General features: G+C 37.6%; 1 protein-coding gene across 2 annotated transcripts; it reads left to right on the plus strand.

Moving 5' to 3' along the window:
- The first annotated feature begins 21,834 nt into the window (after window positions 1-21,834).
- Window positions 21,835-40,806, plus strand: HNF4G (hepatocyte nuclear factor 4 gamma). Of its 2 annotated transcripts, XM_075024354.1 has the most exons (11): window positions 21,835-21,956; window positions 24,793-24,809; window positions 24,880-25,033; window positions 26,635-26,729; window positions 30,360-30,466; window positions 34,569-34,724; window positions 36,924-37,011; window positions 39,127-39,279; window positions 39,461-39,697; window positions 40,175-40,297; window positions 40,688-40,806. In XM_075024354.1, exons 1-11 carry the CDS (start codon window positions 21,835-21,837, stop codon window positions 40,804-40,806), a joined length of 1,371 nt encoding a protein of 456 aa, XP_074880455.1. The 2 variants fall into 2 exon arrangements, with proteins under 2 accessions (XP_074880455.1, XP_074880454.1); XM_075024353.1 differs by lacking the exon at window positions 24,793-24,809 and having other exon boundaries at window positions 21,835-21,952; window positions 24,865-25,033.
- Window positions 40,807-72,089: the final 31,283 nt, after the last annotated feature.

The raw sequence follows: 72,089 nt of genomic DNA on the forward strand, positions 1-72,089 counted from the left end.
TTATTTAATTTCTTGGCAACTAGCTACTGCTTTACACCATGTTATCTGTACCATGTCTTCCAGTAGTTAACGAACTGTTTCAACTAAAATCAGTGACAGCCTATAAAGACATTAATACATATTTTTGTGGCATAAAACAATTGCAGAGTTTCCCTTTTATGGTGTAAAACAACTGCAAAATTTCTTTTCCTGGTCCAACTAAAATTCAATTATCTTTTATCAGACTTGCCATCAAGCCATCATCTGAAGATCATCCTCAGACTCATGTGAGCTTCTATTTCTAGATTTACTTCTATTTCTAGACTGAAACTTGTCTTTTCTAATTCTGCTTTTTTCTAAGAGTTTTAGATAGCTTTCCTCACAGGCTTGTTTGAAGGAAGTATCCTGAATGTTACACCTTTTTCTAAGACTGAAAAGGATTGTGTCCCTTATCCATTAATACTGTCTAGGAGATAGTGCATGTTGCTATTGTTTCAGATGTAGTGCTGCTTTGTAGTAATTTGCACATTTTGTGTGTGGATTTGGTTACTGGGTGGGATACTTTATGACTACATTCAGTTAAATATTGGAAGTTTATTGTGTCATCGTATTTGTTTAGCTTAATGCAGATGTGTTGGAAAATCAAGAACAGTGCCTTGATAAAGCACCAATCTACTAACACTTCTGGTAGAATTAATACCATTTGCTTTTACGTACTGCAATGAGCAATGGTTTCACTGGTGAACTTGTCAGAGTGAGTGGTAAAAGTCTGTGTTCATTAACATAGGAAAATAAAGCCCTAATAAGATAGAAAAGGGTAAGGAACAAGACGACTGACATGAAAGGGTAACAGAATGAAAAATTCCAAGGAATTAAGTGACTTGTAAGGTGAGACATGATTAATCTCACCCAGAGGTTGTAAGAAAGCTGGTTGATCATTCTGCTTCTTACTGGTCACAAGTTCCCAAAGCAAAAAAAGATTAATCCTGTTGGCTGGCTGCACAGGTGGACTGCAATGTGCTGCAGCTCTGGACCTCATATGTTATTTCATAGAGAAGAGGTAAAGAATTGCCAGAAATGGATGTAAATATGAACCTGGCTTCAGTGTAGCATCTATGGTTAGAGCTAGTTAGAACAATTTTTAATTTGCTAAAGTTTTAAAGGACTTTTTTTTAACTTTGATTAATAATTTTTCATATTTGGATCAACTAACATTTTCTTCATTTTGAGAACCACCTTGCTGCCTCTTTCTTTCATTTTTCACTGCCATTATTTTGTGGGTGCTTTTTCAGAAAATGTGTATATATTAACCAAAATTTTGACTTAGCCTAGTAGTTACCATTCTTGTCACGTCTCTCTGAAGATGTTACTCTAATGACCTAAGAATTACTATGGTGAATTCTGGAAGTTTTCTTCTCAGAAAATCCAGACTTACATCTGTTACATTTATATAAATGCATATTTTAAACTTTTTAACTTATCAGCACGTTTCCTGCAAGATAATTGTATTGCATTTAAACATGACTCTATCATAAAATTGTCCCTAAGTCAACCTGCATAACCTTCTCTTTCTATCTCTCTATATACACAAAAGCACACTATATATTGTGTGATGAAAATAAAATTGTAGTATAAATCTGTAGACATTAATTTTTCTGTATATTTTGTTAATTTATTTACAGTATCCAGGTAAATTGGCATTCATTTTCATTCTGGAAACTAAAATTCTAACTATTTATTTGAATATATTTGCTTATCCAAGACTTCTGTGCCAGCTTTTGCTATTAAGATTAGGTAAAGTACATGTTGGCCACATTTTAACTCTAAGTTCTTACAACAGTTTAAACATGTAAGTAAACAAGCCACAGTATATATAGGCAGTGTAATTTTTTTTTAAAAGGTCATCTGTTTAAGTCAGCTACAAATCACTTTTTTTTTCCATTGCTAGTCATCTCGTTGCCACTATTTATGTTATGAAAGTTTTATTTAAATATATTAAAAATGTTTTCAGTTTTTTTTTATTGCTGGATAATTCAGACCCCATTATTGACAGTTTCCTGATTTATTTTTAGTTTCTTTTTTCAGAAAAGTCTTCTAAATTTAGGGAGGCATAAAGTTGACAAAAAGCTGCAGATGTTTTTTCAACCCTCTTCCAATTGCCTGACACTTTGTCAAGAGCGTAGAATTATGTAGCAGAGAGTAAAATGTAGATTAAACAAAATTCAGTCATCCTGAAAGGGACACTGTTTTGTTTTGGTTTTCTTCCTTTATTTTCTTCTTCTTTTTTTAACTCTATCTGTCCATGTTTTGTTCTCCCCTGCTTTTAAGCGAAATGATGTGATTTATCACAGTGCTTTACTTTGGAACCTAGCTCAATGAAATAATTCAACACACAGCTCTTTTTTATTGTTTTTTTATTTCAGCAAGCCATTTTTTGCACAATAGCATACTGTTTGGACACTTGAAAATTCAAATGAAAAGGGGATTTTTTTCCTCAGAGTAGCTTTTGATCAACTTTTCTACTTAGAGCATGCTCTTTGAAGAATTTTGCCAAGCTACATGTGTTTTCTATGTATTGCGTGCACTTGCTTGTGCAAACACAACCTGTTGTATGTTTTGCTTACAATATTAATGCAACATATTATGTGTTATCTGGGTTACATAATTTATTTGTTGTGAGCAGTTGCTAGTTTATGGCAGGGCTTCCCATTTGTGCAGCTCATCCCAGTTTGAAAGAGGACAGGTTCCTGGAGCTCACAGTAGAGGAACAAACCACTGCTGAAATTTGTAGTAAAAGTAATCTCTGACAAAAGGCTAACTGAAAGAGAGAATACCTCTGGAAAAGTCCAGAGAAGATGGAGAGAGCAAGAGAAGAACAAGCAATGCAACAGGTGTATCATATGGCAGGGGAAGTGCAGTTTTAACCCTCCAAATTATTTAAAATAAAATTCCAGATCTTTTTTCAGACTATAAAGGAAGGTATTCAAAGACCAGTCCTGTTCAGATTGTTACAGAAAATGCATAACTGCACTTACAGACATTTTATAAACATCTGTTACGAAGGTTTTAAAGAAGAAAAAGTAAAATCTGCTGACATTTTAGTACAATGTAATAAGAAATCCAACAGTGGCCTCTTCCAGGTTCAGAAATATTATGAATTTTTGATCCTGAAAAATGGTCCCATGAAAGAATTTCTCTAATTTCAATAGTAGTCTGAAGACATGTTGGCTTCATTTTGTGTGTGTATATACATATATATATATAAAAATTATTTTGAAGTGATTTTTATATGTAGGGAATTAATTAAACAAAATGACAAAATCAAAGAGAGGAGACTGACTGAAAAGGAGCAAGTGGGACAGGGAAAGAAGAGAGAGAAAAACATTGGGACGGAAAGATTGGAACATACATGACACATGGGTGAGGTGACAGTAAAGTGACTCTGCAGACATTTTACATGGCATGAAGAGACAACCCAAAAAAAATAGAATAGATTATTTTTCACAAATAAGAAAAAAAAACAACCAACCAACCAGGGATGGTCAAAAGGTGAAACCTGAAATATCCAAACTGGAAGGAAGTTACTGTATTTTGGCCGTGACTGTAATTGTGACTGTGACCAATCACTGGGCTGTGATTGGTCCCTAGATTTTTTTTGGTAGATCGTTATTGACCATTTTTAAATCAAAATGGGTTCTTCTGAAGGACAACCACATGTTCTTGCTCCCCATTAGGAATAATTGGATCAAACTGCACTTTTTTGTGTTATTCAGACATCAGTGTAAATTATCAGTGTCCCCTTATGGCAATTAATGTTTCTTAAAGCTTCTTAGAAAATAATATAAATGGTGAAGTCAAGACAAAGGAAACTCTACTTAAATACTCAGTGGATAACTATAGCTCTTTAAATTGAAAAGATGTGGTATTTTAAAGGAATGGATTTTAGATCAACATAGAAATGATTGTAAAAATTATCACAATATGCTATAGTTAGTACAGCTTGAATTTGACTGCTTATCAAGTATTTTGAGGAGAGGAAAGTCTGATTTGCCATCAGATTCACAAGTACATAGTTAGATTTTAAATACGTTTCTTACCACTAAGGATATTTCTACACTCTAATAACAACAGCCACCAAGCTCTTTTTGATGTTTTAGCCATTTAATGTACCTAATTTGGACAGTTTTTACTCAAAGGCTAAGGCACACATTAACACATTTTAACACAACCTCAGTGCAGCTATGCAAATTTTGCATTGCAGCTAACTCGCATCCAGCTGGGTCAGACTATGGGCAGCAGCAGTGCAGGCGGTACCCATCTGGTGAGGCAGACCTGATGTCCACTTCTGCCACCATTCTGCCTCCCCTCACTCAACTGTTTCAGTATTGCTGTAAAAGAAAATGGATTTGGGCTGGATTTGCAAAGCTTTTTTTTTTTCTTCTTCTTCCCATAAAACTAATCTTCCTTTCTGTGAGGTTTTTTGGTTGTTTTTTTTTTTTTTCACGGTTTGTGTGAAGCAGGCTTTAAAACATTGGGCGTAAGTCAGAGTAATGATAACCAGGGGTTTGAGACAGAGGAGAATTAGTAGCAGCTCTGGGTATCAGTGGGTACGAAGGTCTCCGTCATTAAGGACCATGGCTAAATAAACATGCTAGGATATGATTGCTTTATTGCTCTTTGCTCATTCTATGTCATTTTATTGCCTTGCTAATGGCTATAGGATTAGGTGTGTAAGGGAGTTCTGAAGATGTAGAACTAAAAGAGGTATATAAAAAAGTGTGTGCTTCCTATAGAGATTCCAACTTTTCCTCACCATGGATGATTTACCTTGCATAGATAAGCAAGGGTAGGGAGAGTGGCACAGAGGGTCTTAAAGAACAGATCCATTTCTAGGCTTCATCCTCACATTAGTACACCCGATGATTTCTATGTGCCTTTATAGTGACCCCCGTGGGACAGGCTGTGTCATTACAAGGAGTTTTTTCCTCCACAATTGGCCAAATGGTATGTTTCTGATCCAGGGTCTATGCATGAAAATATGCAGATAAGAACTAATTATATATATATTTAACTATTAAATAAAACACTCATTTCTGGTATTGCCAGAATCAATCTGGTATACTGTTGTAGCAGTATCACTTCTGAGGACAGAAAGTACTGATGGGCTAATAATTTTACTGCTTTCTATTTTGCATGCATGGCAGTTTACAAGATCAATAAAGAATGTTGTGCCTCAGCAGACCTACAATTAAGACTGTAAGAATCTCTGTTCTTGACTAAAGTCCTGTTGTACCTAAATAAGGGGAGCTAGTTTCATCCCTGCTGTCCAGAAGTGGTTTTTTGTGTTGTCAGTTTCTTCCAAGGGAAAGAACGATGTATGACCCATGAAGTTTCTAGTAAAATAAAAAGCAAAGAAAAGAATGGTGTCTTAGCTGAAGCCAGTGGATTATTTTTTTTAGTAGGAAAACCTAAAAATGACATGGTGTTATTTGGATCTTAATAGCACAGAGTTACATCTGGGATGCAGAAAAAAAATTTTCTTTCAGAATGTCGTGGTTTAACCCCAGCCAGCAACTAAGCACCACGCAGCTGCTCACTCACTCCCCCCCCATCCAGTGGGGTGGGGGAGAAGATCGGTAAAAAGAAATAAAACTCGTGGCTTGAAATAAGAACGGTTTAATAGAACAGAAAAGAAGAAACTAATAATGATAATGATAACACTAATAAGATGACAACAGGAGTAATAAAAGGATTGGAATGTACAAATGATGTGCAGGGCAATTGCTCACCACCTGCCGACCGACACCCAGCCAGTCCTCGAGCGGTGATTCCCTGCCCCCACTTCCCAGTTTCTATACTAGATGGGACGTCCCATGGTATGGAATACCCCGTTGGCCAGTTTGGGTCAGCTGCCCTGGCTGTGTCCTGTGCCAACTTCTTGTGCCCCTCCAACTTTCTCGCTGTCTGGGCTTGAGAAGCTGAAAAATCCTTGACTTTAGTCTAAACACTACTTAGCAACAACTGAAAACATCAGTGTTATCAACATTTTTCACATACTGAACTCAAAACATAGCACTGTACCAGCTACTAGGAAGACAGTTAACTCTATCCCAGCTGAAACCAGGACACAGAACTTTATGAGTGGCCCGTGTATATTTTGTTTGTATTTAAAAATTGCTTTTAAATGTACAGACTACTCATATACAAGGATGTATAGAATTAATAGGTAGTATTGACACAAATATACATAAACCAAAAAAAAAGATAGTGACTGCCCAGCTAAAGCTTAGCATTTAAAAGTGCAGTTCACCCAAGAAAAGTCAGCGAGGCTGTGAGAGTTGTAAAGTAGTTCTCAAGGTTAAAACAAAATGTCCCTTTATTTCCTTCATGCCTTCATCCTTCTTGAAACCCTTTCCACATAGTTAAATTAAACTTATTTTTCTTTCAGGCTTTTCTACTACAAATCCTGTTTTACTATGTAGTTTACCCAGTACCTAACATTAGAGTCATCCAAAGAGCAGAGAATCTTTTATTCATACGCTTCTATGTCAACAGTTCCACAGTCTTAAAAACTGTTTTGTCTCTTATTCCCTATATGTAATCCTTCCAGATAGTATTTCAAGACATTGTATAAATTCTATGCTTTTTTATTCTATGTGGAAGAAAATCTGGCATCAACATTGTCTGATGACTTAAGCATTTTCCTGAAGTTTCCTTAATCTTCAGAAATGCCTTTGTACCTTGAGTGAAAGCACTGTATTCTCAACCTTTATAATCCAAATAAGAATTTTCTTTAGGAGCATAGTTGGTTTGCATTGCAGGTAGCTTAGCATTTATTTTACTCTTATTGGCTGCAGGTATTACCTAGAGGTGAGGATGGAAACACAGCCTAGGAAACCAGCCTTCCCTCATCTGTATGTGGAGAACTGAAGCTTCTGTACTCTGTTGTTTTCTTTTTTGAATTTAAGTAAAGTTTTGCTGCATGCTTCACTAACCTCCTTGCTTGCTGGAGACTGTATCATTAGCTGTCCTATTTCAACATGCCACTCTCAGAGAAAATGATGACCATTTGGAGACGCAGGATCATATGCTCCTGAAAGCCACATAAATACCTATGAAATCAGAGAAATTGGCGGTAGGTTGGTGGAATGTGTGCACACCCCAAAGATTTTTGCTAAATAATATCATTATGTTGTTCACCCAAGGCTGGGTGTGCACCTTATCAGGCAATTGCTCCCTCATCATATTTTATTAATTTCTCCAGTTGTCTGGATTTTCCAATATCTATCTGGGAAAGATGAACAGAAGACCTGTGAACCACTAGTTTCTTCTTTGTTTTTTTTAATTGGAATGCTTTAATCAGCTAATTAAGGACTTTGCAACTCCCACATGTATTGATCTTGAAGACCCAGTCCTTGAAAGGTGATGATTTTTTCTACTGATTTCATTAGACTTTGACTGATTAGATATTCTTCAGTTCTGGGTCTTAAATACACAACACTTCAAAAAATGTTTTTCCCCTTTCCACTTTATTAAGTGAATTCTACCGTGAACATTTCCCTCTGTCCCCCAGTGGACTCCATGGTTCTTGTTCCTTCCTACTCAGCAGCAGCTCACGTGTTTTGAATTTAGTCCCACTTGGTTCATCAGGATGATTTTTTGCACATTTTCCCTGTTTAATTATATAACGCCACTTTTGCTCAATTTGTGCAAACATCCTTTGAACTTGTTACAATTTGATTTTCTGTCAAGCATAGTTCCAAAGAAGAGAAAATGATGGGCAGAGAAAATGATGCTGGTGTATATCTTATTTGCAATTCTAATAACAGCTTTGTGAATTTGAACACATTAGTAAAGAGCACTTCACTCAAGTGCACATTACCACAGAACTTGCTAAACATGCCTAAGAATAATGCTACTCCAGTCTGGGCAAATTAGATGGATAACATCATTTGCAGCAGTTGTTAATTATGTATCAGCTGCAGTCACAGCATAATTCTATTAATTGCTTATCACACTAAGGTTAACTTTCTGTCATTTATATTTGTTTAATTCATAATTAGGATAACACACTTGATATTGTTCGCTGACCACTTTAAAAAAAAATATTCATGATGCAAATGTTCAGCAACGTAAGACTAGAAGAGATCTCCCAAGTCATCAACTTGGCTGATGTCACCAACCCATATAATACCTTTCATAAATTTCTCTCCGTGTCTTAAAACCAGTTAGGTTCCTCACCTCTCCATGTCTTAAAACCAGTTAGGTTCCTCACCTCTACTACTTAAGTGGAGGTTTGTTACAGTGCTGCAACCCTGCCATGTTTAGAAGCTTTCCACTTGCCAGCCTCAAATTTATGTCTTTGTTATTATGGCAGCATTGTTTTATTGTCTAAATGATTTTTTTCCCCTATGATGTTTACTGTGCATGATTTATTTGTAGAATAAACTCCCTCTCACTTTTCACTTCCTTGAGAAGGGCAAACCAACTCCTTTTAGTCTCCTTCTGTAAGATCTACATTCTCATGCCCTGAACATGGCTGGCAAGCCATTAGTGCTCCTTAATTCCAGCTGTAATGGCAGCTTTTAACTCCCTCCCTTGTGCAGATGGAAGCAGAAATGCCATTCATGTCAAATGAATGACAGATAGCAGGAGATGTAGATGAGTTCTGCTGGCTCTATGAAATGTGTCCAGAAGCACTGGTGGCAGCGACTGGCTGACTTCTTACTCTGAGTGAACAGATACGGCAGTATTTTAATTAAAACTAATTGAGACAGCTGAGTCAATCTTCAAACCAAGTCCATGATGGTAACTTAATTAATGTATACATCTATAAAATAGGGAATGCTGTAGTAATTTAGCCAGGGGAGGCTGAAAAGGTATTTTGATTCTTAGAGCATAAAAATTCAACTGAGAATTGAGAAATTGGAGGACAATTGGGGAACAATCCTGTATTGGGGGAGAATTAAGGGACTGGCTGTAGAGAGCTCTGCTGAGAAGAACCAAGAGGTCTTGGTAGACAGTGAGCAGAGACTGAGCCAGCAGTGTGTCCCGGGAACAGAGGTCCAATAGCATCGTGGGCTGTATTAGCAGGATCGAGGGAAGTGATTATTCCCTTTTGCTCAGCATTTGCTAGATGTTATCTAAATCCTGCATCCAGTTTTGCCCCTTCCCCCTCTCCCCCCAACCCTCTTCTTTCATCCAGGAAAGACATGTATAAACTGGAGGAAGTTCAGTGGAGGGCCACCAAGGTGGTCAGGGGCTGGACCACTGTCCGGTTGAGGAGAAGCTAACAGACCAGCGCTGTTTCTGCCTGGAGAGGAGATGGCTTTGGGGGAGGGGGCCTCACAGCAGCCTCTGGTACCTCCAGGCGGTTTGTGAGAAGGTGGAGGCAGGCTTTTCACTATGGTGCAGGTGGGAGGACGAGAGACTATGAACGTAAGTTGAAACAGGAGAATTTCAGACCGGATGTAAGGAGAAAAATCCCCCCTCTGAGGACCAGTGGCGACCAGGTCCAGTGGAGGAAGAGGGTGCCCAGAGAGGTTGGGCAGTCTTCATCCTTCAAAGTATTTCAAGATATGGCTGGATAAAGCCCTTAGCAACCTGGTCTGACCAGCACTGAGGAGAAAGTTGAACTTGATCTCCTGACGTCCTTGAAATTAAGGATTAAGAATGTATTCAGGATGCCTCACACCCATAGTGGTATTTCATATAGTTCCTCCTTTTGGACTCATAAAACTGATTATTGGGTGTCATACAAATGCCTAGCCTTTTAGTTCACTTCTGTATCTCTTCTTTCTTGACTGAATTTTATATTCAGAACTCCTTCAGGAAATAACATCAAGACATTAATTTTTTTTAAATTATTATTATTTTTTCTTTTTCTTTTTCAAAACAATATAGCACAGCAATCTGCTACAATACTACTTTAGTCATTTTAATTCTCTTCTGTCTTGGAAATTAGCAAAGAACCTGGTATCATGTTTCACCTCTGAGTCTTCTCTTTGTTTTTCTCTCCTAACAAATGAAAAATACGACTTCATTTATGTAAAATAAAACTCCTTACAACAAAGACTGCGCCTTCATGTCTTTTTAGGAGTCAATGACTCTGAAGACTTTGGGGTCCCAAAGTAATTATTTCTGCCACACTTCCTAGGAACGGTTGGATTTCAGATTATTTTTTTTCAACTGTTCCTTCCAAGACAACAGTAGACACCAGTGCTGTAGTTTTCCTTCATATTTTTTCCCCAAGAATGCTATGCAGATCAAATAAGACAAGTCACATCAATCTTCAATTAGAAATATTTATCATGTTTCCTATCCCTAACATTTATTATATCTCAAAAAAAGGCATAGCAGAGAAGTTTCAGTGTTTTAGTTGTACTTATTCAAATGCCCAGGCAAGGCCAAATTTTAGCAAGAAGTTGCATCCTTATTAGATCAAGCAGGATACCTACTTCAAACAGCAAATGTTGATATTCTCTTTGGTGGAGTGATTATGTTGTCGCTACTACAGTGCATCCAACTCCAGACCTTACATCACCTAGAAAAGAAAATCTTGTTACACCTATTTTTCCCACTCACCTGCAGCTTCTGAAAGTTTTCAAATCACCAATTCATTGTATCTGTAATAAAACCTTAACATAAATGGTTAGGATACACCCAGTAGTGACCTTTTCATCACCTGTCGAAGTGAAATCATCTTTGTTTCCTTGCACAACACCACTACTGACTCAGCCTTCCTGATTCCTAAACAAATTTGTTTTGCAGTTCTTTCTGATTAGGACATTCTTTTCTACTGTGATTTTGCTTCTTTTTGGAAGTTGAAAGACTAAGTTTTCACAGGATAACTTCCCGTGCCATTCTCACAAATCAGCTAGGGGTTTTCAAATACTAATGCTGATGTATTTACAGAACTTACTGATCAAAAGTGGACTGTCACCTTAGATGTTTTCTCATGTGTCTAATTAAAGCAATGGTATCTGGCAGATGAATCAGTTTTAGGTGTTGCCAGGGCATTTAATCAGTAAAGAGTACAGTTCACAGCTGCTTTTTCTCCTTAATCAGATGAAAAGATGTATATCTTTAGTGCATTGTTTTAAAAAATCACCAAAACTTTGGAGTGCAACAACTTTTGTGTGTCTCCTGAGAGAAATTTAACAGATTAGTTGTGATTTCTCCTTTTTTTCAATGTAGAGTGTAGCATTGATAAGGCAGCTTAACTTTGAGTGGAAAGCTGTTCCTGCGGCTGTATCTACGCTGTGGGGTAAGCACATCACAGTCCTGGCCCCAGGAGATGCACCTGAATAGTGTCCCAGCGAGGTGGGGACGTGACCTGTGTCCTCTGCATGCCTTGTATTTCTGGTTCCCCAGGCCAGAGGAGGTATCAGCTAGGCTCTGAGCCTGTGTGCTTGGTGAACCTTCCGAAGGAAATTACAGAGGTCTATCCTGCGGTCACTGGGATTTTGGGTACACATTGGCAAACTGGGACTGCAAGCAAGGCCATGCAGGACAGCTGTCCCACATTTAGGTACAGTAACTTAACATTTGCTTTGTTGCGTTCTGTTACGGGGAACGTTCTTCACCTAGCTTATTTTTGGATTATATTACATATATCTCAATTTTTATCAAACACAGAGATACTTGGGTCTGATTCTGTTAATCTTCACTTGGTATAGTGTCTGTCATTTATGATTGCACACATTGCCATTCATGTTAAGTTGCCTGACTCTCTTCCTGAAGCTAAGGCCCTCTGAAACATATGTTAAGTTGGAGCAAACATTCATTATGTGAACTAGGGATATAACAATATTTGAATTTGTTTTAAAATGTGACAAAGGATGTTTTTTTCTGGCATTCATAACCTGTAGCAGGTGGGCTATATGATATACTTCAAGTTCTGAGGAGGTGCTTGGGTGGATAGTGCAGGAGGTGGGTCTCCATACAGGGTCTCCACTTTCAGCTCTCTTCTCAGATTTTGGGGAGTCATTTGCACAGATTCACCTCACCTAACTCTAGGTGTCTGTTGCATTTGTGCAAGCACTTTGGTTAGACAGCCTGTAGGAAGAAATAGGTGTTTTGAGGGGCAATTTGGTTCAACCTACTGTTAAAGACAGTTTTGATGAATCTGTTTCGATGTTCCTGTTTCTGATCATTGTATACAAAGGGAGTTAGGTATCTAGTTTGCATGCAGATGACTATTGTAGACACGTGAACTCAAGTGTCATAAACACTCTTTAGTTATCCTTTGCCTCAGTTCTCTGTTCATAAAAAGGGGAATATAGTTTGTCCCTCTCTCACAGATACGGAAATAATGTTACTGACTGCAAAGCTCTCAGATAAAGTGTTGGAGCCTACCTACATGAATACATTAAAAACAAGGAATATGGCCACATGAATATTGCTGATGTCCAGAAAACCCACTCAGACGCAGCTGTTATCTATAATATTTAAGGTAGACCTGATCATGTAACCTACGTTATTGCAGCTGCACATAACTTTTCAGATTGTATCTTGATGATTTACATTGTATTTTTACTCGTATCTTCACCTACGAGTATTTCTCAAAGTTTCCTCTTACCTGCTCTTAAGATAGAGACTAAGCACAACTTTGTAGGACTGCTTCTCTCATAGTTTCCATGCCAGTGAATTTTTTCCTGCTCAGCTTGATCAGTATTGTGGCTTTATTAATCAGAGACATGTAGCCCACCTTATTTTTCTAATATTTATCATCAGCTTTTAATAGGGACTTTTACTGATTTTGAGCTTATTAAAAACACTGATAAAAAATCTGTTTGGAGCAGATATATCTGTACTTCTTAGAAGTCACAGTAGTTAATGTTTTATTCCTACCTGGGAACACACCTAGCATGTGTTAAAATCAAGAGATAACTGCTGGCCAATTGCAGAGTGGCTCTGTATGTGTACAGCAAAGAATAGACTTAAGCTCGTTCTCCAGAGGATTCTGTTTTATGTGCACTAGGATCTGAATTTACTGCACTTACAATGCAGATGCCTGTGCCCATAAAGATACCAAGTGTCCAGGGCTGACCTGATTCTTAGGACAGCCCCGTTGTTTGAATTTTCAAGGAGGTACTGTTGTCATTTCATGTTTGCTGAAACCAAGGATGACTTTGTTCTCTTAAGGAAAATAATGTAATAATTTTAATGTGAAATTTCTTGGTTTATGACCTAGTGTAATGGTTTCCTTGGCCCAATTTAGGATTTTTAGAAGCTTTGGATTGTTGGTTTTGATATGCTTTACAAGCTATATTTTCAGCAGTATTCAATTCCATCATATATTATTGTTCTTGGAGGGAAATGTATCCCTTTGAAAATCAGGGTATTTTACATGCATGCCTCCCCAGGAGATGAGCTGTTCTAAAAATCTTCATATTTATTTGATGCATAAAATCGAGTTATTTTGATACTTTAAAAAGCTGATCCAAAATATTGAAACAGAATATATGACTTTATGCTTTCGTGTTGTTCCTTTATTCAGCTAGTATTTTGAATTTTCTGTCCCTTTGTTGTACTTTCACTTTAAACTCATAGTCTTTAACATGCTCTGAACTTCTAATTAACAGATTTTTGTAACAGTAAAAACGAGAGAAATTGTCAAGCTAAGCATAACCATGCTAGTATCTTGGAAGAGTTAAGTCAAGTGTGTTGACATAAAGTTCTTTCTAGAAGAATGTGATGACTCAGTTTAGACTCTAGTTAAAAATTTTAATTTTAGACAGAGTAACTGAAAACAATGGGACTTGTCTGACTATTCAGTTATTTAATTAGCCTTTTACGTAGGACCAAGAGTTATATAGTCACTAGCATGGGCTGAAGTGTACTGAATTGGTTTTGAAACATTATGTAGAATATATAACTCATTCAGCAGGGGATAGAATATAGAAATTAGAAGACTTGCTGCAGTTAATTCATCACACAGAAAAGAAAGATTCCAGGCAAGCTGAAAAAAAACCAAACAAACCTTGCCTTGATACTGGTTAACCTTTTTTTGAACTCGTTTATTGTGCATGACAAAGGTAAGGGTGTTTATCTGTAAAAAAAACCCCAAACTCGTTATATGGTATTTCTCAAGATAAATATGGATAAATTGTAAGTAAAATTTATCTAACTGGCTACATAAAACATTGTTTATGAGCAAGTTTGCATAAAACCTGCCAAGGAGGCTTATTAAGAAATTACTAATCACCTGGGGATGACTGAACAAGAGTGTTTAGTGTTGCTTATCAATATCACAATGGTTTGGTTTTATCTTATGCCTTAACTCTTTCCTCTTTTCTTCTCATTTCATTCTGCTCTCTAGGACAAGTCTCTGATTAATTTTCCTGTGTGTACCAGAAAATAATAAGTTACCTGATTTAAGGAAATAATTAACAAGTGACTCCAGTCATTTAACTGCAACTGAACAAATCTCACTACAAAACTCTATGCTACAAAAATCCTTTAAGCCCTCTAAACTCGCAACACGTCATGGCCATTTTTAGTTTTCAAGAATAAAATGAACTAAAGAATATTAAATTAAAATAGCAATATTAAATACTAAAGTCTACTTAATAGTAATTTGCATACCTAACAGTAAACCTTATCCTTTGTTATGTAAAAAGCAAAAGTATCCTATCTTTTATCCTTCCTCCCCATAAAAATGCACAATTTTCTTATAATGCCTGCTAACCCCAGATAGGGTTAGCAAATTTACTGTTAATCTGGACACAAAGCAAGCAGAGGAATGGATTGAAGTGGCAAAATACAGATTTACTACTAGCTCATGGAGAGAATCTGCACATGGACAATACAATGTCAAGAATTACTAGGACCCAGTATGTAGGAGGGAGAGCTTCACCCTGCCAGATCCATTTTTGTAGGTATACTTAATGATAATTCAGGAGGCAAATCCAGCTGTCACAAAAACACAGAAAATAAATTCCTGTGTGTACATATATACATCTACACATATGTATACACATACATGTGTATACATAAACCAAGATTTTAAATCTGCATAACATTTGATATCTACATATGTTGCAGTCTACTGTGGACAGCCTCCTGGAACAGCTCGATAAAGGAATATAACTACTCTGTGTCCTCAGTCTTTACCTCCTAATCCCTGTACCTGGCATACTATGTTCTGACAGAATAGAATAGAATAGAATAGAATAGAATAGAATAGAATAGAATAGAATAGACTATTTCAGTTGGAAAGGTCCTACAATGATCATCTAGTCCAACAGCTGACCAAGTCAGGGCTGACCAAAAGTTAAAGCATGTTATTAAGGGCATTGTCCAAATGCCTCTTAAACACTGACAGGCTTGGGGCATCGACCACCTCTCTAGGAAGCCTGTTCCACTGTTTGACCAACCCTCTTGGTAAAGAAATGCTTCCTAATGTCCAGTCTAAACCTCCTCTGGTACAGCTTTGAACCATTGCCATGCATCCTGTCACTGCATACCAGGGTGAAGAGATCAGCACCTCCCTTTATCTCCACTTTCCCTCCTCAGGAAGCTGTAGAGAGCAATGAGGTCACCCCTCAGTCTCCTTTCCCATGGACTGTCATCGGGCTTTCACTTCACCATTAGCTATCCCTTCTATATCTTCCCTTGGAAATGTGCTTCTTTAACAGACACCATCATGGCCTTGACTCTTCCATCACCCAGACACACTGCTCTCCATCAGCGCAGTTGCACAGCTACTACTTGACATTTCGTGGTGGCCTATATGCAGTGGTCCATGTATCACCTCTTGGCTATGAGATGGTTTTTCCTGGACTATTTCCTACTCTTCAGCAGTGGTAGTATTGGTGAAAGGCTGTCCTATACTAAGTTGAAGACTGAGAAATCTCAGAAGAAAGTTTTTAAGTTACTAGCTGACTGCATACAGCTCTTCTTGGTTGAAGAAATTCATTGCAACATGAGAATAATAAATAAGTGAAATAATACCAATAGCAAAACTCTTTGTGAACCTGGTAGGTAATCAAGGGCTGGAGAGTGCAGCTGCAGGACCACCATACACAGATATGCCACTGTTTTCACTAAACCATTGACAGAAAGTAGCACATGACATCTGGAAATTGCAGAAGATACTATCTTAATAATTTTGATCTGTGAAGATTGTGGGCAAATGCAATATGAGAATCATCCTCAAAACACACGTTTCTGTTAAAGAGAGCGCACAACTAAGGGTTTGCAAACTGGAATGTATCTTGTACTTTGTGGGATGCTACCCAAGGCTCTCACTGATGTATGTAAGCATGTGTAAGTGATAAATAAAATCAGATAAACTAAATAGCTTTGTTTACCTTGACCTTAAGTAGTGGATGTAACATCTTCCCTTTGCATATGACGCCATTATATTACTGTTGCTATGCTAGTAGCATATCCCCTCAATGATAATATGGTATATAAAGTGAATAAATCATTTATCCTTTTAGAACAAGCTGCAGAGAATGATATTTGGAATAGGGAGGGAGGATCTGAAAGTGGGCTATATCCTCAGCCAGTGTAAATTATCTTCAAAATTATCCTGCAGCAACTATTCTTCAGTCTCAAAATATTTTAGAACTTTCATATTCCTTGGATATTTCCCCTCAAATACAGACAGGGCAAATACTCCAGTGGATGCAAGATTAAAATTGTAAATTAGACTTCATAGAATTTGGAGTATTAAATCTCTTACTTAGCTTTGAAACTCTGATGTAGACTACTCACTGACAGCTTCATAACTATTTTGGGATTATTTCCAGCTTGAAAAACTTGCTAAATAGGGTCAGTCCCTAGTGTTTGACAAGTCAGAAGCCAGGCATTTTCTTTGTTTTCTGTGTTTATTCATATTCATGGCTGCTGAAGTTGTAGTTGGGTGTTCCAAAAGACGGGTACTTTATGAAGCCAGAAGCATAAATATAAAGACAATTTAGACCTCGCAATAATGGTCTGTTCCCTGTTATGCCAAAATGAAAAAAAGAAAAAACAACCCTCATCATAACTTATTAAAGAAAGCTATGTATTTTTGCTGTATGATACAGTGGAGCTCAACATAATGAATCACCAGTTCAAATGAAAGAAGAGGCAGATTCAATATGTGCAAGAATCTCATTTTTATAGAATGCCTGGGGTGGTCTAAGTGTCTAAAAATGTGTGTAATGGAAACAGGCTTAGCCTAGATTTCCCACAAAGATTTGTACTTATGTTTCACCTGGCATGATTTGTTGCAGCTAATCTTACCACCTTGCCTAATAAGTGTGCCGTGAAAACCTGTTATTCAATTCTGGTACTGGCTTTGCTTTTCTAGTGTTTTATTTAACCACTATATTTGCAGGACAAAGTCAAAGGGCAGATGCAAAATGGAAAGGCACAGAAGCATCTAAGTGCCATAAATTTACTTGGTAAAGCCAATAGTTGATGCTGGGTTTGAGAAGTGCATCTGAGATGGTGCTTTTGATCATCTTACTGGAAGCAGTTGTTGTGCTGTGCATTTACTGTCATGATTCACAAATTGTCCTGAAAAATCCTTTAACATTAACCAGCTCAAAGGCAACTTTGTCCTTGTTTGGCTCTGAGCTTTTTATTGGGGAGGAGGGAGTCATGGCAATGTTAAGAGACTTGCTGTGATGTTTTAGAATTGTAGAGGACTGTAGCTGTGTTTTCATCATGGTATTTAGGTCTTAAGCACAAAAGGCTATTTATTTTCCAAGAAGTCTAAGAATTTTGGTAATACACATTTAGATTTTATCCCTATTTTTTAGATCTGATCCAATCCTAACATTTTTATTTTAAAAATAAAAAGCCAGCGATCTCTATCAAATAAAGTAATACTACAGTGTTTCAAATCTTTTCATGCCAAACAAATCATAATTTTATATCTTTTAGAATACAAGCAAACATTTCCAGTCATTACTCATGGACCATTTATGAAATACTTGGGGGTGGGTGGGAGCAGAGGTGATGTGACGGTGACTGGCAGTGTTCTCCCTGGCGCTGGGGGTGTGTTACGGGAGAGGGACACTCAGTCTCTGGTATTACATGGTTGTGTGTCTTTGTAAGCCAAAGATGAGATTCCCCACTTGCATGTGGAAATTTGCACACTGCTTCCTGGGTAGAAAGCTTTTGGCAAATAAACTGTCTAGCTTGGAGATCTTTGTCTGAATTTACTGTAGTACAGAGATGTTCTGGCTCAGCTCGTATGATTTCATTAGGGTTGGTTAGTACAGACTCCCTGCGTACCCTGTCTCACATGTGGGGAGGAGAGATATATCAAAATGTGTGTTTTATCAACATACTGGATAAGTATGCCAGCTTCTTGACAAAAATAGGATGCCTTCTGAGTATGTCCACCAGAACTCACTGTATCTGTAAAACAAGAAATACTATGAAGATGCATTCCTTACTCAGAACACATGGGAAACAAGAAAAAAAACCCTTTAAATTAAGATTTTCTTCTGGGGATGCACATTTTTTACTAAGCTAGAACGATAAAAGGACATATTGCTATTATTAAAGAAAAAAGAAAACTAAAACTGTTTTCAGTAGTGATAGTAGTTTGAGATTTGTTTTTATTTTCAGGAAGACTTTTATGGAAATAACCTTGATTTTGTTAGCTTGTGTTCTATTTTATACCACAATCAGAAAGAATAATTACATCTAATATGGAGAGCTGAAAAATTAACAGAGTTAATAGTCTTAAAGATAAGATAGGAATGCTTTCTGTATGTGATTGTGAGGTCATCAGATTTAAAGAAAAAACCCAACAAAACCACATGAACAAACCCGTTATTGTGCAGCTTTCTCTTTCTTCACAATAACTGCAAAATTTATTTTGAAAAATCATTTCTTACTCAAGTTTACAGTATCACTTATCTCAAAGGAGTGTTTCACAGTTTGACTAATTATACAATTTTAAAACTTCTGCTTACCTAAGGGTAATATTTCTTGGCTGTCATGGTAGATGACTTGACTTAGAATTTGAAAGAACATCTCATACTACAAGCTGCAAGGTCATTCAGAATTTGAAAAACGGTGCAGGTGTCCAATATGAGGAGAAATCTGCTGTGGGGGGGTCTGAATACTAGTGAACATTATAAAGTTTGGACTGACGTAGGACCAAAAGCTGTTCATCATTAGCTTCTTTCCTCAGCTGCTCTAATTGCAGGACTGCATTCAGATCCACCTAAGGCAGAAAGAAAACATAGTAATATTTTACAGTAGTCATTTAGTATACATTAATTGTTCATGTTCTACTTCATGATGCCAAAAATTCCCCAGAAAGCAGATTTTTATGAATGAAAGATTTGACTGTAAGAAGTTTCCTTAGCAAAACATGAAAAAAATAGTATAAAGAATGTCTTTCCTATAGTGTACATTTTTCCATATTAAAAAATCAATTGAAATGTGTTTTTATATGACAGAAGTATGAAGGGTCAATTCATTCCCTCTCTTTAGTAGTCACTGAGGGGCCTATTTTGGCAGCACTGAAGAAGTTCCGCTAACAGCAGAGGGAATAGCAGGATTTGATCATGTCATACATGATATCTTCCATCTTACATTCATCCCCTTATTTTAAATTTACTCACATGCCAGAATGTTTTCGGGACTGGAGTTTTGAAATAAAACTCAGCTTGTCTTAGATAGGTTTGTGTTTGTGCAAAATACAGTTTTGGTATGAAAAAGCCAGAGGTTATTTATAGAAAATCTTACCAAAATGTATGCGCTAAGGAACAAAAGATAGTTCTAGTTAACATGTAAAGCTCTTATATTATTTTAAGTAGCATAATTAGTGCAATGAATCATTTGTCATGTAACTAGTAACTAGTTTTGTAGCAAATACTATACAAATACAAGAAATTGTTGTAGCAAATACAACAAATTCTACTACTGAAGAAACTTTTCAAACTGAGCCATCAGGTAGTATAAAATTATTCCATCTTATGACGAAACCACTGTGATTTCCTAAACAATTATGGGCTGTCAACAAATAGCTTTCCATCGATCTTAATTTAATATGCTTCTTTAAGAAAAAGAACAAAATATTAGCTATGAGTAAAGACAGTGGACCTTTGTACACTTCCAGTAATGTGAAATGATACTTTCTGAGTAGAATTTCTTCCAAGATTGTAGGCATGAAATTTTCTAACTTTTCAGTCATAAACTTAAATAAATTCCCATATATTATTTGTCTTCTGTAGTGTATAGGAAGTATACAGTGGTTGTTAATAAACAAGTTATTTATATGAAGGCAGAACATTATAGGTTTGCCCTTTTTTAGGTAGTAACTTTTGTAGTTTTTTGATATCTTATTGAATATAATAATAATGAGTGGTTTAAAGGAAAAGGAATAGCAGTAGGCTGAAAAGGACAGCCCCTGTGAAGACCTTCCAAAATCTGTGGAGAATTTGCGCAAGCAGTAACAGCATCGTAAATGCTCTTCAGTTTGGGGGTAGCTCAGTGACTTATACAAGAATCCTGTTGTCATAATTATGTCACTGGACTCCACTGCAGTCGGGGGAGAACTGGCCTGAGACTGCATCTGTGTGTCCACAAGGAGACAGGATAATTTGTGCCTCTCAGGTAACCCTGGGGAATTGGAAATTAGAAGGATGAATTTTGAAAGGCTTTTTTTCTAGGTCTTTTCCTTGTAAATTTTCCTTCTTCATTGGTAGCTTGTCTGTCATCAGTTGCTTTCCTTTTATTTTTTAAATCAAAGAGTTGTGTTATGGTGCCATTTTGCAGCTCCTTTTACTGAACAGCAACTGCAGGCACTCCTTCCATTCAAATAAGCATTTATATGTTGTATATATAGTTACTGGCTCTTGTTAATTAAAAGTAAACCTGGCAGTTTTCCAACATATGTAATCTTTAATGTAACTGTTGTGCAGCAGTGTAAAGGGTAGTTTTTTGTATAGAATTTATTGAAAAGTAATAACATTTGAAATTCTGCTATCCAACATTTAAAAGCACCTGATTAGCAAGTGAAATTCAGCTGTCTTTTGCACAGATTCGAGCAGCTTTACAGGGAGGGGTTTAAGTGGGTTTGTACAGGCCATGTGTACCAACTGATGAGTGGTGGCCCTACCCAGAAATTCTTCTTTTCAGAGAAGGTGAATAATGTTTTTTTCCCTGTGCATCTGGTGCTTGAAAACAACATGCTGCCATCGCATCTTGTATGAAGAAGGGTTAGAGCAGGAAGCCACCCTCTGAGAGGGTGCAAAGTCCACCGCCTAGGGCCATCGCAGCAGCACAGTGTGTGATGGAGGGGATCTACAAACGGGCCTTGCTGCAGAGCTTGTGTTGCTTGAGGCCTCGGTTAAGCTCTTCGCCGCTGTTAAAGAACGCCAACAGTTGTAAAAATGGGAGGTTTGGCAGCTGTCTTTTAAAATGTGATGATGGATGTTTTGGGTATGAGGATAGTCTGTAATCATATCACATTTCCTTATTGTTCTGAAGAGAGAGAACAAAATGGCATATGAACCTACAGTCTCTTTACATAGAGCAACCAGAGAGCTTTGTTTAGGACTGTTTATACCACACATTGACAACAAAACGGGTAGCAGGGCATAGGAGAGAGGAAACTTCCTGCACGTCCTTGGGTTCACTCAAGAACTGGAACTAGTACAACTCCTGATAAGGCTATTCCATAAAGCATTCCAAGATTATCAGCAGGGTTGCACTGTATCATAAAAGAAAAAAACCAAACAGGTAGAATATAGCATGCAGAAGCAGTTTTCCAGCTCCTCCCATTGCAGCACGTAAGTGACACAGTTATAGTTAACTTTGGATTATCAACCACTGTGAAACAGAATGGAAAGGTTGTGCATTTGAGCAGCTTTTTCACTGGTTTTGCATTCAATGATGAGGCTCTCGGAACCAATGCTAGACATGGAAATGGCAAACTACAGTGAAGTTTTAGATCCGACGTATACGGCACTGGAGTTCGAAACTATGCAGATTCTGTATAATGGCAATGGTGAGTTCTGCTCCGTGATGCAAAATCAAGCCAGTTAACAGAAAAAGTGAAGTTCCGTAATGCTATGAAGTTTTAGCTAAATGTCTTATTAATGGAGTGTTTGGGGGTTGTTTTGAAACTACAAATCTGCTCTTTTACACTTCATCACTAACTCTAAGTTAATAACATTATAATTCTTTAACATTAAGGAAAATAAAAGAGAGGTTATATGTAATAAAGTAACTGAACTGTACTGTCACCAGTCAGTTAATCAAAGGAAGAAAATGGTGTATTCAGCAGTTGTTTTATTTACTGTAAGACAAATGAATAACTAGTATTGACAGTTTGGACATGAAAGTATATTTTGTATATAACATTCGGAAGGACAGGACAAAATTATCCAGAGGCTTGTGAAAAAAATTAGCTACTGTTTCTTGATTCTTAGTTTCTAACTGTTGGACTAATATTTTATTTATTTAAATGTTAATCTAGCCTTTCTAGGTATGTGTATATATGAAATGGAGTGATTTTAAAAAAAAAAATCATATCAGCTTTCTAGACTAATGTTTAGCTGAGAAGAACTATTTGCATTTGGCTAATGTAACATTTTAACTTTAGGTGGAATTTTTAATGCAATAAATTTTGAGAAATTGTATCAATAAGATATGCTTGAAATAAGAAGCACACCATTTTATTCTGCCATCATTGAGTACTGACCAAAAAAAAAAAGGGAAATCTCAGTCTATTAAAGTGAAGAAAAGTATCAGGCAAATTATACTACTCTAAAATGGCTTTCCAAATCTTCTAATATACTTTAAAAATTGTTTTATTGTATCATAAAGTATAATTCATAGCTCTACTGTATTTTTAAAAGGCAGAACAAATATTTGGTGATTTTCAGGAAAAATACTTAGCACCTGCATTTCCACATATCCCTGCCATATAGAACCTAAGTTAGTTTTTATTGTTGGGCTTGAAGTTTTATCTGAATTTCTGATGTTACTTTACAGCAAGCTTAGTAAACAGAAAGGTAGATTTGGTTATTGATTTAGGAAGAAAAAACAGACCTTTATGCCCTAAGTGATTTTGAAGATACCAACAATGATTATGTAACTTTTAGATGATTTCTCTGCTTTTTGTTCTAATATGGGTGATTTCATTGGTCATCTGTTTTTTTGCTGAATAGCACCCTTTCAGGTCTGTTAATGTTACATAAAACAGGAAAACAGATTAGGGAGATTATGCTGTGTTGGTGACAGAGCTAGTTAATTTATTCACTGTGATTAGTTTGATAATTATTAGTTATTAGGTGTAGCCTTTTTCTCTTTAGAGTTTGCTTTGAGTTTAGCCTAAGTACTTTCTTATAGAATTTATAAAAAAATTGCCTTATAGCTACAGTGCTAGTCTGGAACTGAAAGCTGCCTCTTATGAACCTTCCTATGTGTCTTTTCTAGCTGTGTAAATTAATCAGAAACATTCAGAGAAGTTTAACAAGACACATTCAGGCAGATTATGCAGTTCTCTGGAAATCAAAGAATTTTGCAAACTCAGATCAATTTCCCAGACATTTTGTTTCAGAATAATACCAAAGAAAATAAGTATATCCTTATATATATACAAAATTTATATTGCTATGAAATATTCCATCATTAAATTTAAATATTGTGGGTTTAATTATTCTACTGTATCACTGTGATGCAAAATTACAAAACTCCAAAAGAAAGTTTTTTTATTTTTCTAGCTGAAGTAATTCTGTAATCCATTTTTAAAAATAATTTTCCAGTCATGACAGACTTAGTTTTAAAATAAAATCTTTACAGAACTGAATTTTTACTCATAAGATTCCATTTGTATTTAATCAGGTTTTAGTATAATTCCTATCAATTATGTCTCTGTAAAACAGAAAAAAGTATTGCTTCTTCTCACTTTGTCTAAAGAACTCTGTTTAATTTGTAAGCTTTTTGGGACACAATGAAAATTTTAAAATATATTTGTGTAATACATTTTGGTTGGATCTAGTAGAATATGAATAACAATATGTATCAATATTAACAGTTTTACTTTTCAACCTGTCCACTGTTCATGAACTCATGTACTTGACTTTTGAATGCATGTTTGAATAACTAATTAATGTGGCACTCTTTCCTCTCCCTGACTGAACAACTACAAATGTTTAGGGCATATTGCAAACAGCCTTCCATTCATAAGACCAGAAGCATAACAGAAAAAGCTATTTTGCAATAATTTCTTTGGACATGTCTGTTAAACATTGTGACTCAAAGAAGAATAAATACGTCTGTTTTGATTTCAAGTTAATTTCTTCAGTATTGTTTACCATATTCAGTGACTAATTGTTAACCACATAGCTAATATTCTTTTGTGCAAGTAAAGTCTGCACCAATGTTCCTTTGGAAAATATGTTCAAGGAAATAACACTTAGATAGTCCTCTTAGCACGCATTTTTTTTTCATTAAGTATTGTGCAAAAACTGACTTGTCTTTTTTTTTTTTAACGTCACGTATGCAGTTGTATCTTTGTATGATAGTTGCCAGTTATTGCCAGCTCCTATGAGACTGATATAGGAGATCTTTGCCAGCTGACTAGGCAACATTGCTTTGTGCCAAAGTTCCTCTTCATGTTAGTAGGAATGTATATGTAATTATACACTTTAATTTTTAACCCCTTTCAGCTGGAAAGAGTTTAGAATAAAACTGTTGTTGCAAACTTCATAAATTCTGTTAACATCTCTATGACTTTGAAAGTGTTCATCTGAGTAAGAAACATGTAATCACATATACCATGTTATATAAGTAATAAGTGGCAATTAAAAGAAAAAAGGCCAGAAAAAGCCTCCATTTAAGTACAAGTTGTTCAAGGGGTGGTTGTTGAAAGTCTTGTCCATAACTACGTATGTTGTTCCTGCCTCTCCTCAGACAGTTCAGGAGAAGCTGTCAACATGAACGCTGCTGACAATGGGGTCAGTAGTCTCTGTGCAATTTGTGGAGACCGAGCGACCGGAAAACATTACGGTGCTTCCAGCTGTGATGGATGCAAGGGATTCTTTAGACGCAGTATACGGAAAAATCACGTCTATACATGCAGGTATTTCAAAAGTTCATCTAGCGGCACTAAATTAATGAATTTAAGCAAAAATTACATTCAGACCTTTTCAGACTTTTCACAACTATGTCAGGAAGGACATGTCAGGAATTCTTAAGGAATTCTAACCAGCATTTTTGATGAGCACGTGGTTCGCGATATATTCTTATGATTAGAAAAAATGTATTTTATTCAAGACTACTTGTTATTACACATTCCAGATACTACATTCCAGATGTCTGTTGATATTGTTGATATCATTACGCCACTCAAGAGCTGTTTCACTCTTTGATTTATGATTACAAAGGTTATCACCTGAAAAAAAAAAAAGGAAAAATTCTCATATTTTCACTGGCAATATAAAAGGTGTATTTCTTAACTATTTTCTAAAAATTCTTTTCAATTTTTTTTCTTATGAAGGCAGTTTCTGAATAGAAAGTCTAAGATTTATGAGTCTTATTTTAAGGCCTGTACAAGCACATCTGCACATCTTCCCACTTTGGGTGACGCACTGCTCTTTTGAGTGACCATTTTCCCCCCATCAGTCTGAATGGCCATCTGCTAATTTCCGGATGTCTGGCTGCCCAGTTTATCACACTGCAGGTCTGTGCACCATGTTTGACAAATTGCTCTGTGCATGCACAAGTATATAAAATGTCAGTTTTAAGCAGTGCACAGAATATACGGAAACCTCTGTGATCTTAGACAAATCACTAAAGGAGAAAACTTTTTGTAAGAATGGCTTGTTACTGGAAATGTTTGCTATGATCGTCCTTGGTTGCTTACTACTCTTATAAGGAAATCTCTCCCTTATAGACATACCACAGTGATATAGCATAGACATACCCATAAGTGGTGTGACATGAACTGATATAAGTGATTTCAAGAAGAGGTCTGCAAAACATAGATCTATTAATCTAACGCATGCACAGCAAAAAGGCAGAAGCAAACAGGGAGAGTGGGGAATGGCTCATACATTCCCTTTAGGCACCCCGATAGATGTGCATGAGAGCTTGGGTAAGCCTTCTTTTAGTGTCACAGTCTGTGTGTTTCCTCATGTCTTTATTTCATTGTGTTGTTAGAAAATTTCCCTCCCATTTCCTGCTTGTCATCTGTAATGGTACAGCATGTAGCTTGTTCATTGCTATCTCCCAGAAGGAGTACACTTGGCCAGTCAAGGGTATTGGTTGTGCAGCTAAGGGCTGCTCCCTGCCAGTGACAGTTGGCATTTTCCTCGATTGTCCTTTCCTTTCTCTGTTTGTAGCTTTTCTTCTTTTTTTCCCCCACTGCCACTTGATGCAGCCAGTTACTGACATACCTCACAAATAAACCGAGGTGTAAATGATGCACATAACACCAGAATTTTCCACACTTGCCTATTCGAATGCATATATGTGTCCATACACATACATATATTCCTGCAAACCAAGCAGGTGTGAAACACCTCTCAAGACTGATTAATTAAAAAAAACGTCAAAACAACAGAAGAAACCCGGTTGTCATAGAAATTATTCTGACAGGCTGGATTAGCCGGTTTTCTTTTTTGTAATCAGGGTGCTGCTTTATTAATGCTTTATACATTTACCTTTTCTTGTCTCTGATAGATTCAACCGGCAATGTGTTGTTGACAAGGACAAAAGGAACCAATGCAGATATTGTCGTTTAAAAAAGTGTTTTCGAGCAGGAATGAAAAAAGAAGGTAATGGAGTAATTTATTATTTGATATACAGAGAGAAAGAATCTGAATTATTTTTAAAATATAATAAAAATGCTAAAAACCTCCAGCAGAATAATTCAGTGGAAAGTCTGCTATAATGCCTTCATGATGGAGAAGTGCTTTTATATTGAGGTGAAATATGCGTCATCTAATTTTCAGATGGGTAAGCAGTTCTAACACTTGGAGCATTAGCAAATCTGTGGGCTTAAAGTGAATTTGCAACTGTTTAATCCATGAATCCTGGCACCAAAATTCATTGATTTCTAAGTGTTGATCCATATCCTGGAAGACTTCAAAGTGTGAGATTTTAATTTTAATTTTTACCAAATTTGAGTCATAAAATCTCTATCTGGGACTTTGTTTCTACCCTGTCTAAGTAACGACAGTGACAATTTACTGGTACTTCCCTTAAATTTAAATGTTTGAAGCATTTAAGCCAGAGGAGGGAGTGTGAAGTTGAACAAAATAGTGGCAGGAACAGTAGTGGTAGCTCTTAGTGGAGTGTCCACATTAATTAAAAAAAATTCTAATCTCATTAGGGCTTAATATGGGAAGATTGTTACTTACACATCTGACAGACCTGAAGGAACATGGGTGTCACAATGATCCTTCTGTCAAAGCGGAAGGACCAGACAACCACAGGGGCAGAGCGATAGGGAAAGAAAGGCAGTGGGAATATCAGAGGATTTTGTATCGGGTTGTTGGGGCTGTTGCTTCACTGGCAATTATGCTGTAGAGGCAAAAGACATCCTAATGTGATTCAAATAAGCACTCAGAAATGGTTCGTCACAAACTTTGCTGCCTGCTTTGTTTGGAGCATGGTGTATCTGCCTGAAGGCCCGTCTGCAATGTGATGTGTGCAGTTCTCCTGTGCTGTAACTTTCCTAAGATAAAGGAAGCTGTTTCTTTATGCTCTTATATATCTATACTATAGTACTGCTTTGCAAGTGATCAAGTTTTGGTATGAGGTATGATTTTCTCCTTGCAGCTGGATGGGGATATTCTAAACAGTGTTACACTGTGTATGTATGAAATCGGTTTGCTAATTTTTGCAGATCTCCTCGAACACAGTTTAGTCTTTTGGAATTTGAGCCATTAAAATCAGTAACATATGGTATATGTATTATCAATCTGACGTGAAGAAAAGGGAAGACCTGTGTGTCCACAGCAGCCCTAAAAGTTTTGCAAAAGGCAGAGCTTCACAGACTTTCAAAACCTGGAATTAAAGAATAGTTTAGCTCAGAAGGGACATCTGGAAGTCATTGAGTCCAGGCCCCCATTTAAAGCAAGGCTAACTTCTAGGTTCAGTCAGGTTGCTTGGGACCCTGTCCAGCCAGGTTTATACAGTCCCTGAGAGGGGAGATTCCACAACTTCTCTCAGCAACTTCTTCCAGTGCTTGACCACCCTCATTGGGAAGAGTTTTTTCCTTATAACTAATTGGAATGTGTCTTACTGCAGTTAGGGTAGTGTCCATTGCCTCTTGGCCTTTCACTGTGCATCTGAGAAGAATCTGGCTCCATTTTCTGTGAACTACAGAAATTAAGACCTCCACCTCCACCTTGGTCCTCTCTTTTCCACGTAAACAAAGATGCCTCTCTCTGCTTCACCTTGTGCGTCTTGTGGGTTACATCTCCACAGCCCTCCGCTGGACACTGCCCAGTCTTCCAGCATCTTTCATGCACTAGGGAGCCCAAAATGGACAAATACTCACTTCCCTCAAGATTCGAATGCAGCCCAGTGCATGCCTAGCTGACATCACCATGAGGCACGCTGCTGACTCATGTTTATGAAGTGAAGATATATCCCGCACGGAAGTTTTAACCTAATTTACACCACTGTGCCTCCTCTGATCCCACTACCTATAAAACTTTGATTTTTCATTGTGTCCGAGCCATGTTTATTCAAGGCTTCCCAGTGCTAAAATAATTCAAAACACTAAACTGTACATTTCACTGCTTGTGTGTTGTTATATGCCTCCCTACACCATCAGGGGATGTCTCATAGCGTAAGTGTAACATAGTCTATATGATAGTTTCTCAGCTTGTTTCTAGCAAATCATTTTCTTTTCTTTAGGGTGAAGGTGAGAAAGGCTTCAGATGGTAAAACCTATACAAGCCCTCTTTGAGCAACTATTCCCCCTTTCTCATAGAGTCCTGTTTAAGGCAATTTTAGCCTGAGCTGACAAAAAGGGTTTAGCAAGACAGACAATCCAGTCTAATAATCCAAAATTATGCATACGCAGGAGAAAATTAAAGCATTTCCCTATGATTCTCAAAGTGTTCCACCAGTGACTTTCACTAGCAATTGTCAGAATAGCTTAATATTTTTCTAATACTAGTCAGCACTGACCTTATTTTAATTATCTATGTAGCTCTTAAGCTGCTGAGATTCAGTGGGTTTTTCTCCATTCTTTTACAAAAGGTTATATTTTTTGTTTTCTGTCTACATGAACATTTAGCACTTTGTGTTTATCACTGCACAACATTTCTTACTGTGACCTTAATAAAAGGCCCATCAGTGGGTGTCCTTGGCAAAAAGTTAGTACACCTCTGGAATAAACTATGTGCATTGTTCAGATAAACCCTGAAAACTATTCAGTGAATAGAATATTTTTTTTTTTTTTATTGAAGCCTTTGGTACTACTCCTAAATTCTGTAATGCAGATTGTTTCCCACAAAATAGCAAACATATCTTTGGAAATAAAGCTGCTGCTCTTAAAAGATGATGAGATTCCTTGTGCAATAAAAAGATTTTGATCAGCACAATTCTTTTTTTTTTCCTTTTCTCCTTGGCCTAACCTTGGACATGATCTAGGTTTTAGAAAAATCTGATGGATAGTTTTATTTTTTTCTTCTTCCTTCAATTCAAAAGTAAGCCTTCTTGCTTCATAAGCCTTACATGTGCTGATTAAGGATTCCTTATCCAAAGCCCTATCAACTGCCTTCTTTTGGACCCCATGAGACAAAACTTACTGGCCTGAAACATTTTTCCTGTTTTTTGTTTGTTTTGTTTTTTTTTTTAACTTAGTTAATGTTCTGTAAACTGGTTAGGAGTGCAGTGTCACTGAGAAGGAGCATAAGATTTAAGTTTCAAAATTATCTTACTAGTGGATTAAGTTCGTGATTCATTCCTGTTCCAGGGTTTCTCACAGGAGAGCAGGAGTAGGGCTTTCAGACTTCCTCTGACAGACATTTTGTCAGTGGTGGTGCTGTACATCTTGACCTGTTCAGCAGTCTGGAGATGTCCATTTCTACCACTATCATAAAGCCTCACTTATTAAATTGGTTAAAATAACAAAACGACAGCATTCAAGTGTTCAAGTTCAAGTTCAAAGGAGGAAAGAGGTTTTACTGTAATAAAGCCAGTCACAAAAATGCTGATAATTCAGTATCTATCTACAAGTAGTTATATATAGTTTTTACAGACAAATAGCATACAGATAAAGACCATAAACATGTATTGTCATCCTTCCTCATTACTCAGAGCTAAAAGCACAGGGTCTTTTTTAAGTGTCATACCTTGTGATTCTTAGAGTTATCTAGTAAACTTCTGAAATGATATTGTGTGGCAATGTCTACAAGTCAATAAATGAGATGATTATTGTTTTCCAGCTGTACAAAATGAACGGGACAGGATAAGTACAAGAAGAAACGCTTTTGATGGCTGCAACATTCCCTCTATTAGCACATTGTCACAAGCTGAGGCACTCTCCCGTCAGGTACTGATATCTACCACAAATTTATTTGATGGCTTTAAGACTATTTTTTCTAAAGTTAAATACTTTTCAGTTTCTTACTGTATTAAATAGAGTTATTGAGATTACTTTTTTCTACTTCCGAAATGCACCCAGCTTCCTCTTCCCAATGAAAGAACCAGTAATAGAATACATTCTTAAAGCAAAGTCAGAAAAAAAATTCTACTTTGTCCAGGACAATATGTCCTAGGCACCTTTCTTAATAAAGCTTTATGGTTCTTACTGCTTTTAAATCAGTTGCTGTCTCAGGCAGCTGGTGGCATCTATCTATCCTTGAGGCCGGCTTTCCCATGAAACATTAGGGAAAAAATTGTCCAAAGCCATTACATGCAAAGGGGTGTGGACACTCATTTCCTTACATTCTTTTGAAAATCTCATTTTTAATATCCTTAGACATTATAAATAAGGCAAACAGAAGTGTTCCAACTGCAGAGTCTATTCACATCTCGCTTTTAAATTTTCTTTGTCTCATCTGAACTTCATTTTCTTTTTTTTTTTTTTTTCCTATCCAATCAATTGCTGAATGGAACAGTCTCCAGTCCTTTTCTGCACCTCAGATAAATCATGGTCATTGATTCTGCATTCTTGCACCTCTTACTAACTTACTTAGAATTTAACTGCCACCTTTATGATTTCATGCTGACTGATTTATACATCCCCAAATGTTTTGTAATCTCATCCTTTATCAGCATCTCTCTTAGGGTGGAACTGTCTGTAAAGAATTCATGCAGGAATTACTGGGTGATAGTCTTTGGCACATATTGCATGTCTGTGCAGACTAGATGAACATAATGGACCTTCCTACCTTTCATACCTATACAGTATGAAAAATATACCTGTTTTTACTTCCTTAGAAATTCTTTGAACTTGCTTATTGTGCTTTTTTTGTGTTACTCCCTTAATCATTTCCAACTGGCATATGCAATTCAGGAATAAGAGCTGTCTTAAACAGAATCACATCCTCAGCCTTTCCTGCCACAAAGTTCTTTTCAGATGATAGGTTCCTGGCCTAAAACATCACCTTGTGTATACACACAAATGTATTCTACTTATTATTTGGTATGTTGTAGTAGGAGAGAACTGCTCCCACTATGCCAAGCCGATATGAAGATACACCCTTGGCCTCAAAGACCAAGAGGTCACATAAACATGATGGAAAAGTAAAGTCTTAAAAGTCCTTGTTTCTCCCTCAATCGAATGGGTCTGTAAGATGAGTTCAGTCCTGAGGAGATACTTGGAGGAGGTGGCAGTGTCACAAATCATTGGCCAAGTCCTTCAGCTGTGAAATGAGGAAGAAGGTGTCATTCATCCCTTTTAAAATTTTCATATTAAAATAGGGAAAATGAATTATTTTTCCCTGAAGATCCCTTACAGGGGGAAATTGTCCAAGCACAGTTTTTGTCCTGTAGACGCAGGAGAGGCTTTCCGGATTATGTAAAAATGAAAGGGGCATGCTGGAATTGCATAGGAGTAAAGGCATGTGTCTCTAATGGTTCTCAGGACAACAGGGATATAGTGCTATATTGTCATGTTTGTCAAGTCATTGATGGGTACAAGTTGCACTGGGAGAGGTTTCATCTCAATATAAGAAAGTGATTTTTTTACACTGAGAACAATCAATCACTGGAACAACCTTCCCAGGGACATGGTGGAGTCCCCAACACTGAAGGTTTTCAAGATGCAATTGGACAGGGTACTAGATAATCTTATCTAGGTTCCCTTTCCCACAAAATGTTGGATGAGATGATCTTTCGAGGTCCCTTTCAACCTGGGCTAGTCTATGATTCTATGAAGTCAGCGACTCCCGTGTTGCACCCCAGAAATGAGAAGCAGGTTAAAGCAACAGAGAAATAGAAAGAGGAAAGTTCACAGCTTCCTATCCTTGTGAAGAGATGCAACCCTAGGAGTTCATAATGAACTCCATGGGAGTCATCCCATGAATCCCCAGCAGAAGGTCGCCAAGTAATTTCAACACAGAGTCTATAGTTTGTCCAATAAGATGTAATTTATAAAGTTGCATAGCTTTGATTAAAAGATATTAAAGGAAGGACAGTATGTTTAGTTCATGAGTCAGTAATTCTAATGGTTAAATGAGCTGCCTGTTCTTTACCTTCTTGATTTAACTTCTAGTTGGTGCATGGTGGTATCTTTTTCTGGTAGATCAGAGTGCCTCCTGCTATCAGAACTTTTTTCTTTCTGTAGGTATTTTCAAATCATGATCAAGACTCCTCTTACTCTTCTGGAAAAAATGAAATATTTTGAATTTCTTTTACTCTCTTTCTGTACTGAAGGTTTTCTAGCCTAAATCATTCCAGAAGCTCTCACCTGAATAATATTCAGTATTTTCAACTTGTTTTCCTAGAAGAAATGCCAGAAATGGACTCATGATTACAGCAGGGATTTCACAAATGCTCTGTCTACAAAGAGACAACAACTCTAACCTTTTTCCTACATGGCAGCCTTTGAATTATGTATCTGAGGATTTTATCACCTGCCTAGATACTGTATTTCTCCGAGAGCTAATGTTCAGCTGGTTAACTGCTGTTAATATCTAAGCTGTTTTCAGTGGTTTAGACTACTGAATTACGTAGGAAGCACTGAGCTTTAGTTCAGAAGTGTAACTCCTTTTGACTACCCAGGGATAATGGGATTTCACTACAGATCCCACTGGGGGATTTAACATGGATCTGGGAATGAAGGGAATCTGGTAGGAGTCAACCTAAATAGCATCCACCATTCTGAAATTTGTAGGTACACAGTATTGGAAGAGCAAACAATGTTTGGGGTTTTTTTGTGGCAGGGGGGAGAGGTGGGGAAGATAAACTACAGAATTTCCTGAGTGTGCTTTCTAATAAAATGAAAGGTGAAAGTCAGTTTCATAGGCCTTGTACAGTGGTGGGGTGTTGTTGTTGTGGGATATTTTTATTTTTATTCTTTTTCTTTTTCTCTTTTTCTTCTTCTCTTTCTTTTTTCTTCTTCTCTTTCTTCTTCTTCTTTTTCTTTTTCTTTTTCTTTTTCTCTTTCTTTTTCTTTTCTTTTTCTTTTTCTTTTTCTCTTTTTCTTTTTCTTTTTCTCTTTCTTTTTCTTTTTCTCTTTCTTTTTCTTTCTTTTTCTTTTTCTTTTTCTCTTTCTTTTTCTTTCTTTTTTTCTTTTTCTCTTTCTTTTTCTCTTTTTCTTTTTCTCTTTCTTTTTCTTTTTCTTTTTCTCTTTCTTTTTCTCTTTCTTTTTCTTTTTCTTCTTTCTTCTTTTTCCTTCTTCTTTTTTTTTTTTTTTTTTCCCCTGGTATGATAGCAGCTATAAACTGACATTCTCTTCTCAGGCTTGGTTTTACCTTAAGTTGTCTTTCCTGCCTGGCTTAAGAGTAAGCCTGGTTTTGTTCCTTTCCTTGAAAAGTCATTAAGAATTTCAGGATTTGGCTCAGTGATTATGTGAAAGTGCCCCAGCTTCAGGCCCGGAAAGATACTGCTCTCTTCTTATTTCACAGAACACTGTTCACTGCAGGTGGTCTAATGCACACTCATATCCTTTACATTTGCTCTGAAACATCTCAGGCCTCTGCCTATACTGCTGCTTCATCATTACGAACTATTCTCCTCCAGGCGCTAAAAACCCCCTGTTGTACCTTCTAAAGTTAATAATACTTATCTTTTCACTAGAAGAACATGCTCCCCCTTTATCTCTCTCTTTCTTTGCCCTTAATGTTACTGCATGCCCCTATGAGCTTTTTTTTTTCTGAAGTGAAGTAAATGTCAACCATTTTAAAGGACTGAAAAAACACCACCTGCCCAAATAATAAGGGCTCTGGTATATTTTAAAATAGTATTTTGGAATGAGAAAATATTGTATCATGAATAGCATAATTTTTAACATACTCTAATACACACTGATAATAATGAGAAATAAAATTTTATAATTTATGTGCAGACTAATGGTCTGTATGGTAAAGGAATTTCTCAAGAGTATGCATGAGTATTGCTGCAATTTTTTTGTTAAATTTGTTGTTAACAAGTGAAAACACAATTATATGAAATTTAACATTGTTAATTTTTTCTCTCTTTATGGCCAGATCTCAGTCTCCAGTCCTGGTGCTAGCACTGACATAAATGTTAAGAAAATTGCTGGTATTAGTGACGTCTGTGAATCTATGAAGCAACAACTTCTGGTCCTGGTAGAATGGGCTAAATATATTCCAGGTTTCTGTGAATTACCACTGGATGACCAGGTATAAGAGGATACCAAAGAGAGAACTTTAATTACTGTCCCGTTATTTCTGTCATATTTAAATGTTGTGATTAAACACTTATTTTTTTGTCTGATCGAATAGAGCTGGGTGCTAGACCCACCATCGTAAAATTTTTAAAGTTTTGAAATAACACCACCACAAAAAAACAGAGGAAATTGGTAAGGCTCTGGCATGTTAACAAAAAGAAGCAGCAAACCAGTATGTCTTTCAGTGTTTTGTGCTTTCTGTATTCTTTTGGAAGCAGAGATACCAAGCTGCATGCAAAAATGAAAAAAATCTTGTAAAAAAAGCCATGCTTTTTTCTGACCTTGCAAAGTATTTATTTTATGTTCACCTTTCATAATAATATGGTTTAAGACAGTGTGTTATTTAATTTGAAGCAGGTCTTCTCTACTTGCAAAAAATAAAAGCCATTAGAATCTCAAACACATGCCAAACATACTGATATCAATCCATGGCAAATAATCTTTCATATAATACAATGTACTAAAACTTTATTGTATATAATGAGTGTGGGGGAAAAAAAGCACCAAACCTTGAAAATTCTTAAGGGTTTTTATGACAGAGGTCTGATCTATCATCATATCTATAATATATCCTAATATATCACTGGGTTTCAGAGTAAGTTGTGCTGGCACACTCAGAACACTCATTGTCTCTGTGTTGTGGTACGTAGTTGTCTCACTGGCCACCTCGGCAGGAGGTTAATTCATGGCTCAGGATCTCTTGATCCCAATCCACCAAAATCTGATTCAGCTTGAAAATGACTCTTTGAAGTGGAATTGTGTAATTCCTCCTTTTTGCCTCTTCAAGCTCTCAGTTTTTAACAAAATCCTGCAAAGAGGGTTAGGTCGTCCTTGGGTTTGAGATTCAAACTGATCTCATTCCCTCTTTTAGTCTTCCTTAGGAGTATGGAGGTGTTCCAGGTCACAGGAGATCCCCCAAAACAGGAGCTTAATGATGTCTTTGCAGACCCACAGAATATGATATGTGCGCACAAACTCAACATACTGGAATAAGTTAAAAATCTGTTCATGTGAAAGAAGGACAATTTTAAATGCATTGGTTACACAAGGGCAACAAAAGCAAGCAAAATATTGCTGTTTTTATTGTTAAGATGGCATGAAGGAAAAGAGAAGGGATCAGACCTCATTAAAAAGTTCCTGTCTTTATTTTAAAAAAAATATAAATATATCAGCTTAGAAAGATAGGCTGAAAACACCCCTGCAGTGCTTGAAGAGTGCATGTTGGGAAATACTCCAGAACCTTAAGTACCTTAGAAGTGTAGTGACAAAGGTATTGGGAGTTAAAACAAATGCCCCTTTTGCGTTTGTGATTGCCTTTTTCTAAGGGGCATTGTGCATCTAGTTATATAATAAACCATCTGGTTTTGAACAAATGATTCCTGATCTGGGAATCAGCTTGATTTACAAACCATAGAGCAGGCCAGAGCAGGTAAGTTAACCCTACTGAGAACCTGAAAAGTCTTAAGACACTAAGTATTCCTAGGTGCTGTGTACCTTTACATCACTCATAAAGTATTGGCTTGGATTCGTAAGGAAAGAATTACTTGCCAAGAGAGGAGTTCCTTGAGAAAATAGAGGCCAGTGCTGAAGTTTCAAGCAGACATTAAAAACAAAGGGAAGTAAACAGGCAACAAAAGAGCAAACTAATGACCACATTTTTAAGTGCCTTACTGTTATGAATCAGGTTTCTTCTTTGTTGACAGTAGTGCATATTTTAGCATATCTGGTTTTGTTGGGGAAAAGCCAACATAAATGTTTAGTTCAAGGTGAGAAAAATGAAACACTGATAGTGCCAAATTCACTGTAACAGTTCATTCCAGCCCACCGGAGTCTTTAGTGTCATCTTAAAAGGGGATAAGCACTCAGAAATAAATGCAAGTATTGTATTTATTGAGAAGTATTTTGCCGAGCCGTATGTTTAAAATCTAGACCAAATGCTAGAAGTGACAGAGGATGACGATTTAATTATAGTGTGCTGTTAGTACAGCATTAAGGTTTTTACATTCACTTTACATTTTACATTAGAATCTTAACAGTCGTAAACATGTACCTATAGCTGAGTACACTCACAGTAATATGCATCCTCATTTCTTTTGCCCTTAATGGAACTTACTGCTTTATCTTCTAATCAGTTTGCTGTTTTTTTCTTGAGGTTGCCCTGCTAAGAGCACATGCTGGGGAACACCTGTTGCTTGGAGCAGCAAAACGGTCCATGGCATATAAGGACATTTTACTTTTAGGTAAATATTGGGGGGTTTTTAATTAATAATGAAGATGTTATAGTACATTAGCAACCATTTAATCACTTAAGTGGGACAACTGTTCTGGCACAATCAAAGCAATGCATTCTGTGAATGCTAAATAGCTATTAATGATAAAATGTCATGTGCCCTGTTCCAGCAAAAGCAGGTGGACAGTTTCCTGTGAGTTAATATGGCTAAAGGTTTATTGGATACCAGAAACCACAACTTAAGGGAGTTCCTGGCAAAATGTCTCCTTACATTAGCATCCGTTCTGCACCTTTGTCCCATAAAAAAAACCAGAACAAAACAACAACAACAAAAACATAAAAAACCTTTGCTTGAAAGACGAGCAGCCAGCCTGTGGCCCAGGTACTAATTTCAGTCTTCACAAAAACCATTTGTCTGGAGCTTTCTCAGGAGCCCTTCAGATGTAGTCAGAGAAAACCCTGCAGGCTCGAAAATTGGATAGCCTGTTCCCTGCAACTCGCTCTCCCAAGAGCCCTCTCACTGCTGCCTTGACAGTCGCCACGTGGCCATCATGTAAACAGCATGCCTGTCGTTCCCTGCCGTGTGCGAGGGGGGTGTGACCGTGGCACGGTGAGGAGCCTTGCCTGCACAAGCACGTTCTTGGTCACTTGAAATGGATCCTTCACTGGGTTATACGAGGAGAGCATGGCTGTTAGGGAAGGGGATGTCGTCGCGTGGGGGAAGCATGTCTTCCCTGCGTTCACACAACAGAGAGGTGCAATGGTATGATGAGATGTGTGCCTGCGTGTAGAGTGATGCGATGAGGTCCTTGTCAGCATTGTTTGACACAGCACTCTGTGAGTCTGAAGTGCACCCTGCCAAAACCAGTCTCATTAAACGTGTGGAGCACTTGGGCTGTTTTGTGAGAAAGTGTGTAGGTCTTCTTGCACAGGATTTTGTACGTGAGGCAAGACTATGCGGAATATGGATTCAAACTAGTTTCTTCACTGGTGGTGGGGTACAAAGAGGTTTTCCGCTACTTGTTCTCCATCCACTTTGGACCTGCCTTTTCATAGTTCTAAATCAGCTTGAGTTTATTTTTATACATATAATAACATTGAAAGGACACAAAGGGCTTGTTCTGGAGGTATTACTCTCACCAGCAATCCTTGCAAGTTAAAAACTATACAAATTACTTTCTTAACCTAGTTCTTTATCTAGATATCTAGATTTACTGACAAAATTAACATAAATAAAAAGGAAATATTTGCAGTTTTATTGGGATTAGTGGGTAATAAGGAAACTAATGATAAAACAATAAGCAGAAAATTATAGTCAGTATCACCAGCATCAGCATATATACCAAAAGAAGAAACTATTTGAGGCTCCCAGGCTTATTTGTGATACTTGGAGGTTGATATCTGTAAAGCTTGTGAGTCATTTTGGCATGAATCTCTTGTGATATAATCATCAGCTTTTCTTTCAAAAACTGCTTGGTGGCTTCTGGAAGCTCTGTGGCTTTCCCAGTGTTCTCACCACTTATGTTAGATGATTTCTGGACAGAAGATGAGTTAAGATACCATGATGGAGACTTCTCCAAAATGGAAATTTAAAATTAAAAAAGCAGGAAAAATTAATTCTTTACTGAAAATTTTATGACGCTTCTAAATTTTATTAGGAGTAACAGAAGCATCTGTTAGAAAAAGAAGCATTCTTGGTGTCTCCTCTGGAAGAAGGCTTCTTTGTCTGTTGACAAATCCTGATCATTCAGCTTGAGATGTATTATTTTAATGGGGGAAGAAGAAATTTTAAGATCAATTTACCATTATATTTATCTACTATGTAAAGGTAAAGGCCTACTTGCTCCATACTAGTGCATTCAAATATGGACCTCAGTGCTGTGGACTAATCAATAACTGTACATGTTGGCATATTTACATGCACAGATTATTTACTGGGTGACAGCTATATTTTGCACATATACTTTGTTTGCAAAGAACAGTTTTGTATGATACAAAGGAGAGTTATTACTTTAAAAAAATTAATTTAAGCAAAATGAAATGTGCTTTTGAAAATAGGCTTCATCTAGTAAGTTACATCAAAATCTTTATGTGAACCCACATGTTGGTATTCTTTCTCTCTAAGGCAACAATTACATAATCCATCGCAACAGTACTGAAGTAGAGATCAGCCGAGTGGCAAATCGGATTCTAGATGAATTAGTTCGACCCTTCCAGGAAATTCAAATAGACGACAATGAGTACGCTTGCTTGAAAGCGATTGTGTTTTTTGATCCAGGTACCTTTTTGAAAATATCTCTCAGAATTATTTTACGCGTGATTATTTTGAAAGTAATTTTTGTCAATGTAGAATCTGCTCATGTTATCTAGCTGGATGGAAAAGAACAAAATGAAAAAAAGTAAGATGCTCCTCCCAAATCATAATCTGCCTTGACTTCAAGTTTTTGTCATTTTTTAAGATGCAAAAGGCCTGAGTAATCCAATGAAGATTAAGAACATGCGATTCCAAGTCCAAATCAGTTTAGAGGATTATATTAATGACCGTCAGTATGACTCCCGAGGAAGATTTGGAGAACTTCTGCTTTTACTGCCTACACTCCAGAGCATCACTTGGCAAATGATTGAGCAAATACAATTGGTTAAACTATTTGGAATTGTTAAAATTGACAGTTTGCTTCAGGAAATGTTACTGGGAGGTAAGTTAACAACTTGTTAAATTTACCATGTTGTATTATGTTGAATTTAGCGTACTGCAATGCTGAGGGAATCATGATGTAAGGAAGCACTTTGACCATGGCCTCGCTGGCTGAGCTTTGGGTGGTATGATTGTTAGCTAAAGCCTTCTTGTCTTGGCTGCTCATCTTGTTAACTCAGTCCTACAACCTCAGAATGTGCTGTGTACTTCTCAGTCATTGCTGGTATCTAGACATACAATCCCTTAGTCAGATGCAAGAATCCTTACAAGTATTTCATGAAATCCACTGTTAATGCAGTCAAAACAGTGAAAATAAACACAGTGATTAATATGGTTAAATTGTTTAATGAATACCTAGAGGCAATTATTCAAATTGCCAATCAAAATATTTGCTCTGCGGAAATGTAATTATCAAAGTATAAGTCACTGGCAACAACATGCTCTTTTGAATGGATATATGCTTATGCTGTTTTTGCAGGTACTTCTAATGATGCCAGTCATCTGCATCACCCAGTGCATCCTCACTTAGCCCAAGATCCATTAACTGGCCAAACTATCCTCATAAGTTCAATGTCTGCTCCTGTACATACAGAACAGATTTGTAAGTAATTGCAGGTTAGCCTTCTGTCATAAGTTTTTACTGTTACATTTAAAAATATTAATTAGAATGGTAGCCTGTCAGTGCTTATAGACTTATTTCATCAGCACTCTTAAATTAAAATAATTGTGCATTAAAAATGTATGTATATAAGCAGTGTTAAGTAAGAGACTTTGACCTGAATTTAATATAATTTTAAAAATTCAGCACCATTCTGATACATCGTTTTCACATGCATAATTTTTAATAAACTAAAAATTCTGATAACTAAAATATCCTATTTTCCTAGCATGCCAAATGTAACAACTTCCTTTCAGCGCAGTAGTATGTATATGTGTATATAGAGTAGGCCAGTATCTAAAAATACATAATTCTTTCTATATTCTTTTTCAGCAACTCCAGAAACTCCATTACCTTCCCCTCCTCAAGGCTCTGGGCAAGAATACAAAATGTCTACAAATCAGGCTTCAGTCATTGCACAGCAGTCTATTTTGAAACAAAAAACATTGTGATAATGTTTCGGTCTCTTACTTCTCTGTCCTTCCTTTCTTCCCCCTTTCCGTCCCTCCTTCCTTCCTTCCTTCCTTCCTTCCTCCCTCCCTCCCTCCCTTCCTTTCTTCCTTTTTATGCACTAGATAAATTGGTAGGACACTTGCACATTTAAAATCTCAGGATGATAAAGGAAATTATTTCCTCAGCAGCCACTACTGTGGGTGTTTCTTAAAACACCTAATGATTTGGAAAGTAATACTCACTGTTCTGACTGCTGCATACAACTGTAACTGTGGACACTGCAGTCTGACAAATATGTATAGAGGTTGATATTATTTTTAGATCTTGTAACTGCACAGATTAATTTTTTATTTCCTGTTTAGTTGTCGTCTTAGTATTATTGTTTTAGATGTGTATATAATTTTTTCATTGTGACGAAACTGGTTAGTGCTTGTTTAGCTGTGAATTGTAGACATGAAAAAAATGGATTAATCACACAAAAGCCAAGATTCCATTAACAGTAAAACAGGAGGCCACCAAACAAAGCACATGCATTAAATAAAAAGGAGAAAATTCTTAACGGACAGAAATACCCAACTCATTTTAAAAAATTCTTGCTTTGAAAGAACCGTGTATTTCAAGTAAAATTTCAACAAAAGAGTTGAATCCTCCCTGCTTACCTATTTATGTGAATCAGAGGGTCTGCCGCGGGCAAATATGTTTGAGGACTTTTAAAAATCTGTACACAGTAATGTCTACATCAGTCAATTGGACAGTGCCGAGGCAAGGGTGCTAGCATTTATGTTGCTAAATTGTTAGAACAAGGACTGGTATGCTTTTTGGTCAGGACTAACTAGTACTCTCCCAAACGATTTCTGGGCACACTTTGGGAATTAGGCTTGTCTAGGGACACTTTTCACCAGGTGCTTTGGATATGGCCACCTCTCTTCAGGGGCACAGAGAGTATAAATAGGAACATGGCCAGACCATGCCACTTGACCTCAGGGATGGAGTGTAGACTTTGTACTGTTTGATTTACCAGTGTAAATGTAGCCATTGTATTTATTTGCCTAACTCGCTGATGAATGCATGTTTCAGCAATCACTCTAAACTTCCCCTATATGTAGTAGCTCTGTGTCTGGAGAGGTATGGCTTACTAACTCAAGTGGCAAACATGCCTGAGTTCAGCTCCAGATGTTTCTGGTTTGAGTCATGGTATTTCAAGCCAGAAGACAGCCAGCACACCAAATACTTGTCCTCTGGATTTTTAAGAGTTTTCAGAACCTTGGGATGAATTGATTTACTGTGACAAGCCCCCTTCTCCTCCTCTTCCTCCCCTTCCAGTCTGGAGGGATCCAACATTCACTAAGTTTTGTGTCTGGAGTCCATAATAACCCATCTGAATTTGAACCCTCTGTGGATTTGCACAAAGGGGACCTTGTGACACATACTCACTTGGGCATATACTCACTCAGTTACAATTTGTGAAAATAATCTATTATGATATATAAAGTGATCTGTTGTTCATACAATACTGACGTCATAAGCAAATCACCACTTTGCACATTTTATTTATTCCAGACAGCAATGATTTTCCTTTAGTACTTTAAAGTAGACTTTCTTCCCAGAAGTTGTGTAAGACAGAAACAGAGAGAATAAAATATTGCAGTTTGCTGAACTATTGCAATGAGAAAACATAGTGGAGTCAGAAATTCCGCAAGGCAAGGTGTTGATCATCCTGAACCAGACACCTGCATTAATCACAGCATCCAAAGATGGTGTAGTTAAACCTCTGGCTTTTAAAAGTTGCTCAAACAAACTGGTATGATTTTTCAGATATATTTTGCAGGCAGGAAATGTAACACAGTAAATGCTGAGCTGATCTGAACATTCAAAAGGCTTTAATGAGAATACACTTACCACCAGGTAAATGCTGTGTTTCTTTATGTTATTTTAAAGTAGTTGCTTTTGTAAAGTAAGTCTGCATACAGTAGCTCTTTATGTTGACCTTTTGCTTTTTAGAGTGTTTTTCTTTTTGCTGGCTACTGTTTACTTTTTATCAGTGCATTGCTCTTTTTACAACTCCCTTTTAGTATGAATTTTTATGACAGAATAAAATACTGAAGTTTTGCCATTAACTTTAGAGGAATCCAGACTGCTATTTTTACAAGTTGGCTACCAACACTTTGTGGGGCAACGCAAAGTTAAAGCATGCGTGAGAGACACTGAACAGCCCAAAAGTTGACTGATGGGGGTCACTTTTGTGTATTTGTCATAGAAAGAGTGTTGGGCTCAAGCTGGATCTGCATGACTTTACTGGGTCAGATTAATTAAGTCAGTTGCTGAAACATGGCAGTATTGGTCTGCCATTTAACTGGAAATAAAAAGTAGTCCCCAAGTTGGCCACCCTTGCCTTATATAAGCGATGTGCATAATAGTTTAATGGGTTTAGTTTTCACATGGTACTTTAGATATCAAGTGTACAATAAAATGTTTTCACACACTGCCAAAAGGTACTGGATGAAAAATATACTTTAGTATTTTATCTGACAAAAAGTTGTTATCTATTTTGTATGATATATTACATTTTTGAATAAGAACACTGCTGTAATTTATTGGGAAAAGCTGATTTATTTTATAAATGTAACATTATTTTTGTAAACTTAATTATGAAAAATCAGAAATGATTAGCCTTGTTAAATATTAAATTATAATGAGATATAACTTTATATGTTTGAACTCTGATACCAAGTTTTTGTGTTGAGCATTTGCAATTGAAATGGTTGCTGGAAATATTTCAAATGGACTGTTTTTCATCAAAGCTCAATAAAGAAAAATGAATGATCCAAATGACACATTTGCCTTTTGGTAATTTTCTTACTATTTACATAAACAATGACAGTGCTTTATATTGCTTATGTTATAAATAAGTATAAAACTAACATGCTTTCATCTCTACAGTATTCACAGCATCACAGAACGGCTGAGGTTGGAAGGAACCTCTGGAGGTCATCTTATGCAAGCCCCCTGCTCAAGCAGGATATTGAAATCATATGAAAGAATATGATGGCAACATTTTAGTTGATTCTACTGTAACATAGCAAAGTATTACATAGCTATGGTTTTCAATTTTTAGTTCTGACTCAGAGGAGAACTGAAGCACATGCTTAATTCCATCTGTGTTTAAAATGAAGCATATGTTCAACAGCCTTTTTTATTTTCTGGACAGGGATAACTTAACAAATCTTTCCCTTTCCTTGCTCTAGTGCATTGTTATTTAGGCTAATTTAGTTGCAACTAAGCAGTTATTTATTTGTAGATAAAGACTTTGAAAACTTTAGAAAGACTCTTTAAGATATATTTTTTTACATAACCAGTATGTCCTCAGGCTTGGAAAGTATGTTCAGTCATATGTCTCCTTCAAGTAGATTTTGAATAGAGGTGGGGGTTTTTTTGATTGGGTGGTGGTAGTAACACATTGAACTGGGCTGTTTGCTTTTGCTCACACGTGCTTTACTCTGGAGCGCAGAGCTGCAGGGCAAAGCTGCTGTGGGAGGAAGAAAAGACTCCACTTGTGAATGCTGAAGATCTTCAGGTCCCTCTGAGGAACTTGTGTCTGTGGCTGGTTGCTCCAGATGAAGAATTTCTCTGTCCTTTACTTGTAAATGCTGACATTGGTGAAAGAAGTTTATGATTTTGGGGAACAGAAGAGATGTTTTTTTCAGCCTACAATGGAGAAAACATGGAAAAACCCCTACATCTTCAACGCCATGAAGTCCTGACAGACTCTTCTTTAAGGATTTCCATAAATCAACTTTACAAACAGGTCCAATAGGTGAATCAGGAGTGTATATTTTACAGAGGGAGATGGATGTATTAACTTTCAGTTCTAATCACTGTACAAAATTCCTCCTAACTAAGGAATTTTGAATGTGAGTGAAGATATTTGCTGAGTTCCAGGAACCTTCTGTGACAGAAAATTTAACATTCTCAGAATATAAGGAAATTTGTTACAGCTCTTGGTTAATATTTGTATACTTGGCAGTTCTGTTTTCACCTCAAGGATGTCTTTCAGTTTGTGACTCACTAAATTTTTTTATGTCTTTCCAACAGACTATTTCCAGTTGTGCACCTCCAATATTTGTGTAACTTATGCTAAAGTACACAGTAAGCAAATATTTAGCTCCACATTTTACAGTAAGTCTTTCATAAGTCTTCTGTATTGGTTTGCAAATGCCTACATTTTTCATATTATCCCTGATGTAGACCCATTAGCTTTCTTCTTTCCCTTTATTCTCTCTAGGAAAAAACAAGAAACTAAAAAAAAAAAATATTTACCCCCAAATTTAAAGTCATTGTGTTAACAATACAATTGTGTTTCCCTCTCTTATGTTGTTTTTTGTAATACAAAAAGAAAGAGAACATAGTTGTCATCAAGGCTGGCATCAATCACTTCTTCCTTCTGGTTCCTTATTGTCTTGTGGCAAATCCAAATATTTTCATTAATTGGAAGGTCTACTTGTAAATAAAGAGCCCTCTATGAGTTCAAAATCTAAATTTGATTACAGAGAGAAGTAAAGTTGCTGATCTGCAGGAAATATATTTTCAAAAATTTCTTCTATAAAAATTAAAATGCATGCCTGATTTCTAATCAAAATAATAAATATTTCTATTAAAGGGTAAGAAACTTGAAGACAGAAATGAAATATAATGATTTACACAGTGAAAGAGAACTTCCATTTTCTGTCACAAGATGGAAAGAAGCAAATCATTCTCTTTGAATACCAGCATATCTAAAGAGCCTCTAAACAGGATGGGCAAAATCTTATCAAGTTGGAGGAGCAAGCGTGTTACGCCTAAAAATGTTCTTATGACAATGATCTCTATTGCTTAATGTTGTGGTGGAGCTATGATTGCTACTGACATTATCTGGTAAGTTCATCCGAGTCAAGTGTCAGTCAAAGATACCACATCAACACTAGATTTCCTGGTGGAGCTGAGAGGCTTGTCACCTCCTCACTAACAGTGTCTGATGTGACAGCTGCTCCAGGTCACATCATGGCGCTACAGCCTTGCACCAGCAGAGAGCTCTTAATTACCCAATGATTTTGGGCCTGACATCACTTTTTCCTTTTGCAAGGGCGAATGTCACTGATGTCTAAGATGATGAGATGTGCTTCACTGGGTGAACAGCAGCAAGTGTTTAAGATTTTCCTTTAGCCAGTTTGATCAAGGGGTAGTTTCATCTAAAGCTTAAACACTGTGCTCTGAGATTAGAGTAGAAAGCCTAAAAATCCACACTTTTAAAATTTCTTTGACTTGGATCTGAATAGCGCTGGCTGGTCTCTTTGAGTCTTATTGCAGCAAGAGTTGAACAGCTGAGAACCTTGTGTGACTGATTAGGCTCAGTGGCTTTGTGGGGTTTGGCCTCCCATGTAACCTCGTCTGCTGGTTGACCAGAGACAGCAGTTGCTGTTTCAATTTTAGAATCCTGAAGGTCTTCAAAGAAATGTAGTGACAAAGATTGCACAGGGAGATGTGTCTCCGGGAGTGAAATTACCTTAAGAAGTTAAAGGAGATAGTGACTGGTTAGAGAAAAATATTTTAATAGAGAATAGAATAAGGTGTACTACAGTCTTTCAAGGGAATTTAGTGAAAGGAGGAAGGAAAGAAGACCCGCAAAATTCTGATAACACCATCAATTCCACGACGAGATTATGAGAACCTCTACAGTGGAGGTATAAGATTAGACAGCTTTGGTCAATATAGTTTGGTTTATGGTCCAGTATATCACCTGTACATTGCAAACACCAGATTAAGCTGGAACAGCTGATTCATTTACAATTTTTCTTGAGCTGTTCTTGAAACATATCCCAGCAGCTTAGCGTGCCCTAAGGTGCCCACAGACAGCTTGTTGACTCTTCACAGGGCTGCTGTGCAGGGAGGCCTGGGCACATTCTGCATCACTGCTCCAAGACCCTTCCTCTAAATGTTATTTAAACATATTCCTTATCAATGGGCAGTAATGCCATGGGAATGAAACGGGACCCTTTATGTAGCCCACGGCAGTGCTTACTGTCACCATTCTCTGTTTATCATCACATCTTGTTGCACGTGGCACAGCTGAACCTGCCAGTTGCATCACCTCCGTTACATGTGCACATGTCTCAACCACTTTTCCTGGAGCAGCTCTGCAAGTTCCCCTATTCTGGGAACATTGCAAGACAGCAAGCACCCAGCCGCTGCTACAATGCCAGCAGTTAGAGTCGCCTTGCAAAGTGATCATGGCAGCAGCTGATCCGTTATGCTAAGTCATGTTTATTTCATACTTCTCACAGGCCAACTGAGATTAGAGAAAAGCTCGTTCAAGTTTTTAGTTGTGTACAGAGGCAATGTTTCAATTTGATACAACTCTGGAGAAAAAAAAAAGCACTGGAGCTGGTGATGTTCTCATCTGTCACCTTCCCATCAACCACTCGATCTGCAGAGTGCTTGTGTCACCTATTAGAATGGCCTCTATTTCTGTCTTTTTGAAATAAAACAATAAATAGATTGGGTTACAACTGCTATCTAGCTAAAAGTATGCCAAGTTCATAGAAACACAGTTTTGAGATCATATAAAACTTCCTTTTTTAGTCTATGCATTTTGCTGCTTAAATGAAATGGTGCAGCTTATGTTACATTTTGATCAGCAAGCAGTTTTTGCCCCCCCGTTTTTTTTACCCCCTCACAATTGAATGAATTTTCATGAATGTGACTGCCCAACAAAGCATCCCGTTTTTCAGATGCCTGCCTTTTGTAATTTAAATAATGCAAGCATATGAACATAGAGATTTTGCATTGAGAGGCAAAAGCAATCTCACCAAAAGAGTTTATTCAATATATTTCCAACATCATCTATTCCAAGATATAATTAAGATTACCATGGCCCAAGACTAATTTGCTGTGGTTTCCAAAAAGTGGAGCAGATAGCAATTGTAATAGAGGACAAGAATTTTCCATATAAAATTTTTCATTGTCATATTAGATTTTTTAATGAGCATTAGTCTTGATCAGAAATGTAATAAAATGGAACAATACTCTAAAATATGCAGACAGATGCATTATAAAATAACAAAGTTTATATATTTAATTTATGTACTGTGAAGTACACTTTTCTTTTGCAACATGAACATTAATATCCATTTTTTATCTCAATAGCAAAATCACAATTTAACTGTAGCATGATCTGTCCTCTATTTTAATGCAGGGGTTTTTTTGCAGGTTGATTAAAATTGCATCGTGTGATTAAATATATAGAGGCAGATATTCCACCCCTGTGACACTGTGCCTCTTCAGAGATTGACAGCCTGAGGTGCTGCTCATTAACCAACAAATAATTTGAAAATGAAAATAGGGATGGAGTCCTTCTGGAGGGCAGCAGAGGAATCCACATCTCCCTGATCGTGAGGAAGGCACTGTTGGAGCTTTCAGCTTTTGACTTACAGAAGGAAACACCTGCTTAGGGAGAAATTAGCACTTTGAAGATAGGGGTAATAGTGGGAAAAAATCCCTTTTAAAAAAGAAGTGTTGTTAGTCTCAAGGGTACCCAGTTAGAGACGATAGATGCAAGAAGGCTTGATGAGCACAGAAGGGCAGTCAGCCAAGGAACTAACACAGCACTATTGCCTTTTGCACAGCACTGTTGCCTTTTACAATGCCTCAGCTTCTGGAGGTATATGAGTATGTGAAAAGGAATCTTTCTTTTGTTATGGCCAGAGCAAGCTTCAAGGTATCATGGTTAACAGACAACCTCCTCAAACAATGAAATTTACACGGAGAAAAATCAGAAGGAATATTATTTTGATTTGGAAATAATTCAGCTTATTGATTTTTTATAGAAGTCAATCTTTCTGGTATTTTGAGGGCTCTTTTCAGATTTTAATGCTTGGAATTGACCATGTTATGTCAGTTGTCATCTTCATGTTCTGCCTGGTGGGGGACAGTGGGAGTGGTGAATGAAGACATTAAAAGGCCAAAAAGAAAGCCAAAGCAGTGAGAACTCTCAGACCCAAAGAATACGCCTCCATCAGCGCACTAAATAGACTCATGGGACCTACTTCAACTAAAGCATGTGAATGGAACTATTTGCTCAAATCACTGTCTTCAACCCTAATAATATCATTTGCTGGTGATAAAGGTTCTTTAGTGTAATAACTATGAATTGCATTGCTCTGTCCTCTCTCTCACCTGAATCTTATCTTTGCCAGAGTAAGAGTCCTTATTTATTTACAGCTTAATTTATATTGAATCCTGTGCCTGAGAATCCTTGAACCCATCAAGCTTACAGCACTTGTGTTGTCACACTGCTAGCCCTGTTTCATGTGAGCTCAGGCTGAGTTTCCTGGGGCAAAAAAAAGCACCTACTAGAATAACTAGAAAGGGCAAGAGAAAACTGCAGCAGATTTAGAAAGATACAGAGCATCCTGTCATTTCTGTTACACACTGCTGTTGAACTCACTACCTACTGTTTGTGACCTCTGAACATGTTAGCGACTGCACAGTAGTTCCTCATGTCACAGGGAGACATACGGTGACACAAAGGTCTGTATGCTGCCACTCATTTTCTCTGTGCAATCTACATCTGGATTGTTATGGGGAGTGTTTGGAAGGATGTAAGCAGCACGGTTGTTTCATTCCATTCTTTTGTTTAAAAAGCACAAATGCATGAGTCATCCTTTGCCTCTTTGCACTTTATTTCATTCATAAATACTGATGCTGAAGTATTAATAAAAATGTAACATTTGGACCAGATCTTAGCTGATGCATTTCACTTTCTCTACCACTCACCTTACTAAAATCAGTTTTAAGCAGTGTTCATTTTCTAATACCACTCAATTTTATTGCAAGATAGTTTAAGATTTTAATTTAAGTTTATGACATGTGACTGTGGGACGGTAATGCAGAATACCAGTATTTCTGTAAATGAGGTATGGTTGCAGTCAGAGTATGTGCTGCAATGCTTTAAAGCTGCTCTTCTCTGAAGTTCTGTAATTTGGGTGCAATGTGTATTACAGGTTAATCCCCAGCACACACAAACCAATTCACCAATTTAAACCTCATTATTTCCTGTCACTTTGCTTTAAACTACAGCCAGCACAGGAGACAAAGCTGTGCCCATTGTCCACTGTCATTTGCTTTATATATGGAGACACCGAGAGTTATTTGTTGACCTTTGAAGTAGAGTGTCAAGCTCCTTTAATATTCTTTCATTTCAGATGATGAGGAATACAACTGAGAGTGCTCAGTCAGTCCCACGTGACTCACGTCCTCTGTGGTAATGAGGCTAAGTGGTGCAGATGACCCCTAATGTAAGAAGGGAGCAGCAGAGTGCCTACTCCAGCGTGTCTGTAGGGCTACATCACCCTGTAACTGGAAGGGAGTTACTTTCTGCTTCTTTTCCTGTGGAATAGACAGCTCAGGCTCCACTAAAGCTGCTGCTCCATGGGAACGATTCTTATTCATGAATTAGGCATTTTGCTTTTTTGTATGAAAAATATTATAGCACAATATTATTACAGGATTATTGGAAGAAAAATTTTGCTAAAGAGCATAGCAAGCCTACCTTGGAGTTTGATGAAACTGTTGTGTAAGTAAGAAAACTTGAGGAAAGATAGCAGGGGTCTTATCATCTCTGTTCATACAGAAATTAGGAGTATCTGGGTATCCCTCACTAATGTAACCTAGTGTATAGGAGTAAGCAGCTGCCCTCAGGTCATGAGGTAGAGCTCTTCAGCCTGCTAAGACATTTGAGATACAATCTGAAAAAGCGCTTAGCACTCTGACCCAATCCAACAGAGCACTTAAGCAATGCTTAACTTCAGTCATGGCTGACTTCATTGGAGCTGCTTATCGGTTTAAAGGCAAGTGCACTCTGGCATGCTGTGCTGTGTAGGGACAAGTGACATGCCACTGCATGCCACTCCATGGAACGGAAAATACCGCAGTGCTGCAGCCCAACATACAAATTATTGCTGCTTCAGCCACTGTATTTTAAAAAACACAACCACTTTCAGCAGAATGGATGCTCTCTCCTATCCACAGGAAACAATGTAAGAAGACAAGACCAACCTAAGTGTCCTCTATAAATTGCAAAGGCTCCCCCACCTCCTCATCATTTTGAATACAAAACTAATCATAGATGGAAAATTCTGATTTTTATCCCTGGACATTGGTGAGAGTATTGAAGGGAGCGAGTAGCTCTTTCCACCTGCATGTGAAGTGTTGGTGGAACTGACTGCTCTGCCATCAGCTGGGTAGAAATTTTGTCCTATCACAAAGCTATGTTTGCAAGTAGAGTTGCAGTCACATCCTTGCAGCAAGGTCGGTGACTGAATGGGCTATGAGGGATGGTGCTATGTTCTAATACCTTTAGACACAGTCCCCCTCAAAATGAATCTAGTGATGGGAACTTTGCGCTATAGCTAATACATGAATCTAAACTTTGGCACCAAGCTTCAAAGATATTTTGGCACCTAACTACTACTGAAATCAATGGAAGTTGGGTACCTAAATAGTAATTAAGTGACCATGTATCTCTGAGGATCTGTGCCTTTGATCTCAAAAATTGTCAGTCCAGCTCATGGCAAGCTCCACATTTCCTTTAAAAAATATACGAGGTATGAATTGAGGATAAGATTAATTAATAGTGGCATTAACTGTAGCAAAGCAACGAGACAGATTGCACTGGCAGAGAAACTAGAAAGGATAATGGATTTAATGGCATGAGTTCTAATGGAAAAAAAATAACCTACTGTGTGAGACTGTCATATCTGAAAAAAATGTGGCTACCATTTACAGTTCATATAGGGACAAAAAGGTTTATACACTAGCAGTATATAAATCACTGAAAAGAGTAAGCTGAGATCTTTATAGTAGCAGTGATATATTTTCCCTTGTGGAAGCCCTAGCCCAATTTTGTACCTACAGAATCTCTCTCTGTCTCAAGGGGCTGACCTATCTCAAACACACAGTGCTGGGGAGAGATGCATCCTCAGTGGAAACACTCAGTCTCTCTGAGCAACCACCCATTGAGGAACAAGGATGAAACCTTGTCTTCATTTACTACTGGATAACACAGGGAACTCATCATTTAGCCTACTAGCTTCTGTGGTTATTGTTTAAAGTATGTCCCCAAGCAGGGTAAGGACAGAGCCCCTAAATCACGAGCGAGAATTTGACCAGTGGGCAGTGAGCTGGAAAGTTAAACATTCCTAGTCCAGGTATCTCCCATGTGGAAATTCACATGTGTGCTAACCACTCAGCTAGCAACTAAAAGGCAGAACAGGATGTTGCCTCCTTCTTCATCCTTTTTCTTGACCAGGCTGTGGATCTCCATGAGGAAACTTGATCAAGTTCAAAGCTATTGAGGCTAAGATGCTTCTGGCTGTGTGTACAAGTTAAAATTTAGGAGCTTTTTTTATGGGATCTTGGTGTTAGGCTGAGAACAATTTTGAGGATGGCAGCAGGGACCTCAGCCCTTCTTGGTCCTATGTATATTTAATGATGCAGGATGATACTGCAGCCTCTGAGCCACCTCTGGGCTCTCACTGCCATGCCAACTGTCATACTGCAAGCATTATAGCTGTGTCAGTACGACATTAAGCCTGAAGATATAATGCACTGATATGGCTAAACTGCCTCCAGACCCAAGCTAGCATTTCCAGGTATGTCTGTGCTAAGTTGGTATTCTTCACCTATGCTGCATTGTGCAAGGCAAGCATGTATTTCTGTTGGATCCCTTTGTAGACCTACTTTTCAGTGCTTTCTTCAGAGGATTCTTTGCCACTTCTCCGAGTCTGACTTCTTAATTGATCCAGATGATTACATCTACAGATGAAGACATGGTGGAGAAGTAAGTAAATTTAAAAATTAAATGTAATTGAATATGATAACTGTTATAGAAATTTACTGTCAAGCTGATATAGAATACAGTGCATGATGGCAGCAATAATTTTACCTGGAAATGGCGTGGTGGAATCTGTGAGACTTAAGGGGGGATGTGGTTTCATCCTAAATGCTTAGAAGTAGGAAGTAGGTGCCTAAGGCTGATATCTGCAATTGGTCCCAGCTTGCTGTTAACATCCCAATTGCACATGTTCTGCCAGTTCAAAAGTTGTGGGGGGAATAAAAGAGAAAAAAAAAGGAAGCCTTTGCAATGATATTAAAATGAACAGTTTCAGTTTCACGTTCCCATGGCATTCAATTTAAGCAGCTGGATAGTGAAGAAGTGGCTAAGGAACAAAGTGCTGATATATGGGCCAGATCTCCAGATATGATGGCTAAGTGCAAGGTCCAATTTGGGGAGGAAGGGAGGGAATGCACAGGAAGAGGAACTCTTTCCTAAGCCCTCCCCTTGTCCTGGGGCTGCTGTGTGCAGGGCCAGCCCTCAGGCACAGTTTAGAGTAGCCCTCTGGCTACCTTGCTGAGTAGGTAGATCCCTCCACAAGTGCAGGATTACTCCCAAAAGAATGTTATTGACTGCTGTGTTCAATTTGGTTTTAAATGATTCATGTACTAATTGAGCTTCTACTACTCACCAGCTGAAATATCATTTGACCTCCATGTTAGGGAACACAGACTTGCTCCAGTGTCCTGACAATCATCATTGTGTAATTGACCAACGAGTGGCTGCAGAACAAATTCCACTGATTGAATTCGCTGTGTGAGAATGATCAGGTAGATATAGTGCTGCAGCTAATTGTTTCAAGCAACAAAACTACAAAATGCTTCAGGGCACCAATGCAAATGGGCAGAAAGCAGTACCTAGCACAAACTGGGAACAATACTCCCCAGTGAATTACTTGTTCAAATGCCCTAGCTCATGGTAGTAATAGAAAAAATAGTGGATAACAGTATATGATCTTCTTCATAATTATTTACTAACCCAGAATACTTGAAAGATGAGGTAACAAAGCAACAGGAAGGTGATTTAGAGGGTCTCTGCCAGAATCACTCCAACAAATATTCAGTTGACTGGTGGGCCTGTGTTTCTAGTAAGTATATACTGACTAAAAGAACCCCTTCTTTCCCTCCATTCTTTTTTTTTTTTTTTCTGTAGTAGTTAATGCATCTTAAAACACTTCTTTATATTTGGGCACTGAATCTTTACAAGTATTCATCTGTGCCACAAAATGTTTGGCACAGATCCTTTTCTTTCCAGTACTTATTTACCTTTTTCCAGATGATAGGTTTGTATTGGTGCCCCAAATGGTGATAAAGTGTGGTACAACCAAACTAGCTTTCTATAAAACCTCAGATTGAAGGGAGATGTCCACAGTGGCATCCGGTGAGTGTCCAGAAGAACTAAGGGGACACATGTCGAAGTACCTAGACAGAAGGCCTCAAGGGACTATCTAGAAATGCATTTCCATAATGGCCTGGCATCTTCCCCTACACTTTCTTCAGAAAGGTCAATTTTTAGCCTTGAAGAAAGGACTGATTGGATACGTGAAGCCCTCGTCAAGAGCTGACTTGAAGCTTCATGAACACTGAGCTATTCTGGACTTAGCTTTGAGGTGTATGGGGAGGTGGGGGTTGTTTATTCCTTTATTTACTATATAAAGTAGAGTTGGGTCAGTTGATATGACTTATATGAGGCAAATTTTTCCATGAAAAAGCTGAAAGAGCAAGTGCTCAGTGGAAGCAGAGCATCATTGTGATTCTGTCACTTGTGGCAATACAAAAGCATCAGGAGAGGGAGTTATCTGGAGCCAATTTGTCTCCAGGGCAGGTACACTGACAAACCAATATCACCTCAATACCAATAACTGACTTACTCTAATCTCCTAAGTCTTAAAGGCTTGGCCAGCTTCTCTATGCCTGGGAAATATTTTTATTTCCAGCCAGATCTTCAAGGGCTGGTGCAATAGAGCTAGATGTCTGTGATACTGTGTTTGGCCTCATGCATTCTGCCAGTTTCAATGTGAGCTTCGGTGTGAGCCTGTGGGTTTCAATGTGAGACTGAGCTCCAGATCTTGACCCTCCCTCTCCCAATGGAAAAGTCTGTCTGACCCTTCAGGGTTCATGGGAGCTGGAAATGCCTTGGGGAACAGCATAGGCCACAGATCACTCATGCCTCTTCTAGATGATAGAGATCAGGAGATCATCTGGCCTTAAACGCCAAAAGACTGCACAACCCTAGTCTATATGTATTGCTCAGAAAGGTGATCAAGGCAAAATAAGGATTATGCAAACTGAAAGACACATTGAGGTCAATCCGCTTAATGTGCTGACATGCAGATACTTGAACTATAATGAAGAAAATCTGTTGTTCTTTGTATTAGGTCTTACACAACTGACAAAAAAGAAAATATATGTCCTTGTCCTGAATAAACTGTATAAAATGATATTGAGACTTACAGGTATATTAATCTTCAGGCACAGTGAAGTAAAAAAAAACACCACAGAAATTAAATGCACAATTTTGAACCAGTTCGATGGTCCCTTCATTTTATTACAATCCACATTGCTTTCATAAAAGAAAATCGCATCTTGAAGAACTGACTCAGTAGAACACTCACCTAATTGTGTGTTTCAAAAAGATTTAAACCTGGGATTAAGTGATCTGACGAATCAGAGCTTTATATACTAGAGTTCTCCTAAGCATACTAACAAAATACTAGAAAAGGAAAGTAGAAATATATTTGGTCTTCCAAAAACCTTTTTAGTCTATTAAGTAACTTAAAAGTTATAAGGGTGAAGGTAACACACAGTCTTTCTCTCAGTTAGAGACAAAAAAGAGAAATCGGAATAAACAAGTGAATATCAGCACAGTTAAAAGGACAAGTAAGAAACCACTGCTCCTGTTTATTGGTGATGTGAAAATGGGAGCAGAGGAGAGGAAGAAAACTGTAATTATTATCTTTGGAACCTATGGTAGTAAACTGAAAAAAGTTTTCCCTGAGGGAAAAGAGGAACCGCGCATGAGAGCAGGAAATTTTTTCTCTAATCCTATTTGTCTCCCATCTTACCTCCGTGTGATGGCCACTGTTCATCTCCAGGACTCAGCACGCTCGTTAGTCACCTGCCTTGCAGGCCAGCGGCTATGGGGGGTCCCACAGCCTGGGGAGGGCTGTGGCGGTTCAGTGGCCATGGAGTGTCGAACCATGCTGGAGCCCAGCACACAGCAAAACCCTAATGTAAGGCATAGTCTTCCCTACTTCAGATTTTGTTTAATATATTCCTAAAAATTTCATGCAATTGCAATAATTAGGGAAGTCCAGGACCGGCAGGATGCATACAGCCCCTGCCTCCAGTCCTACATTATTTTGTCTCTGACTTTGCTCATTAGCTCAGTGTCACCTTTGACAGTACCTATTTTTTATAGTATCTTTCTGACCAAAGATAAAATGGAGATTTTAAAATTTGCTGCATTTGATCTTTGACTTGTTCATTAAAAGGCATCAGATGGATATTAGCAACCTAATTTTTTATGTTACAACCCAAATGTTTCATAAGAACTCCACAGGCCAGAGATTTGTATAGAAGATGAATAAGAAACTGAGATGCCGTATTTCTAACACATAGCCCTCATACACATCAACACATAAAATAACCCACAGTCCAATTCACTTTAGTGGGGCAAAAGCAATCTAAAAGAGAAATAAAAACAACTTCATATTAGTAGAAAAAATTGAACTCTGATGTATATCGATGTTCAGACCCTTCAGAATTATATGTTTTATAGAAAAGGTTCTGTTGCAACATTTTTAGATATTTATTTATTTTAAATGTGCATATTTGTGACTTTTTTTAAATAAAGTATGCATATCATGGTGCATACACATATGAATTATATTTATATATATTTTTATATTACAATGATCAACTGTCATATGCACATAAAGACTGGCACAATGTTCTAGAAATTCTTAGCAGTTTCAACTTCCTAGTTCACTGCTAATTATACAATGAACATTGAATTATTCCAACTGTTTCAGCAGCTTTAGGAAGAAACTGGTCCCTGCATGGACTAGTATCATTTTACATCTTATGTATACGCAAACTTAGATATCCAGAATAAGATAAATGTGTCTCTTCTTTCTTCCATGGAAACTCCAGCTTACTATACCATCTGAAGACGCTGTTTTTTTCCCCTCATAATCATAAAAGTTTAGCACATTATAGACTATCACCCTAATTTGCACACTGAACTAGACTCAAATTTGTGAGGATGATCCTAAAGGAACTCAGGAGGTAATAGACAGAAAGCTATTTCTGGCCTACTCATTTTGCAATAAGAGATCTTCCATTTCTGTAGCACTGTTCATTGCAGACACAGATATAAACAAATACTCTTGGTATTCAGGAGGGTGTATTAAAATGCAAAAAGTCTTCTATTGCTTATTAGAACTTGCACACTATAAATATAATAGTCACAATATCTGTAAAGATCTAAGTGACCATATTACACTTGTGTACCAGAATAAAAAATAGATATAAAGTGTATTAAAATGGTAGCCACAAAGCTCACTGAGAATTGCTTTACTGTATCATTGAACTTCATGGCCAGTTTCCACATCTTAGACTTTGGGGAGAAATCTGAACATTTAAGGCACAGAGAGAAAGCGGAATATTTGACATCTCAAGGAAGAAAAAGCTGATACAGAAATAGAACACAAATATAGCAAGATTCAAAAATGGCTTTCAGAAAAATTGCCACAAAATAAACTTGTAGATTATCAAAATGTAAAATCCCAAACAAAACAAGTTCCTATAGATTTCTATCAGAACCTAATTCCTATAGGTATTCTCAGGGTTGGGGTTTTTTGAGGTTGCTTTTTCCCCCTTATCTTCTGAGATACTGAGGTACTGGTACTTCTTGTACCAGTCCTGCCCATCCCAGTGAAAGCAGCAGATGCTCAGAAGGTCTGAAAAACAAAAGCCATCTGATTTCAAGAGGGAAACATACATACTTAAGGAAGCAGAATATGCCAATTGATGATTTCATAATAAAATAAAATAGTAATACAATTACATAACACATCGCATTCAAACACTGAAATGAATGGTGCTTGAACAGTGAATTTACAAAAGTTTATACTTTAGGAAATCAATCTCAGTTCTATGATAAGCCAGTATTTAATATAATAGATGTGGCACAGGTTTACATAGTCAGACAATTACTGCTGATATAAAACTGGTCCAACATACTTTACAGGATGTTCATTGTCTTGGCAGTTATTGTAGACTCCATGATTCCCAGAATCTTTGATATGCATTCAGGACCACTATGTGAATGAAGTGTTATCCTCTTAAAGTACCAGCATCTAGTCTAAATGAAGAAGGTTTTAATATAATGTTTCTTCTTCTAGTGTTGGAAATCAGTCCATGAACTATCATCAACTAATTAGTCTTCTGAATAAATAATTTGAAAAATGGTATTATTTTTCCCTGAAAGCGCGGCATGTGCACAAGATCACAATGTCCTGGATATAAGCTACAGGGATTCTCTTTAGACTGTTTCACCACTTACTTCTCAAAACAACCACGTTACACTGCAAGAAGAGTACATGAAACAGCCTTGCAGCTCATCAGTGTTACTTCTGGACTAATAGGAAAGGATGAGGTTTTATGTCAATGAGCCTCTAAGGACTGATCAGATGACAACCAAGGAGCCTTAAGGTTATGCAGAGAGCAGTCTGTTACAGTGAGCCAACCTGCTGAGAAAAAATTTCTCTGATTCTTGCATGCCCATTTTATATTCTGTTTTACTTTTCCCCAATCCTATCATTATGAATGGAAAAGCAATTTAGGAATGGGAAAGGAAGTATGGAACTTTTCCTTTTAAAATCTAAAATTTCCTCTGAAAATGGATTCCATTGTTTGTCATCAAACTTCATGACATCAGGCTGCTGCTTTTTATTTGTAATATATATTCATAATCTCTTTGCAGTTCTTCTTCCAAAATTAGTATTCCTAACTCCTAAAATAATCTACCCAACTCTAAAACTCAGGGCCTGCTTTTGATATTCACATTGCAAAGCCACTGATATACAACTGGCCTTAATTGGAATACTTTGGGGCAGGCTCAGTAAAAGAGAAAAACTGAAAGGATGTGTTAACCTTACTTGCACAGGCAGTCAGAGTCACACAGCATTGTGTGGTCAAAATTTTGTGCTCTACTTAAGTACGTTAAAAAGACTGCCTAGTGATCTTTGGTACCTTTCACAAAGAGTTGCTGGCTTTATTCTTTTTGTATTATTTAAATAAGAGTAGCAGAAGAAATGTTTTCTGCTGTCCTAGTTCTGGACAACTTTTCTTACAGTTTGTCTAAATATACTCATATGCGAGTGTGGTTAGTATTTTTCCATGAATTAATACTTTTACTTGGGCTCTTCTGTATGTAAAATGTGATTAATTTTAAATTAAAGAATGACCCAAACAGCACTTGAGACTAAACTGAAATGTTTTATAAAATATGTATATTGATTTTAACCAAATGCAAGCTTTTTAGATAAAAAGACTCTTTGATCCATTTTCAGTGTACCAAAAACTAACTTTCCTGACTTTGATCATACAAAGACATAGAGAAGATCTTGTCAGAGATGAAATACAGAAGTGAAAAGAGGTGAAAAATGAATGAAGTGACATAACACTGGTTGAGCTTTGTTGTCCTTGCTGTACTATACTAGAACAAGCACTTCTTGCTAATATGATGGAACAGCTCAACAATTTTCAGGCACAAAGACTACTTGAGGGAAAATTCAATAAGTAAGTTAAGAATACCAAACTGTAATCAGGCCTTGGGGAAGAAGCAGTATTGAAACACAACTTTTTTTGACAGTTTTGAGTGTAGCTCTGGTGGTCTGTTTCAAAAACTGTCAAAACGATGATAAGTGGTCTTAGGAGTCTGGTTTGATTCTTAAACCAAATAATCTGGCTGCCTTCTTGGTATTAGTGCCGTTAGCAATTTAAAAAGTCTGCTTTCTGAAAGAGAAGAGAAGTTAAAATAGAAAAATGACTATGCTGAATGTAGAGTAATTACTTTTCACGACATCCTCATTGAAATCAATAGGATTGACTAATTAAGACATCTAAGCTGAAATCAATAGGATCTGACAGCTAACACCTCCCTGTAGCTATAAGCCAGCATCAACAATTTTGCATCTATACTGATGTGAAAATTAGCCAATCCTATTTCTATTCAGTAATTAACATCTTCCCTAACAACAAAGCCATTCCATGCCTACTATTCTCCCCACATTCCAAAATAAAACCTGATGAAACTGATACACCTTCTGCCTTGTAATGCACATTTGCAGTTTGTTATGAAAGAGCTTTGATAGGCCTGATGTTTGGGTTCTCTCTCCTAAGATGCCAGTGGACTCTAACAGGCAATTAAAATGCATGTCATGACCAAAAGCACCAAAGGCAGAGCCAGCAACCCAGAATGGGACCTCCCCACCCCCCAACCAACACCAGCTTTTTGTTTTATTCTTTCATTAATGATGCTTTAATGGTAAAGCCTATGGGTGGATAGTTTCCTGCCAGTTCTTCCACTGAGGGCTTGCTCTGCCTTCCCACAAGTTTTCAGTCTTCCCTCAGTGAATTTCTGGAGATCTATGCAAAGTCTGCGCTATTTTACTCCTGAACCTATCCTCAGTGCACAGTAGAACAGGTTCATGGGAATCATACCACCTTCAGGCTTTCTCGAGTTGGAAAGGGGAGAGAGACAAGGAAAGAATCAAAATACAACATGTGCTATCAAACAGACATGCAGCCTGAGGTTTGTTATTCTGCTAGTTAGATTTTTGAGTCTTGGAGTATTTGTTCCTTCTGAATTTCTACGCAGAAGTAATAGTCAACAATGTTTTCCATCTTTAGTTTGCAGTGAGGCTGTGACTCTTCTTCAAACCATGCTGATGAACACGATAGCCTTCATTAAACCAAGTGCAATCTGTTTGACATTATACATGAATGACCTTGAAGACAGATCAGGAAATTTAAGGAGAGCAGAACACATCAGAAATATCTTCTGAATTATCATGTCGTCCCTAGAATTCACTTCATATATCTTGATTTCCTGATATTTTTTTTTCCTTCCAATTGCTGTTGGGTTTTTGCACAATTTATTTTCCTATTTAATTCATGGCCAAATGAATATTATTGGTTTTAATATAGCTGTCCATAGCAGACTAGAACCATTTCTTCCAACTGCTAAAGGTCACAGTAAACAGCCATTTAAAGACATGTCAAAAGCTCACTGTGGACTATATGTATGTTTTCTCTTTCTCTCAGGTACGGGCACATATATTTGGAGGTAGAGTACAAATTTAAGCATGCCTTAGTGAGGCCTATGTACTTTGATTCATGACTTTCCAAGCTAAAACTCCTAAATTTTTAAGAACCCAAAGTAACAGCATATCCTGTCCCAATTATAAACTAAAACCCAATCCAAAATGTATTAGAAGTCACAATCTCTCATGGTGAATTCTCTCTTCATAATTTCTGAGCCAAAGTACTTCCATAATTTCCTGTCCTCCAAAGGTTTTTGCAGATGCCTGGATATCAACAATGAAGAGGTTATATGATTCATGTTGGAGAAGAACTGAAGTCCAGATGCCCTAAGCAAGCAGTAAAACTTAATATTAGACATATTCAAAATTTACTGTAGGTACAACTTTCCTTCCAAGAAATTTCTTCATATCTGCATGCAATATTTGATTTGAGAAGAATTAAGCAGGAGTTTAAATTTGAGCATGTGTAGAATGATTTATCCTGAACTGGGCTGGCAAGAACATCCTTGAGAGCGGGTGTTTTTCTTATTTATATGTCTGCCCCAGCTTTGTTCAAGTCAATGGAGTTTTTCTATTGGATCAGGGCCCAGATCAGGGCCTGCAGCAACCTAGCTTGGAAGGAGAAGATGGCATGCAGGTTGGAAGTTCTAAACTGCTAAACCTGATTTAATGGCCTCTGAAATGTCCTTCTCTACAAGTACCATCACTAAAACAACAACTTAGGCAAATTACAGCATTTTATTCAAAACTATGGCTACAAAGGAGACCAAATTACCTAGCAAATGGGAAAAGATTGTACAATACCAAAATTTTGAGGTGGCAGGAGACAAATTGCGTTGTGACTAATGCCATAACATGCTCTCCCTTTTTCCACTTTAGCAAGAGAAGGTCTGTCATAGATAGGCAGTGGACTTATGAGCAAGGGGTTCAGTTTCTCCATTTTTTCCCCTGTGTGTCTTTTGGCAAATGTCTTGGCCCTGGCAATTCTTGGGTTCCTCAAAATAGGCTTTAAATAATTCTTAGGTACCATACCCAGTATCACCGTCCAAGGCCATGTAGAATATGGACAGAGGTGCATAAGAGCTAATACTTGCCCAGAACAGACACATTGCTTAGAATTAGAGCTAATGAAGCATGCATCTGAAATAGATGTTTCTCGAACAATATTTTTCACTCGTGCGTCCAACACAAGAGTGAGTAAGTGCTAAGATCACTTCCCTTGGGGTGGGGAAAACAGGATTCAGATCCCTGTTCTGCTTTTTTCATGATAGTGAGCTAACACAGGGCCTTCCATGTGATAGATGAAAATTGCTGGATTAAAGAGACGGTCCCACACATGGTACTGACATGGAAGCTGGCAGAGCTATGCTGAAAATTCTTGGTCTAGCTCCAGCAGAGGCAGAACTTGAATGCAGATCTCCTACCTCTGTGTGAGTGCTTTAGACCTGAGTTTACTCTATGCTCTTTGTGTCATTTTCTTTGCAAAAGGGCAAAACAGGGTTAGATTCATGAATCTCACAGAGGTTTAATGACTGAGGATTCCATTAGGTGATGGCTTAAATTTTGCAGCACTGCATGTTGTTACTTTTAAGGGCCCAACCCTTTAAGTTTCTCCCTGTCTCTTTTTCCTTCTCCATAAAAATGGGATATTGGTGCTTCTCCCATCTTATGAGTGTAATTATAAAACTGCAGGAACAAGGTTAATGGGACCATGTAAATTCTGTGCATTGATATCTAAGAACACAATAGTGCATGAAGATAATGAGCCAGTGATTCACAAAGGCTGAAATGAGAAACCAGTTAAGAAGAAACACCTCTGGGTTATGGAGTCCACTAGGCACTTCTTTTCTAGAGGTTCCAGGTATTCAGTATAAGATGAGCCGTAACAGAGGTACTACAGAAAAGTCATTTCTGTATCTGAAGGGGGAAAGGATTTCTGTAACAATTAAGCCCGTAACATGTGAGTATTGTAAGGATGAGGCTTTTGCTAATCTCTTCTTCCACCTCTGTGATATCAAGAAAGGAGCTTCATACTTTAAATATAGTATAAATACTACAAATAAGGGAAAAAAATATTTTTACATCAGCATTCCCATAAACTATTTTCATCAATTCAGTCAAATAAGAGTTTATAAGCAAAGCATTACATAGATTAAATAACAAGGTGCAGGTGCCCTGGTTTAAGCCTGCAGAGCTCTGTGATACTTCTCAGGAGAATACCTTCCATTTTAAATGTATTATATTCATTATTCCTTTCCTCCCCCTCCTTTCTTCTTATATTTTAATTCATTTTGCATCACATGGGCTTTTATTTTCAAAATAAGCCATTTGTGCAGTATCTTTACAAATGCCTTTGGAAAATTTAAATATATAATGCAGCTACATTCCCTTTATCTGTCATGCTAGCAATACCTTCAAAAAGTCTAGTGTATTTGTAAAGCAAGAGCAGCTCTCCTAGCATTCTTACTGCATCTTGTTAACTAATCCCCTTGTCACCACCTCACTTTCACTTTCTTCTGTCACAAATTAATCCATCAACAATCTTGTAATTCGAATGATCTGGTTTCCTTCTTTTTCCATGAAGTGACATTAACTCGTATTTGAGTTGTAAGAAGGCTGCATAGTTCTCACTGAACAAAATATAATCAAATTTTACTTCTTTTAAATGCTACTCGAGGGCTTTGCTAGTTACCATGCAATGCTGTCAAGGATATTTAAGAATCTAGAGAGAGGTAAAATGCAGATTGGTTAAGATGTGGGATCCAGACCGTACTGGAGCTGGGGTACAGCTTCCCATTGACTTTACTGCCATGGCACTAACACATCCTCCTTTTCTGGGAGCAAGCAACTTGATTTTGCCGTATTCTGAGGAGGTGAAAGTAGAGCTCCTTGACTGTCCTGTTAAACTGAGGGGAGAGAAGCAAGGTTGGTATTATCCCATAAAAAACCCATCAGAAATAAAGCCTCCCCAACGCAACAGAACTGAGCATGCATTGGTGATGAAAATAATATGTGAGGGATTGTGGAGTCACCTGTAATTAGGCATTTGGGTCTTCTGGACTGCTACAAACTGGAATGTGCTGCTAGCAGGCAGAACTTTTGAAATTAGGAACTCCAGTGTCGCTAGTTTCACATAAAACTTACATCTTAAAACTTTGTGGAAGACATTAACTACATCCTTTGGAAAGGAGGAGATTTATAGTAAGGAAAAAAATTACTATCATGATCTCATGTAAGATTGGTGAACCTCATTCAGGATGGCATCCTTTATCATCTTTTATATGGTAAAGCACCCTTTATCGTCTTTTATAAGGTAAGATAGAAGATTCATTAGTGTGAAAAGTTTATGCATTATAGGCTTTTTTAAAATGCGCACACACACACACACCCACACCCCAGTATGACCAATTTACAATTTTAAAAGGCTAACAATTTTATTTTTTTATATTTTTTTTTTTAATATGCAGTTTGGGGACTAATCTATATGCTGTTTGTCACTTAGGCCAAAATTCAGCTTTTATCAAGAGCTATTTTGTTTCTCAATCTCTTCAACATTTAGATTTACAGGACTTATTTTTCCTTTTTATGTGTCTTTCTACTAACACTTGGAAATAGCTGGGAAACTTTTACAGCCTAAATAATTTCATTTTAGGAAGAACCTACACTCATGTAATTTCAGCCCACAAAATAGGTATGTCAGGAGGTTATGAAAGTCTGAATTTGATATGATGAACATGAAAAAGGTTGCAACTGATGCTGTATTGTAATGGTGTCTGTGCCAACAGTCTCCCATGCTGAGAAGGAAGGCTCATGTTTTATACATCTGATTCATACGATGGCAAGAAAGACACACTCTTGAAGACAGAGATCTGTTACGGTCATGCAGTTGAGCATGGGGGATGTATAGGAATTTCTCTGGGAGAAAAGAACAGTGTCTGGAGCTAAGAGTTAAAAGATACAGAGCTAAGTCGTGTTTCTAGCCAGAACTCTCATGTTTTCACTGCTTTGCTTGTAGAGACCACACTACGTGAGAGCCTATGTTAAAGGACACAGCTAACAGTGGAGTCAAACGGCAGGGAAGGGTGAGAACACTCAGCTGTAGAGAGGGACCGTGTGAAACCTCATAGCTTGCAGGGGCAGCCCTTCGCCCACCAGAGCCAAGGGTCACGGTACCTCCTTGCCCGGGAAATGCACTGCATGCTGCTTTCTATCTTATGGCAGAAAACCCTCCTACAAGCTTCACATCTGGTGATACGGACTTGGCTGATCACTGGCTGGTCACTTGAAGATAGCCTGCTGTTAAGGAGGCTCCTGCAGCAGCTTTTCCTCCCTGCCACTGAGTCCCCATGAGACAATATGCAAATCCTGCTTTCTCAATTTCCCCATTTGCAAACAGAAAACATCTAATCCATGCCACTTCCACAGCCCTTGAAGATCCCCAAATATAAGCAACTGTTGAGTGCAGATGTCTACTAAATATCAGGGCTGTTAGAAGCAGGTTATAAAACCTGTGTGGACCAGCTCCAGAAATGTGTTTGGGCACAGGCAGAGATTTGCAGAGGCAGAACAGGCACAGAGAGAGCAGTTGCACGCAGTGGGACCCAACTGTTCATTATTATTTTTCATGTTATTTTTCTGCTTTTATAGCTTTGTTTTTTATTTCGAGCACTAGCCATTGGATGCAAAGGCAATTATTGCCCCTGCATGAAAGTTGTGCTTTTTCATTTCCATCTCTTTTATTATGGCAATTGAATTCTCATCACTGACCCATATTCCTCCTTATCCCTATAGGATATAGACTTTTTCAGTTCTTCTCTCCATTGCTTCACTGTATTGATCAAACAATTTGCAACCTGTCCTTCCTTTAATGTCATTTCCAAACTTCCATCTATCTAGCCTCCTATCTCTCCCAGGCAAATATTTGGTGGATGCAATCTTCTCCAATATAGCATGGCATTATTTCTGTATTTAAATGCCACATTATATACATAAATGGATGCATGGTATGCAGAAATTCATGAAGAATCTCCCTGTAGGTGTCAAGCAAACCCTATTGTTATTATAAAGGCAAGTGAAATAGAAGGATGGCTTAAAAATAGACAAATAAACAAATAAAAATGATAAACAGAGAGATTTATAGAGGACAGTCCTAATAATTGTCTCCTTCAGCAGTCAGAACAACAACAAAAAAGCCCAAGGAAAGAGAATAATCTGCCCCTTGTAGAAGGACACACATTTTCTCCTGAAAAAGCTTGAATGGTCAAATTCGGATCAGTTTTGTACTGATGCAACACAAGCAGTTTCAGAAGAATGATTTTCAGCTTGTGTAACTGATATAAACCCAGATCCTTAAAGCAATACAGGTGCATTCACTTTCATTTTAGCACAACTGGTCTCTAAGAAATTTTTCATGTACAAGCTGGATCCTAAAACCTAAGCCTTCTGATAAGGATCTACTCTTATGGAGAGAGAATTTTTATGTCACAAGAAGACAATTTTGAAATTTTTTTGCAAATTAAAGAGTTTTAGTTTGCAATGTAGAGTGTATCACTCTCAAAGATAAATGCCTACTTAGTCCTTTAAAAAGGAAATAAGATTTTGAGAAGACCTTCCTAATGAAAGGAAATAAATGAAGGCTTGTAAGAGCTTTTCCAATTTTCTGTTGACTAGAATGTATATGTATTTATAAACACTTATATATAAAAATCAATTATATATGCATTTATAAGTAGTTTTTTTTATTATTATTATTCTTTCTGCAGACCTCCTGCTTTAGAAATCAAATCAGTGTCTGAACTGTTCTTGCTGTGCTGTTCATCTTTCCATAGGTCTCTGATTTCCTGAAGTTGGGATGGGCTGCAAAGGACTACTCACAGAGGCTTAACTGCAGGATTGGGACCTAGATGTATAGTACGTGTGAGCTCTTGTAGGAGAGCGTCACTCTTGAGAAGACTGCAAACCTCTAGTGTGTTTCCTAGCACTGAATTTAAAGATTCTGCGTGAAGCGTTGAAATAAAATCTGTTCCTAGCCTTTGATAACAAGCCTTTTCACACAAATTTACACTTAGTATCTCCCTAAGTTTGCATAGGAGCCAGAGTGCTGAAAACAGATGAAGAGTAGCTCTGTGCTCCCATCTGATGTTGGTTCAGATCACTGGAAGGATGTTCTTATAAACAAAGAGCTGCAGGCCATGTCAGAGCCCCTTTCCTCCTCCTAATCCACAGCTCAGTTAAGAAATAACACATTTTTCTTCATTCAGGACTCCTTTTATCTTTTCTCCTTCTCATGTGTCTGTGGGGTGTTTTTTTTTCTCCTCTTTGCTATCGCACTGCTGCTGAATGTTGATGAGGAGTACTTAGGCCAATCCTAGAGTGATTTTGTGTTACTGTTTTGTTTTTTTTTTTCTTCAGGTCTGGCAGTACCTGATCCCTGCATTTAAGAATATCAGCCAGGTGGCTTAGCTTGCCTGAATGCTGGATGTTGTCCTATGATGACACCTTTCCTCACCTCTCCTGAGGAAAGGAGATGCATTAGAAGACAAGGCAGAAATGTTTCTCTCAGTGAATCTTGCAAAAGAACAAAACTACTCTGTCTTCTGTGCCTTGTGAGCAAAAATCACAGGATGGAGTCGTACTGGAGAGGAGAGAAAACAAAGGTTCAACGCTGGTGTTCTGGGTCAGTAGGTTCCAAATGTACACTTACTTTTACATCTGTTGCACTGATTTATGTACAAGGTGGAGGTTAACTGCTTTCTGTTTTCCTTTTGCTACAACTTCCTCTGAGCTCAGAGCATATGCTTTCTTGATATGATTTCAAAAGAACCTTGGGGGGGGGGCGTTATTTAACTAGACCTGGTGAAAAGTCCCATTTTAAAATTGTATCCTCTATGCTTGTTAAAAATGTACAGCAATCTTTTCCACTTGCTCTGCTTTCTAGGATCTGGCTGTATTTTTAGCAGGGGTGGTTAGTAGAAAAATACATGCCCCAAACGCTTCTTCCCACTGTAGCTGTGACTGACTGCTGGGGGTGCTTGATTGTTGATGGTTTTCTGTGCTACTTTGTGCTGGAGAGGTGAAAATATTAAAGCCAGCTCTGTAGAATGGAGAGCAAATGAGGTATAGCTTGACCAAAACCTGCCAAGAGGAAATTTGCCTAGACCAAAGGAACTATAGGGAGTCTCCTACCAGGTAGGGTGAGATTTGCACAAGCCCCTGCTTCTCTCTTACATTGATGTACTTCTGTCAAAGGTAGGGAAGGCATAGGAGAAATAGTTGCCTTTCCTTATATTAGCTGAACAGTCCTGATAGGTTTACACCAAAGAGAAACGTTTTCATAATCCTGTCAAAGAAAATGGTATATGGGAGTGAGACTTTCCCAAAGCTGTGAGGAACTGTGCCCAGACAGCGGGGCAAAATGTTTGCCCAAGGGTTTTGTAGGAAGGCATATACCCACATGTAGCTTTATCAGTTGAACAAAAAGTCTATTGTGGACTACTTATGTACACCCTTAATGGAAAGTATGCAAATCCATTGGCCTTTATGGCACTATTCATGTATGTAAAGTTTGACACATGCTTTAGGTTTCTGTTACTTCCACCCCAGCCATTCTGTTGTTAGTTAACAGAAAAGCAAAGCAGTTCCTCCAGCTTTTACCTTGGTAACACTTGTGAAAGTACTGGTAGGAAAAACCTGCAAAGAAAAAATTATATTGAATGTTTATAATGAAAAAGATTCTTGTTTTGTCACCAAAAAACATTAATAGAAAATAGTAATTTCTGTGGAATTATTTTTTGGTGACTTTTTAGGAAGCCCAGAGCATAAAAGCCTGCACTAACTGTGAACAGCAAAAGCTTGCTGCAATCCCAGATTTGCATGGTGTTTACAAAACAAGCCATGGTCAAAATCAGGGGGGAGTGCTTATAGTTTGCAAAGATTTTCGATTGAGTTCAGTCCTCTAAGGTGACGTATCACAAAAATCATGCCTTGTTTGAGCAATGGTGGCTTGGAGAATACGGTTCACACACAGTAAAATATTGGAACCATCTGTATTACAAAGTAGGCAGCAACAAATATTTCTCAGTAGAAGCGTGCAAAAATACAGTGGTCTGTTTTGCAATGGAAATCTCTATATGAGGTAATTCTACCATCTTGCAATTACATGCCTAAAGATGTTAATAGCATAAAGCATATTTTAAAAGCAAGTTGTAAACCTATTAATTTCTTACATCTCCATGTATTTGTCATTTACCATGAAATACTTAAATGTTTTTGCTTTGTTTCAAAAAAACTGCCCATATTTAAATAAAAACCTCCTTTCACTGCCCATGCTACATATTTCATTTTATCTGTATGAGAAATGTGAAACTAGGGAATTAATAATTATTTCACTTGGAAAGGTAAGAAGCAAATTCCATTGCCTTTGTCTGATTAGAATCTTCCCTGCTGGTTTAATTAAAAATGGCCATGTGACAAGCAAAGAAAGCATCTCTCCTTTGGGGTGGAGGGGGGAGGAGGCAATGGTATTGTATTTTCCGGTAAACAGTGAATCCTCAAGCTCCAGAGTTGTAAAATTTAAATGCTTAATGCAAATGAAAAATGCAGACTCAGGTCAGCTATAGACAAATGTCACTAGACTGGATGCAAAATGCACTGCAGGCAGAAAAGATGACATTTATCAGTCATCCATACATCAGTAACTAAAACAATTTTAGGGTTGTCTAGACAGGCATCTATTATTCCTTAAATTTAAAAGCTTTAGTAGAAAGACAACAGCAAATGCTCTATTTATATTTAGGACTTTTTTTTCCAGAAGAGACAAGATAGGAAAAGGAAAAATGATAGTTTTCAAAATGAAAAGTACAAATTTGCTTTTCTTTCTTTTTTTTTTTTTTTTAATCTTTTTTGCTGTCTGGGTAAAGGAGATTTTCTTGGCATGTTCTGAAGGCAATTTAAGTGAATTATCAGAGTGTGCATGCAATGCTGACTGTAATTATTACAGTACAGCCCTGTAATATTGAGCTTAATTACTGTGTACAGTGTTTGGCCTTTATGTTTTCTGCTTAATTTACCCTGTATAGTTAACGTGGATTTAGTGAAATCATTATGCACCTTTCAGGTTTCTTCTTTGGGAAAAAAAATATTTACATTCTGAGGAGAAACAAACTAGAATAGATACAAATATTGAAGTAAATCATTCTAGTGGATGGATCCCTTTCCTCTGTTACTTACGTGGAGCCACAGCTCTGCAAATATATATATATATATATATATATATATGCTCAATTAAGGTCTGTGAACTGTCCCATTAGCTGCAACAGGAATACTTGTAAGCTTCAATTTCAACACCTGACTAAATCTTTTCACTATTTAAACTACATGCAGTAAGGATTTTTCTTCTCATTTTTACCCCATACAGTACCAAGCATTTTTGTAAGAACATGCACAAAATTGCCATTATTCTCTTTACTGTGCAGAATAGGTACTACATATTTTGGAAAGAATAAAATTATTTGTATGTCAAAATTATTTATACTGCTGCTTTAAATTAATCTATGGATACACTATACTTAAGCAGAGGCAGTGTAGCCCTACTCATCTGCAGTCTGTTGTCCATTAATATCTTTTCTGTTGGCAGGTCTCTTTTGTGTCACCTCCTCTAGTAGGAGGAAACAGCTCAGCATCAGATTGCCCCTCTGGCAGCAGGGCTGGAGTGTTGGCTATTCAAGCCCTGGTCTTTAGTGCCAGCGGTTGAGAGCCCTGCAAAATGTGAGGTCAGTTCTTGCTGTCACATGCGGAGCTGAGAAACTGAGTAGTGGAGCAACTTGGTAAAAATACAGGACCAGAAGATGTTGCTTACACAGTAGGCCTTGACAGAGTGCTCTGACTTTTAAAAAGATGGATGATTTTAATGGGCCACAGTGAAACACAGACTGCTTGTGGAAGAAACAGTAAGAAAATGTTCAAAAAGTGAATAATAAAAATAAAGTAAATCAAGGGTTTCAGCTGAGAACATTCCATCGCATTCAGTGCCTTTCAGAAAAGAAAACTGCGGTGGAACATAACACTTATACACACAGAAAGGGTTTAGGGGTTTGGTTTGGTTTGGTTCTGGTTTTTTTCCTGCCTACAGTTCTTACCTTCAGTGTCTGCCTTGAAGAGGTGATGCATTTGTATGACCTCATATGATTCTCATATTTTGTCAACTTGGGAGTGTCAGGCAAAGGTAAAGGAAGTGAGGCACAGAGAGATTTCAGGAACCATCCCCTGGATTCACTTGTGTCTAGCTACAGGTACAACACTGACACGTTAATATTTGGAAAGAACTTTGGAGCAATTAAATGTGTTACAGAAGTGCAAATGAATACGGCAGTGAAGTGTGTACGTGGTAAATCCCCTTACCTTTAATTTGGCAGAGGTCGTAGGAAAATTCTGAATGCATAGGAAAATTCAGACTCTTTTTGATTAAAAACTTACATCATTTTTGGCAGCTTTGTCTTTTGTTTTGATGAATGACCCTGCCAGTATTAAAGGGTGCTGTTTTCTGACAAAGCTGCCCGACCTGAGAAGTAAATAAAACCAAATAACCTCTCATCTTTGGTCTCCAAAGGAGAGCGTTTGGTATGGGTGAAAAAGACCGGTCCACGCCCCGGTCGGAGTGAGAGCAGCTCCGCCGGGGCCGTCCCGTCCCCGTCCCGTCCCCGTCCCCGTCCCGTCCCCGTCCCGTCCCCGTCCCGCTGCCCCCCCGCTGCCTGCCGGCTGCTCCTCCGCCGAGGGGTCGCGGCCCCCCGGGACTGTGCTTCGCCCCTGTATTTTCCCCCATTTTCCACTAGGTGGAGCTGCGACAATAGGTTTCCCGGCCTTATGCTAAGGAGGGAATGGTTACGAACCTATTTGAAAGGCAATGTTCGTCTTAACAATTCAAATGTATTCCTGTTAATTTGTATTTGATAAAGGTTCAGAAGTCTTTTGTTGTATGTCTAGTTAGCCTGCATGTTACATTTAGAGCAGTTGCAAATTTTCTGTTT

This window comes from Buteo buteo, chromosome 3 (genome assembly GCF_964188355.1).
Source record: "Buteo buteo chromosome 3, bButBut1.hap1.1, whole genome shotgun sequence".
NCBI lineage: Eukaryota > Metazoa > Chordata > Aves > Accipitriformes > Accipitridae > Buteo > Buteo buteo.

Coding starts and splice junctions, on each gene's coding strand:
- HNF4G (XM_075024354.1), top strand. CDS start 21,835: ATGATGAGGCTCTCGGAACCAATGCTAGACATGGAAATGGCAAACTAC. Junction 25,034..26,634: donor AATCACGTCTATACATGCAG/GTATTTCAAAAG, acceptor TGTCTCTGATAG/ATTCAACCGGCAATGTGTTG. Junction 40,298..40,687: donor TGTACATACAGAACAGATTT/GTAAGTAATTGC, acceptor ATTCTTTTTCAG/CAACTCCAGAAACTCCATTA.